This window comes from Acomys minous, assembly GCF_964271855.1.
Source record: "Acomys minous genome assembly, chromosome: 1".
NCBI lineage: Eukaryota > Metazoa > Chordata > Mammalia > Rodentia > Muridae > Acomys > Acomys minous.
Genome location: NC_140483.1, coordinates 20,375,229 through 20,446,794, shown reverse-complemented (window position 1 = coordinate 20,446,794; position 71,566 = coordinate 20,375,229). Strand labels below are relative to the sequence as shown.

Sequence of the window (71,566 nt, the reverse complement as noted above, 5' to 3'; positions counted from 1 at the left end):
TCCTTCATCACCATTTTGCACAGGTTGTGAAGCTTAGAAGCATGCTGATTCTGTTGTTCACAGTTTTAAATAAAATTTATGCTCTTTTAACTTTTTGTAGTTTTTTAAAGTGAGCTCAGACTTCTTTTTTAAATTATTTTGTACACATTGTTTTTATTGCATGTGAGTTTTGATTACATGTATATCTGTACACCATGTACAAACAGTGCCCATGGAGGCTAGAAGAGGTCATCAGATGCCCTGGCACTGAAATTACGGACAGCTCTGAGCTGCCATGAGGATGGTGGGAATCGAACCCAGGATTTCTGGAGGAGTGGCCAGCACTCTTGGGACTCAGTTATCTCTCTAGTTCTACCTCAAAGTTGTTATCTTTACTCCTCACAATCTTGAATTAATCCTCATTGCTCAAGAAGTTTTAAAAACATCTTATTTCAAAGTATAGAAAACTTGAATGTATTTTCATTAAAATGCAAATTAAAAGAAGTATAAAATATTTAGTTAATGACATTTCTTTCGTATACTTAAAAAGGGCTATTTTTACTTAAAAAAAAAAAACTTGACAATTTTATTCCAATGACAGGACAAATAAAGAACACGTTTAATAAATGTCAAACATTTAAGTTAAAATCATGTTAAGCTACAATTTTATTTTTGTTTTTTTAAAGTCCTACCAATATCACTTCAATTTTTTTACTATTTATTTATTTATTTATGTATTTATGTATTTATTTAATCACTTTACAGCCTGATCTCAGTCCCCTCCTTCCTCTTCTTCCAGTCTCACCCTCACACACCCCTCTGCCATCCCCCTTTCTCCTTCTCAGAGAAGGGGAGATCCCCCAAGGGGTAACAACCCACCATGGCACCTCAGGTCCCAGTAGGACTAAGTGCATCCTCTACCACTGAGACCACACAAGGCAGCACAGCTAGAGGTAAGGGATCCAAAGGCAGGCAACAAAGTCAAAGACAGCCTCCACTCCCATTGTTAGGGGACCCATATGTTGACCAATCAACACATCTGCTACATATGTGTAGGGGGTCTAGGCTCAGCCCATGCATGTTCTTTGTTGGCTCAGTCTTGGTGAGAACTCATGAACCCAGGTTAATTTACTCTGTAGGTCTTCTTGTGGTACCTTGATCTTTCTGGCTCCTTCTATCCTTTCTCCCACTCTTCTGCAAAACTCCTTGAGCTCAACCTATGGTTTGGTTGTGGGTCTCGGCATCTGTTTTCATCAACTGCAGGATCAAGTCTCTCAGAAGAAAGTTAGGCTAGGCTCCTGTCTGCAAGCATAGCAGAGTAACATTAATAGTGACAGGGGTTGGCTCTCTCTCCTGGGGTGAGTCTCAAGTTGGTACAGTCATTGGTTTGACATTCCCTCGATCTCTGCTCCATCTTAATCCCTACACTTCTTGTAGGCAAGACAAATTTTGGACTGGAGGCTTTGTGGGTGGGTTTGTGCCCCTCCCTCCACTGGAAGTCACACCTGGTTATAGGTGGTGGCAATTTCAGGCTTCTTAACCCCCACTGCCATCAGTCTCAGTTAGGGTTGCCCCTATAGACACCCAAGAGCCTCCTTTGTCCCGAGATGTCCTTTGCACGATCTGATTTCTAATCTCTCTTCTGGTCCTACCTCCATGCCTGCTCTCTCCACACCTGATCCCTCCTCATCCTCTCTCCCATCCAGTTCCCACCCTCTGTCTACTTCAGATGTCTATTTTATTTCTTCTTCTGAGTGAGATTCAAGCATCCACCCTCAGGCACTCTTTGTTACTTAGCTTCTTCAGGGCTATGGATTGCAGCATGGTTATCCTGTACTTTAGGCTGATTTCCACTTATAAGTGGGTATATATCATGTGTGTCTTTCTTGGTCTGGGTTATCTCATTCAGGATGATCTTTTCTAGTTCCATCCATTTGTCTGGAAATTGCATGATGTCTTTTTTTTTAATAGCTGTGTAGTATTCCATTCTGTAAATGTACCATAGTTTCTATGGCATCAGCCAAGGACAGTAAACTTTGAACCCCTACCCAGATCTAGCCAATGGACAGGACATTCTCCACAGTTGAGTGGAGAGTGGAGTCTGACTTTCACACAAACTCGGGTGCCCCATATTTGACCACATCCCCTGGATGAGGAGGCCTGGTGGCACTCAGAGGAAGGATAGCAGGCTACCAAGAAGAGACTTGATGCCCTATGAGCAAATACAGGGGGAGAAAGTCCCCCTCAGTCACAGTCATAGGGGAGAGGAGTAAGAGGAAAATGGGAGGGAGGGAGGAATGGGAGGATACAAGGGACGGGATAACCACTGAGATGTAATATGAATAAATTAATAAAAAATATTTTTAAAAATGTACCATAGTTTCTTTATCAATGATTTGGTTAAAGGACACCTAGGTTGTTTCCAGTTTTAGTTTTTAAATTTTAATTACTTGGACCAATGAGACAGCTCTGCAGCATAATGCACTTACCACCAAGCTCAATAACCTGAGTTCATAGCCAGAATCCACATGGCAATAAAGAACTCACTGCAGAAAGCTGCCCTCTGACCTCCACAAAATTGCTGTGTTACAAGCATATCTACACACACACAAAATACAAAATAAGTGAACGTTAAAAAATATCTTATTGGGAAACTAGAGTTTCCCAATGATTCAGCAGTAAGAGCACTGTTGCTTTTCTAGGGCACCCAGGTTCTATCCCCAGCACCTAGGTGGTAGCCACAACTCCAAGGGATCCAATGTCCTCTTCTAACCACCTCAGGTAACAGTCAGCAATGTAGTACACAGATGAGAATACATGTGATTCATAGAAGTACATTCAGGCAAAACACACACACACACACACACACACACACACACACATATATGCATATATATTTTTAAATAAACAGAAAAGTGTTAAATTACTCATAATAACTACAACATTCAATCTGTATATGTTATAAAGAAACAAGGCCAGCCTTTTAAAATGATACATATATTGAGTACCAATTCTTGTGCTTAATATTAGTATGAATTGTTTATGATTGCAAAACATTCTCATCTGCCATGTGCAACCTGTGCAAGTCAGTGAGTCTCTATGGAATCACTAATTGGAATGCAAGGAGAGGCAAGGAAATGGACAGTTGACACTACTGGGAAATGATAATCTTCCATACAAGAATTCAGTGCAGTCACATTATCTGTGAAGACAAATTTGACAAGTTAATTAATTTGTTTTTTTGCTCTTCAGAGCTTCTGCCATTCAAACTTCTCTTCATGCTGGGGAATATCCATCTCACAGCACCATAACCCACCGATTCGATTATATTTGTACACAATTGCCTTTTATTTTGAGAACAAAGACAGGAGATACAAGGAAGCATTTCTCTGGAGGAGTGAACGGTGTTATTAGAACAGATGTTAGGGTTTTGCTTCCTTAGGCTAGCACTACATACACTGGATCCCAAGGGCAGAAGCATGTTGTATGTGCTTTAACAAATTCAGGTTTATGATGGGCAGATTTGGGCCCAGGGGTCCTGCACAAACTATGGCACCAGCCAAGCATAGTATGTGCAGTAAACTTCGAACCCCTACACAGATCTAGCTAGTGGACAGGACATTATCCACAGTTGAGTGGAGAGTGGGGTCCGACTTTCACAGGAACTCTGTTGCCCCATATTTGGCCACGTCCCCTGGATGGGGAGGCCTGGAGGCACTCAGAGGAAGGATAGCAGGTTACCAAGAAGAGACTTGATACCCTATGAGCATGTACAGAGGGAGGAGGTCCCCTTCAGGCACAGTCATAGGTGAGGGGAGAAAGGGGAAAATGGGAGGGAGGGAGGAATGAGAGGATACAAAGGATGGGATAACCATTGAGATGTAATATGAATAAATTAATAAAATATATTAAAAAACAAATTCAGTTTTAGCTGTTTATGCTCTGTAGATCCATCTAAAGTGTGGGGGCCTATGGGAAGATTACTTTGCACCACTTAAAACATGTCCCTGACTCTAGCACTTATTTTCAATATTTGCATAATAATAATAAGAGAAGCTGAGCTTAGTATAGCATATACAGTGTCGATTAGGTACATTAGCTGCTTCTCTGGTCTCTGTGAACTAATATCTGACAAAAGGCCTAAATTAAGGAAAGATTTGTTTGTTCATGGTTTCTGAGGGTTGAGTTCATCATAGTAGGGAGGGTGTGGTGGACCTGAGGAATTCAAACCCCGGAGGACAAGAAACATAGTAAGACATACACTAAGGCTCTAAGGTGACACATAGACCCTAAGGACGCATGCCCAGTGACCTACTTATTTCACAGGCTCCATCTCTTACTTTATTTTTATTGATTCCTACCATTAGCATTATATTCTGGGTCTGACAATGGAACATTATGCCAAAGCCCTCTGGATCTAATTATCTCCGCAATGCTCACACAGGCACATACCTAGAGGAGTGCTTTACTAATCTGAAAACTGCTTCTTGATCTAGGCAGTTGGCAGTCAAGATTGACTATCATAGAACCTTGTTTGGTCTTACTTTAGCTTGGACCTCTGACATTTACTGAGATCTTCATTGTGTATCTTGAGTTTCATTCTTCTTTCTGGTGATGGGCATTGGTGGGCAATGTTTTTCTCTCCATTCACTTCCATGTTTAGTCGATTTTGATGTCTCTAAATAGACTATCATAGTAACTGCAAGGCCTTAATTCTGGCCTGTGTTCAGTGCAAAGGAATTTCCTGATTTGCTAACCTGAACTCTTTGCTCTTTTTAGTCCTGAGAGAAAAGAGGCCCTAGGACTGTGCTGAGCACATTGCATTGCACATGGTGGCTTTTCAGAGTTGTTTTTGTCTGGAAATAAAGGTTAGTTCAGAAATGGACATGTATCCCAACAAAAACAGCATTTTCCAGGGATTATATAGTTTCCAAGGTTTGTGTATTTCAAAATTGTCATTGCTGAAGACCGCGGAGGCCTAGTGACACCAAAGGCTACTTTGGTCATTGACTAAAAAATGCCCGAGGAGAGTGCTATCAGAAGTATAAGAGCCAAGAGATTAAAGAAAAGACACCTAATGATGTTGTTGGCACCACAGTCTCCAACCTCACCTACTGTCAGTCACTGAGTCCCACAAACAGTGACATTCTTTTAGTCTTGTCATTATTCTGCTATCTAGTCCAGGTCACATTTTTGCCATTTGTAGCCAAAATATTCCAAACAAACGACAGCCTTCCTATCTGTCTTTTGTTTTTTGTTCTTTTTTGTTTTCCACATAAACATTTCAGCACTACTTCCTTACAGTCCACTTGACAGCAGATAAAAGGCCAAATGAAGATGAACAATGTTTTGCTGTTCCATGCCAGACACAGAAAAATTTACTCGACCCTCTGTCACTTGTTCTTTGACTTGTGAATTGTTGGGTTCATGGTTAAAAGCGAGGAAATATTAGCTCATAAAGTTCAGGTGCTTTGCCCATTAATAGCTAGAGAGAAACTGGGGCAAAATATGCATCCTGGACTGAGTGGCACCCAAACCTAATTTCTGTGCAGTGATAAAACCCCCAATTATGAAAGAAAATTAGTGGTTGTTGGTTGGTTGGTTTTTTATTTGTTTGTTTGTTTGTTTTGTTTTGTTTAGGTATTCTTGGTCAAATTCTCTCCCCACCTGCTCTCCATGGCTGCAAATTCTATCTGCTTACTGTATCTCCCCCATTTATATCTCCCTATGAGACTATTGAGCTCCCCTAGAATCTGAAATTTGTTTTGATAGTGAGAAGTTTTCAGTCTGGCATTTCTGACATCATGTGCTCAGTTTTAGAACTCCTCTTAGTATCCCCAGCATGAAGCATGAACAGTGACAATAGGTGGGTGACACATGTGTACCTCACATGTTGAGGATTATTTTGAACCACCCATTACTTGCTCTTTTTATTACTATTACAAATGACTATTGTATCTGCCTTGAGGGTTTTTTTGCGCCCTTAAGGAAACTTCCTTAATCTTTTTGGTTCTTCTAGTTAAACATGTTCCAGTTAGAGTGTTCAGCTTACTGTCATCTTTACACATGCCAAAATCTTCCTCCCTAGGAAGATTAATGTTATATTCATTTGCAGAATGGTTAGGGGGGAAATAAGTAGATAGCAAACAGGCCAGTGCTGTTCTGCTAGAGAAAGAAGCCATGAGCTTATCAAGGCCCTTATCAATGTATGGCAATTATTCATTTGCTTATCTCTATTAGACTCTAATCCCCACAAGAACAGATACTCCATTTGTCTTGTTCATTAACTATTTTGAAAGCACAGCACAAGGTACACAAGTTCATATACTGATATTAAGTACATAGGCTTTCGGACTGCCTGTGCTCAAGATCTAGATTGGCCACGTGTAAGCATTGTGATCTAAGCAAGTCACACAGTTCCATGTTTAATTTCTTTTATTTTAAATGGGGACAACTTTCATTTCTAAGTCAGATAGTCACTGTGGAAGTTAAATTGGGTGGATTATTGAGTGTACTTAGAATGCTGACCTATGTGCATTAAGTGCACAAAACTAGCAATTGTTGCTGCAGACATGAGCTCCTCAGTTAATGCTGCTAAATGAATTGGTTATAGAGTCCAGACCTTTGTTCTTTCTGTCCTTGACAAGTCATACATATAAGTCTGATAATGTCCCCCACATTTCACCAACACTACAGCTAGGAAGTTCCCAATGACACATTACACCAATGCCATCGCTTTTTGTATGGATATCTTTCTCACTTAGGAGTCCGGTAATACTGTACTTTGTACCCTTTGCATGGACAACTTTCTCACTTAGAGGTATAGCAATACCATACCCATTGTGCATGCCAGAATGTGCAAGCTCTCTCAGAGACTTTACCAACTCATTAGGGAAGTCTTGGGGGTAGACAGGTTGGAATCAAGCATTTGCTAGCTTTGGCTTCAAAATGAAGTAAAGACCCAAGGGCAAACAGAAAGGACATTGCCTCCTCAATGACCCAGGACAGTAAAGAAAATAGCTCTGGAACTGGAGATGAATGGGCAGAGAATAAAAGTTAAGAGTAGGAGGCAGAATGGGGATAATCATACAGATTTACTTTTCATATCAGTAAATGCCAAGCTGAAATAAAACTGTACTTAAAATTATTCAGCCAGATAGCATTTGCATCCGGAGAGCCTTGTCCATTGCAGTAAAGTGACTTTGTCCTCCACAGCAGCTGTAGGGAGAAGGGTAGAACTGAAAAATTAAGAGGCAGAAAGATGGTCCCAGGGCATAGTCTTTAGAAGAGTTACTCCCCTCACCTTATATCTACAGTAGTAGAAATGTGTTCAGTGGCAGAAGTGGCCATAGAGCCTTCTGTCTAGAAGCTGCCCTGGGCAGCTGCAACATCATGTGTGTATGGACATCAGGTAGTTTTACCAGTCCAGATGGATACCACCTGTTTCTATGCCAATATCCTCTACCTGCGGGCACGGAACAGTAGCCAAAAGCTTATGTCCTGACTGAGCTGCCACTGTGGGTCTGAGTCCTGTCACTGAGCAGTGCACCTCTCTGCACACCCTTGATTCCTCTCTCTTGCTGTGAAGCAGCTCACCTCCAGGCACACCTCTCTCCCCCACTACACCCAAGGTAGCCTCCAGTCTAACCAAGGGTCTCCCTCTTCTTCCAGATAGGTCCTTCTCCGTGTCTTGTGATTATCAACGTTCATAATGAAGATTTGTTTAAAGAGCTGATTCATTGATTACTTAATTAATGAAAAGGTCACTTCTCAAATTGATTATGGTTTCTATATGAAAGATTATAGCCAATGCCTAATCTAGCAACAATAAAGTTTTTCCTTCTCTTAAAGTCAAAAGGCCTTGGGAAATGAGAATGAAGTTTACACAATGTGTGGAGCCTAGGTATCCATGATTCATTTCAAGATGCTCTAAAGGTAAGAGGAACTAATTGCAGTACACCCAGTCTTTATTCCTAAAGAACACGTAAGACACACTCATTCCAAACCCAAAGCATTTCAGGCTCTGATCCAGCCTTCAATAAATACCAGTGCTACTTTATGCTTGGTTACTATTTTGCATTTAGCATCAGCCTATTTTAGAACCTTTTCTCCAGGGTTTTACCTCTTTAGGGGCTCTGTGCCAGGACCCTGAATTCCTGTCAACGCACACATCTTATCTGAACAGCACAGAAAGCCACTATCATCCAGGAAAACCGTTTAAATAATTTTATCAGATTGGTTTCAGACACTTACAAAAAAACCAAAGTAACAGAATCTTAGAATGTCACCATGAGTTGAGGTTTCTCTGGACCCCCAAAATAAAGAACACTTGTAGAGGTATTTTTAACATACTCAAATGTGCTAAACTAAAAAATGGATAATTCCATTGAAGGAAATAAGTAAAACAAACCTGTGCACAGTGAATTTTATTCTCTACTTGGCAGAAGTGGCTACTGGGTGTTGGGATGGTGAAGGGTGTGTCCATGGATATTCTGTGCCACAGGGCAAGTGAGGTATTGCACACAGAGTAGTGAGATGCTCCTTGTTATCTCCCACAAGAAACCTTACACATCAGGAGGTGCACATGTCCCAGCCTGGCCTAGAGGAACAGTTTAATTATTAGGAAACAGACCCTGGCAGGAACTCAACTCATCAACAAAAAAATTACACAATGTTGGCACTTGCATCTAAGCTTAGTGTTAATACTTCTAAGTCTTGTGATCACTAAAGAGTTGTCAGTCCTCCCATAGCCTTACTCAGGTCACTTAAACTTCTCAGGCATCTCTTTACCAGCATGGTGAAAAGTTAAAACTCGAGAACCAAGGCTTTTCGTAAGCGCTAAGAGTTTGTGTGTCATTTGTAGTTTTATGTCCTGAGCAACTAGCCAAGAAAAAAACCTGGTACAAAATTTCAAGATTGATTTGATGTGTACCTTTCCTTTTCACTGTGGCTGCCTTTTGGTGACCTTTCCTCTGAATCAGTCAAGGTGCTTCATTAGAGCAGTGTTACTGTTTACATAAGGCACTGGGTTCCAGTTTGTAAAGTGTTGCTGTGGTAAAAGAGGGCATAATGATGTGTCAGCATGGGTTCAGAGGTTAAAGCACCTGTACTTAGTAGACGATCCACTGCTTCCCGGATCCGTAACCTTGGATAGTTATTGGTGCTCTGGTGTTGCTGATTAGGATAAGGGTATACAGGAGGAGCGACTGCATTGGGTCACTGTGGAAGAACGCATCCAAGCATTTAGACAGTTGCACACCCCATAGCGAGCACTCAGAGATGATTAGCTACAACATCAATGACAATCACCGTGTTCACTGATCGTCAAAAAGCTAAACAGCCATTTGAATTGACCCTTCAGCTGAGGCAGCTTAGTGGAAGAGGAGCTTAGTCACACTTATTATCAAAGGTCACTACTTTAAGAACCATGTGCTTAGATAGGACCCTAGGAATTCTCATTTCAAAGTCATAGACTTGTCTACACAGTTTCCCTTGTTAAGCCAAGGGCAATGGAATTTGACCACCGACTCGTCTGGCAGGCGTCACGCCATCAGAACTCTGACTTATAGGTTGGTACATACCTCAGCGCTAAGCCGGCCATCTCCAGACACTCTAGTTGAGAACTTGCAGGCAAGGCTAACAGCTACATCATTTTCTGTGTGGGCATAAACTGGTATATTATCTCCCAAAGACATCTGCCTTTACTACTGTCTTTTCACTGGAGTAATTACTCTCTTCTTTTGACAGCCACATCACTTTATCTATATCTCTTTCATAGCTTTATTCACTTCCCAGCATACATTATGGCAGCCTGCATACTTATCTGCTTTGGTACACTGTTCGCTCTATGTATAAACTGTTGCTGTCTTATTCATTTTGCATCTGACTATGAACTCTGTAAGCGTCTGTTAGGTGGATGGAAGGATGAATGAGAGACCAAATGAATGCACACGTGTAGTATTTGGAATCAAAATGAAGGCCCTGTAAAGAGACATAATACAGCCCAAGTAAACTTGTAATGGTGAAAATGTACCTAGTATTGGACCAACTATTACATGTAATCTGAAATATATACCACAGAATCTAAAGTTTTCTGGACATGTAAGACTCGTACTCATGCTAGGTATGGTGGCACATGACTTTAATCCTAGCACTCAGAGAGGCAGAGGCAGGTGGATTGCTGTGAGTTCAAGGCCAGCCTGGTCTACAAAGTGAGTCCAGGACAGCCAAGGCTACACCGAGAAACACTGTCACACAAAAAAAATTAAAAACAAAAACTTGTACTCATAAAAGAAATTACATCTGGGAGGGGGCAAGTAATGATAAAAGATCATAATGGTCCTCAAATTAGTTGTTCTTCCAAAAATGTATTTAAGATGCTCATTTGAAGTTTGAAATATATCTTCTTATGGAAGCATTGTCATACATTTTGTGTCCCGTTTCTAGCATTGCTCTAATAATATTTTTCCAAAAAAAGGTTAAATTCCCATTTTATAGAAGAAACGGTGTAGCTTTCTTGAGATCACATAACGAATGAGCTGCGACTAGAGTTCTCTTTTTAGTGGCACTTCATACTAATCAACCATCACAAGAGTGACCTACGGGTGCATAAATATTTATCAAATGCCTGCCACGTGCCAGAGACTGTATCACTGCTGACTTCTCTGTCTTATTCCTCTCCCCCTTCCAGTTTCATCCTGCTGCTTTTGTGACTCAGACATTTTTCCCACACTGTCTCCCCAGCCAACCCATGGCTTTCCTAGCTCAGGTCATTTTACCTCTTATCTGGCCAATTACAGACACTTCATAATTTGCTCCCTTAGGCCCTTTGCCTCAACAATCTCCAAAGTGATTTCCCTATGAGTTCTTTTTAATTAAATTAAATGGAACCTTGCTCGTCTTATTTCTCTGATTAAAAACAGTCTATGAGTCCACATTGCAGACCAGATAAAAATCTACGCTCTCTTACTTGGTTCACAAAGTTCCCAGTGGTCTAACTGCCCCATCTCTACTGTTACCCCTGCCTTCCACTCTAGGTATAAGCCTGCTTGCCATTCACTGTCCAGACCAGGATGCTATTCTTCACCATACAGGTTAAATTTCCTGCATTTTCCAGAGTCCTTAACTTCATTCTGCTTACAAGGAGAGGTCCTGATCTTTGGTAATAGATGTATGCACTTCCATCTGTCTCCAGATTGCTCACTCACTTCATCCTCTAAAAATAGGCTCTTGAATGTTTTGCCCTCCATATGATGACAGAAGAAAAATTCAATAGAATCTTTCTATTTATTACTTTATTGTGGAACCTGAAATTTCCTAGTCTTGGTGTGACCAGGAACATTGCTTAGATGCGTCAAAACAGACAGTCTAGAACACGAGCAGACAAACCCTAAAGATTAACAACACACACACACACACACACACACACACACACACACACACACACACACACACCACATGCACGTACGCACGCATGCTCATACTCAACAACATTAAAGAAGCCATAAATTTGAGAGGCGGGGAGAGGGAAGGAGGGAGGGATGGAGAATAATCACACAAAAACAAATGGAGAAAGGAAAGGGAAAGGGGAGAATGATGTAGTTGTGTTTTATTTTTAAATGTATACTAAATAAAGAAGAATAAAGAAGATTTCTTCATAAGCAATCTGGGGCATCTGGGTAAGTAATTCCATGTCTTGAGCCATATTCCATGAAATTGGCACCCTTAATCGCTAAGAATGCCTTTGCATATTATTGAGGCTCTGATTAAAATAAACAGACTACATAAAAATGAAAAAAAGAAGGCTGAGCGAATTTGAAGGTAGAAACAAGTTGCTTGCGGTAACTCCAAGTTCCAATGATCAACAATCCAACGATCAACAAGAATGATCATTGAATCATATTTGCATTGGCGAGATAATGAAGACACTGCTGGAAGAAGCTACATTGTTCCATAAGATTCTGCTGGAATGAATGGTCTCTCCAGCAGCCATCACTTTAGGCAGGCTACGCTCTTGTCAACCAACCCAGGTCTTCTCAGTGACAGCCCCCGACTTGACTTGTTATAGGGCTTCCTCAGGGATTCTGGCAGGACCATAAACATCATTGCTCATTGGTCTTCTTCAAGCCTCACCTTTTCTTTCAGACCTGTCCATGACACACTGTTCCCTTCTTCATATAGGCTCTTGTCCAGGGCATCCACAGTTTGCAACAGGCAACTTCGTCTGTTCTGCTTTGAACCAAAAGGTTAATCAAATGGTGGCAGGGAGCGAGGCTTCATTGTGTATGGCAAAGATATTTCTCTAGTAACTGGGAAACTGTCACATATTCTTCCTAAGCTTTAGGATGAAGTTCTTCAACGTGGCTGACTGGGAACCAACTTGGCAAGCAGTAATTCCGTACTTCCTCCTCCATGTGTGAGCTGGGGCTATTCCTCGGTATGCTTTGCAACTAGTGAGATTATACCCATTACGCTATCTTGCTATGATCTGTTTCTATACCTAAATCCACCATTTACAAGACATTTTTAAGAGCTTCCATTGTTCTCTTCCCTTTTTTATTCTATACACTAACAACAGAGCTGGACACACGGTAGATATTGGATACATTTGTGCCTTGCTGTTTTTGTTAACTTCCATTGATGCTCGGAGTAATTCAGAAAGCTGCCCTCTTCCCTCAGGGAAGTTAGGTTTAATCTGACTATAATTATTATACCTGCAAATAACCATATTTAACTGACATGGGGGCTAATTGGAGGACCAAAAAGTACTCTGTAGGTGGAAGCTGTGTCAAAATGCTTCTAACAAAGCATCAGGCAATAGCTCATAAAGGCTGAATGATCATCCAGGGATGTGAGGGTCCAGCAGGAGGCATGTGAAGTCCACCAGGAACTCAGGCACTTTATAGTTTCCTCAAACATTCTGGACAATGGGTATATTTTTTTTTGAGGTGAGGCAGATACACTGACTCACAGTGAGTGTAGTTAGGTGCCCAAGGGGCTGGAAGCATAGGCTTCTCTCATGCTTTATATCTTGAAAAGAACGACCCAAAGGCTAGATAGCAGTTGGCTTAGCGAATAGTAGGTTGGTAGGTCTTTATTAAGGCTATTTAGAACATGGAACCATCTAGTAACTTTCATTGTCATGGAGGCGATAAGACAGGCTCATGTGCAAATTGGCACATAGATATCTTTCTAATCTCTTGTCTCTGAATTGCAAAAATTGGCAGAAAGGCAAGATCTACTGGGGAATAGGGAACTTCAACTAGCCTGGCATCTGCTAGAAGGCTCATGTGGAACAGCTGATGATTTCTGCCTGGTCTTGCTGACACCTTCATCTCTCAGTAGGTGGAGAAATCAGTGAGAGGGAAACTGCTACTCACAACTTAGTTATGAAGATCCAGATAAGGACTTATATACGATAGTCACCCAGAGGGACAGAGACTATGTGTTTCTGAGAGTTAATACTAAGTGATAGGATGGCCGTTATTGAAGCGGAACATGACAGCCCATCTCAATTCCTTTGTGTTGATGGGTGTGGTGCAGATAAATGAGTGAAGGTATTCCTCTTTCTTTCTTTTTTTCTTTTTTCTTTTTCTTTCTTTCTTTCTTTCTTTCTTTCTTTCTTTTGTGTGTGTGTGTGTGTGTGTGTGTGTGTGTGTGTGTGTGTGTGTGTGTGTACCCCCAGACACTAGGAAAACAGCTTTCTGGAAGTTCTGAACAAAGAATTAAGAGCTTGTAACCTCCTGTGACTTGAAATAATGGAATAATTTAATGGGATGGGCACTTCTAAGAGCTGAGGTTCAAATTAAATAATCATGAGTTACCCTGATAAAGAAAGGAGAAGGCAGCGAACAAAACCCATGGGGATCTGTACAAATCTCTTTGATGAACCCAGATTGAATAAAAAAAAACCTGTACAAAAGATATAAGGATGGAGCATAACTCAGAAGAAATCCAGAAGTCCACAAGGTCCTGGGATGTCAATGATGTGTTAACACTCAGTGTGTATGGAGACTGTAGTGTGTGCTGAGTGCTTCTCTTAGCACCATCAGATATATTAACCCAGTGATTCCTCGAAAAACATGGAACAGATATGATATTTAATCTTTATTTTTTTAGATGGAGGCTCTAAGAAATAAAGTGGTGACTATCCCAAAGTCAACAAACCCAATATATAGCCAACTTGAAACTTGAAACTTGAAGTTGACATCATTAATTCCTATGTTCTGTTTCTTTTTATCTCCTTGAGGTACTGTGTTGCAGGGTAGGGTAGAATGCATAGATTTGTGGGGAGCAAGGCAATAGTTTCAGATAGCTTTTAAAAGGACATTCTACGTAAAATGAAGAAGAAATAATGAGAGGTTATAGAAGTGGAAAGAGATGTCAAAGAAAAGGAAGGCAGCCCTATTAAACTCTTATTTTGTTGCCATTTTCTCCAGAGAGAAGGCTTTTTAACTTGAGAAGGATAGATTTAAATCTGTTGAAATTTTGAAGCCAAAATATAAAGAATAAGTCTAGTTTTTTTTTCAAAATAAGAACTTCTCTGGGATCTTAGGAATATCAGCTGGTGAGAAAGAAAATAGGATCCATTTGTGCTGATTGCTATATCAAACTAGAGCAGCCAGTTTAAAAGGTACACAGGACAACCGTGTCCCCCAAACTCATCCAACCTAGTTCTTTGCTTCATATTATCCATACAATCAGTTAGATCATAAGATGCAACCTATGCTATGATCTGTGGAGTCAAAACTGGTGATGGACAATGGGTAGATACTATGCTGGGAGAAAAACCTCTCGATGTAGATACGATGTTGGATCTTAGTAAGAGACACAACATGCGTACAGCACTTCATCATTTATGAATGCTTTTACCTCACTTGTCTTCCTTGATCCTCACAACATCCTTCAGAGACTGACAGATGTTCCTAACACACTTGGTCAACGTTTAGAGTTGGAGACAAACACACTAGCAGAGGTGCATTTGCTTTGAATTGAAGGATCTACCCTGAATACCAAGCTCTCTTCTGGTTGCCACCTTCAAAGATATTGCAATATTACAGAGAAAGGGTAAGGTGCATATGTCTTGTCCATATGTCTCACCTCTAGAGTGTGCAGATATTTCTAGAACCATGGCTCAAATAGAGCTAAGATGATGTGCATGTCAGGTTACTCTGCCAATGGGAGGATCCATGCTTTAATTTCATGAACACAATAACGATCTTAGACAGGTTAGTGACCTGACTACCTGGTTTTCCATGCCAGAGAAAAAGTAGTTTGCAACTACATTGTCTTTCTGCATTTACATTTTGTTGTATCCAGGTTTTTAAAAAATTAAAAACTGGCAACAATCCACACACAATTATTTGAGAAACATTGGATTCAAGCATTCTCAAGGTAGGATATTTTAATTCTAATTTTGACAACTGTACAACTCTAAATCATGTATTTCAGTACTTAATTATGCCTTTCTTAAATTCTAGTTAACATCTAAGAATTACTTAGTGCCAAATAATGTGCTAGGTTCTTTTCCTGTTAGTTAATTTAAATCTCCATGTAACTATGGCATAGAAAGGACTGGGTCTACTATCAATGACAGCAGAGACTCAGAGAAGCTCTGTGACTCAGCCTAAGAGGACTGAACTTTAATCTCTATCACCAAGGTCTTTGTTCCCAATGACAGTACCTGCCTAGGTGTCTATACCCGGCCTGCTTCCTTCTACACCCACAAATACATAAAAAGTCCACCCCCTTTGCAAAGATTTAGCAAGTGAGGACTTTGGAAAGTAACTAGGATATAAAGGTTTGGTATTGGTGCCCCTATAGAAGAAACATCAGAGATTTCCTAGTTGTTGTCTATAAAGCATTATGGGTCTAGTATTTTATTATTGCAGTCAGACCAAACTAAGACAACCACTGTGTACAAACATTCTGCTATTAAATATTAAAAAACATTTCAAGTTTCTTTATAGACTCTGCATTTCTAGATGGTGGGTCTGTTCACATCTTGTTTTGTTTTGTTTTGTTTTGTTTCTGAAGCTCACAACAGCAGCATTACTGCACAAAGACAATTATCAGGTGTCCCGTAAATGCCCATGGTAACTCATATGGTACCATACATAGTGACCTAATAGGTTTGGGGCTGACTGAGACACACAGAAGCTATCGGTGCACTAGTAGTTTCATAAATCCCAACAGGAAAATCTTGAATCTGTGAAGTTGGTAAAAAAAAAAAAACCTGCTCTTATTTAAGCCATTCAGACACTTGGGGATCACTGTGAGGAAAAGCCTGATGAACTTCCCTCAGCCTCCTCTCAGAGCTAAGGAGAGATGCAAGGATCTGCCTGGTCCTTTATTCCCTGTGTTCTCTAAGCATCCAGCAAGCCTGTGGGCTATCTGAGAGCCTAAAAGCCTGAAAGAGCATCTCTCCCGGTCTTCTTCAGCCCCAGCACCATTAAAAAAACCTATTGGGAAGAATCCAACGTGAGCCGAATAGTAGGAAAAGCAATGAGAAAAGGTGAGTGGATTTCGTATAATGGTGATGAGGAAGTTATTCTAAAGGGCCCAGGAACCTGAGGTTTAAGTTCACAGTTTATATTCATGTAATGCTCATCATCTGCCCACCGTCTTTGAGTCAAGAAGGTATTCACTGTTGCACTGCCACCTTCACTGGAAAAAAAGCATGTTGCCTGCTGAGAACATCCAATCAATGCAGCTGTTACTCTAGCATAAATATCCTAGCACAGGACAGATGTGAGCCAATAGCCCCCACGGTGTCCTGGGGAGTTGGAGTGCAAGTGTGCTTGCCAGAGCTGCCCTGACTACAGGCTGTCCCTGTCACCTCTTTGTTTGTGCCCTGTGCTCCTGCATTTCCCTCCCCTCCCCCCCCCCAACAGTGCCCTTCCCGTGGCACTGGCACAAGCTCAGCATGTCCAGAGTCAGGGCTCAGGAACTGTGCCCAAGCAAGAAGGCAATGGAGAAGAGCAAAAACCTTATCCACGACTGCCTGATGGTGGCCATAATCACAGTTACTTGAAAACTGCCTGAGAGGGAACTACTTGTTCTTATGTGAGTTTGTAAGCATATGCAAATGTATGCAAATGCAGGACCCTTTTAACCATTTTCTCCATCTGGATGTGGCTCCTTGTGGTGAGGACAGAAGCAAGTGGGCTCTAAGTGAGGGCTTCTGTCCAGTTGGCGCTAGGGCTGAGGGGATAGCTTCTTTGTTCTTCTGTCAATCCTCTACTCAGAGCAGGGGGGTAGCCAGGACACCTTGGTGGGTTCATGGCCAGTACATACTGATTGGCTTGACTCCGTTTGCTCTGGTGTAGAGAAAGCACACTCTCTTGCCCTACCTCTTCTCCACTGGCTGCCATCCCACCCTGGCCAGAGTGCAGTGTGATAGAGACCGACTCTAATGCTGTGAGGAACACAACTGAGGCAAAAAATAAAATAAAATAAAATAAAATAAAATAAAAATAAAAACAACCTTTCATGTTTCTGGGCCTCAGCCATCTTCTGTACAAGAATGAACCTGATTCACACAATGCTCTCTCCCAGAAGGTCGTATCTGAATTTATAATGTGAACTAGAGCGTCAAGGCTGTGTGCTGTTATGACTCACTGCCATCTGAAAGCAAGAGGAAGAAAGAGCAAGAGACTGCAAGTCTTTTTGGAACACAGACGTGGGTTCAGATCTCAGATTGCTAACAGTTTATTCTTGAAAACGTTGTTTCACTTCTGATCAGAGCTGCCCATTTTCTTCATTATAAGAGTATACTGTACTAATGTGATCTTAATATTAATATACATACAACATTCAAAATGTGTGCTGTGTGTCTAGCAATACGCTAGGTTCTAGAAACCAAAGGACAGAGGAGCACAGAGTCTGCCTACACTACTTAGAGTTATGGGAGCGATCCACAGGGGCAAAGGTTCCTTGTGAATGCCAATGTTGCTCTAAGAGCACATGGCATGCACACGTAATTCACCAACCCAGCCAGTGAGGCACAGAGGACAGCCATAAGGAAAAGGGATAACCTGAATTAAGGATGGAGGAGCAAGTAGACCTTGTCCCAAAAAAGGGATAGGTTGAGAACTTTCTGGGACAGTGGTACCACCCTAGGTAAAGCCAAAGAAGGTGGCTTGCTGTCAAGAGATGGGTTTCATTCATCATACCTGAACATTAGCATGGATGGCGGAGTGAGAGGAGTGGGTTCAAGGGCTGGTGGGTGTGGTTGGACCTCAGGCTCTATGCTAAATGTGTTTAGTCTAGGAGGACCAGAAGCCAGTGATCCTCATGAATGGTATGGATTGGTTGACATGTTCTAAGAATCTCTTTGTCTGCATATGAATGTGTTTTGGAGGCATGGGAGGCCTTCAGGAGACTGGAAATGATCCCTTCTCTGCCCCAGAGAATGTGCCATAATCCAAGCAATGGTGGGAGTCTTTCTTAAACTCTACTGTGCAAAGAGGTCACAAAGGATTAAATGGAGACTCTTATTCAGCTGTAGGTCTGAGACGGAGTCAAAGAGTCTGCATTCCTGTAAGCTCCTGCGTAACAGCCCTGTCATGACGCCACAGCCCACACTTTAAGTAGCATTAGCAGATCACGAGGAATTTACCTTCTCTTTGCTGAGCTGGTTCGAGTTCAGGTACTGAGCAGGAAAATTCTTCTAGTGACCCCACTTTCCTATAGGAACTCTCCCACAAGCAATGAGAACCACAGGCCTGTGAGGCCAGGCAGAATAGGATCATGTTAAGATCTCTAAGTATGATTTGGTATGATGGAGGGCATTGCAGAGGGGCCATTGCTATTTGGCAGAATAAGAAAGATTTTATGGTCTGCTATAAATAATGCTATAATGTAGCCTAAGCCAGTCCAAAGGCATCAATATGCCCAGCTCCAACTGGCCACCACTACCACCTTCTCTGCACCTGTTGGTTCCCATTTGAAAGGAACGCCTCCTTATAAGTTTGCTGTTAAGCATTGGCTCAGCTAGACTTGTAGCCCTTGTGGTCATGAGTGGAGATCAAGGACAGCAGTGGAGGAGTAACTTTCAAAAGTTCATCTCCCATATGCTCATGCATTTAGAATGATGAGAATTAGATGGAATGATCCCCAAAGACAACAGGCACTTTCCCAATCACCTGCGGGGGAAACTCTTTTTTAAATACTAATTACAGTGCCTTTCCTCCCAGCTGTAACTGATTTTACATCTTCCACATCTGTCAGCCTATTTAATTGTGACATCAGACCTGTGAGGTGAGCTAAGTAGGGCAAGTGTCATTATTTTTTTCCCAGATAAGAAAATGAGAATTCAAAAAGTAGTTAACTGACATCGCACAGAAGGTAGGTCCCCACACCCCTCCATCTCTGCCCAGGGTTTCTATTTAGCCACCTAACACTGGGACATTACGTATTTTCTCATAGAACAAAACTGACCTTGGGAATTCCCATTTGGTGCCTAGAGAATTGATTGCTAAGGCCACAAAGCTTATATATCTCTCGGCCTCCTTACTCAAATTTAGAATAACCAACACAAGGCAAAACAAGGCAAAGTAAACTCTGAAAGCGACTCTTCCGATCTCCTACCTCTATTAGTGACAGAGAAAAACTTTCAAGAACATGTCTTTAGGCTCCCTACCCCCATTTTTTCGTGGCCCCTTTTTGGAGCTTTTATAAAAGCAAATGTTAGGACCCACCCTGGGTCTAGAAGTGGGAGTTGAAATGACAGCTTCTGAACACTAGAGGGCGCGCAGGCACCGACAACACTTTTTCTGCAGTAATTTGTGCCAGGAATGGTACCTACCTTTTAGAAAAATTCAGGTCAGGTCCACATCTGGCTAAGGATCCTTTCATTGTTCTATAAGCCAGACACCGAGACACAAAACTGCTCCAGCTTTGCATCAGATGTTTAATTCCAGAATCCAAACAGAAGTTAAAATCAATGTGAGACCTGGGAATCTGAATTTAAAAATGCATCTTCATCTAGCCATGTCATTTAGTTTATTATCAGAGAGATGCAGGGTTCTTTTATGCCAAAAACAAAAACAAAAAACAAAAAACACCTGAATCAAAATATCTTTGGTTCATCCAAGGATGCCATGACTGAAAATTTTCTCTTCAGGTGATCCAATCCTTGCTTCTGCGAGGTAACTGCTAGACCACTCTCTGCTGCAGCTCAGGGACAGGGCACCCTGTGCTGCCTTCTGAATTTCCTCTTGCCCAACCTCAGCTTGAGGTTTTTTTTTGTGGACATAAAAGTATAACGTTACTTATTTCTTCCCCTTCATTGTCTTCTTATTCACATTCTTACAAGCCCTTTTCATCTCGTAACATCTGTAATTTATGTGTGGGTGTGTGCATGCATTTAATCTCCACCTTTCACGTGGATCTCTAGGCTCCACAAGGTCATGGCTCTTATCTGTTAAATTATCCACTAGAAATTAAGAGCATAAAGCAATATTGAGCCCGTGGTCTGCTCATATGTGTGTGTGTGAGTTGGAGGAGGCTCCTTTCTTCCCATCTGATCTCTTCTCTTTCCTCCTCCTGTCCCCCTTCGGTAACCGCATGGCGGCCCTTCCCTGCGACACAGACTCCACCACAGACCGCCTTTCCTAGAATTCATGCCTCATCACTCCCCCTGTTACTTCATCTCATCCACTCTTTTGACTTCTGAAGCTGCACTCATATTTAATATTTATTTTCCCCCACAGCCCACTTCTTCATTTACCTCAACACCGATTTGTATTTTCTCCTTTTTTCCACTGTAGTTCGTGCACTCCCTATAAGACACTCCTGTGGTTTGCCCTTGCAGCCGAAACACGGTTTCTTATGTTGCCGTCGTTCGGCCAACACCTTTTAAGAGCTTTAGTTTGCAAGCGGTACTTTCAACACTTGGAAGCTGGGCATGAGCCCTCCATTCGGTACACATCCTCTCCCGGCAGTAGCGGCATCACGCTCTCCCTTGACCCGAATGATGTATCTCCTAATGCAGTTTAAGACTGCATTAGCGTTTTGGCTGCCACACACAGCATTGAGTCATCCTTAGCTTGTAGCCAAGTGAAATCTCTAAGGGTTTGGTTTTTATTTCTTCTCTCTCTCTCTCTCTCTCTCTCTCTCTCTCTCTCTCTCTCTCTCTCTCTCTCGTTGTTTTTTAATATAAAGTCTTCTGTTGAGCCAGGTCTCTCCTATTCTACTCTGTGCAAATGGTGTTTTAAATGCAACTTTTCCATTCATCTTTATTAAATTTTACTCAATTCTTGCAAGTTTTGTTAACACCATCTGCTCCTTTTACATTCCCCAGTGCTTTCTGTGAGTCTCTTCCTATCAGTCAACTAAGTCTGTGAAGAAAGGCATACCTCCTCTCTAAAGCTTGAAAAGGGGTTAACTGGGTGGTCAGAAGAAGGGAACCATCATTATTTTGGAAGCTTCTAGGTTGATAAAATTAATCAGTCTGCTCCACCTCTTTCCCAAGTTACAGAGTGAGCCAACTCATTTGCACCAAGCTTTTGCTCCAAGCTCCACACCCATTCCTTCTGCTCTGGGTAATTGGATTTCAGTGTGCTGGCTTCCAGCATCTACCACAACCACCTTAGAAAAGTGCATGACAGCAAATGTCCTCTCTGGGTTGCTGGGGTTGGGGGTGGGGCATGCCAGGGAGACAGATACCAACCAACCAACTGGAAGCTCTGAGACTGGCTGCAAAGAAGAAGCCTAGCCAAGAAGATTGGTGACTAAGGACTCTGGAGATGTGTGTCCCAGGATCCAAATCAGCCCAGTGTGTTTCAGGGGAAGACTAAGAAGCCCTGGTCAGGAAGTAAGAGAGAAAGGGACCGGATGGATCAGATAGAACAATGGTGTTTGTAATTAAAATTTTTTCTTTCTGTGTCCCAAACACCTGTCATGGAAGCTTGAAGGGTACATTCTGTACAAGAAATTCATTATGCACATTATGTGCCTAAAAAAAAAAAGTTTACCTCACCAAGTACCCAGAACATCAGAAAGATAAATGGCTTGGTCACAGAGGATGAAAAGTGAGGAAGAAGAGATAGAGTTTAGAGGCAGAGAAGGGGTAAGGCTGATGGAAATGTTAAACTAAAGTCACTTAGTAGAGAAAGCTAGGGAAAAGTTACTATGTAGATCAAAACGTCTTTTAGGTCCCAGGAAATGTGAGCTTTCCCCTGGACTGTGATGAAAACTGAGAACCTAGCTGGACTCTGAATATGACTGGGAGCCAGTGGAAGACTTCATGTCCAAGAACATTAGGGAGTGTCCCATGATTCAGTTTTCCTCAAGTACGGATGAAATATGATGGCCCATCCCTCGCTTTTCCAGGCTGTCCCAAGCCTAATGGTGGCCCCAAAGGAACCCAAGTATTATGCATTCATTGCATGACTCAAGAACTGTGGTGAAGTCCCCTAGCTCTGTCAGGCATGAGTTGGCAGAGAAAAGGGATTCATAGACCCTAGAATAACTAATAACATGAGAGAAACACCTTGCAGGACTCAGAGAAAGTAAGGATTTGTTGGTGGTGATGATGATTTTTATAGATTTTTCTGTCAGTCATTTGCTTGTTTGTTTCTGTTCCTCTTATCACCAGACTATGAACCCTCCAGTGTGGGAAATATGTTTCATCCATATGAAATTAACTAATTCACTTCTGTGCTATCAAATGTTTACTGAGCTCTGACTGTGTAACACCCACCAGGCCCTGGACCCTTGAAGCCCAGTATCTAGTAGTTGGTTGGACAGGAAATGAACTGGTCAGACAGTAAGTGAATAACCAAGACAGTTTTGATGTGGGTTTCTTGCTGCTATGGAAACAGCATCAGCTGGGTGTGGTGGCTCATGCCTGGAATCCCAACACGTCTTTCTCTTAATTTGCTCAGAAAAACATTTCTGGAAATGCAGTGAGAGAGGCTGTTATTGATCAGGGTTTCATGGTTGGTTGGCTGTGAAGAAGACACAGGGTGACTGAATGCTTGGGAGGCTGAGGCAATGGTACTTCCATCAGTACTTGTTGCTCTTGTAGAGTGCCCAAGTTTAGGTTGTAGCTCACAATCAATTGTAGCTCCAGATTCAGGGGATCTGCCACCCTTTTCTGTCCTCCTTCTGAGTGTACATCCACAAACTCACACGTGTGTGTACACACATCCACAAAACAGAAATAAAATCAATCTGATAGTGAGAGAAAAAGAGATGTAACCCAGGAGAACTGGTAGGGAAAACCTGAGTACATGAGGGAGCTGCAGCTATATCCCTTTGGATGTCAGGTCAATTGATGTTTCTACTGAGACCCCAAGGATGAGGGGTTGTCGCTCACACAAAGAGCATGGGGAAAACTGCCATTGGGAATAAAACTTAAAGAATAAGAGGAAAGCCAAATCCCATGCTGACAACCAAAGTTCTGAGACAGTGGGCAGACCACTAGCCATAAACTATCTGAGCAGTATGGGAAACTAAATCCCAGTGTTGAGGTGGAATAGAATAATTCTTAAAGGCAGACTCTGTGGCTTTCACAAGTCTGTCTCAGAGGTGTACTCCTTCTCTCCCACACAACGTTATTTGATTTCACCTAACACAAGAAGTGCAAGGTGCACGCACTGTTAGCAAGACCAGAGGGGAAAAGGGTGCACCTTGGAGCTATGTGGAAACTATTTAAGAAATTTATGCAAATATTTATCCTTGATGGGGCCGAGAAGAGGGTGGATTGAGACACTGTGACAGATGTCTTTGGGTGTAAGCAACTTCAGGTGCCCCACATGTGCTAACGATGCACAGAGGAAAGTCCCCTGTGATGGCATCAATGAGAAGTCAGTGCTCTTGTGCCAGAAATCAAACTAGCAAAAAAAAAAAAAAAAAAAGAAAGAAAGAAACAAACAAACAAACAAACGAACAAAAAACTGGACAACAAATTAGAGATACCCACGAATGGTAAGGACTTAACCCTGTCATGCATTAGAAATATGCAACACATATTCCAAATGTAAAGGTGACACAAAAGATGATTGATCTGCAACAGTGTGTTGTCCCAAAGTCCCCTAACCCAAATATCTAGGAGTTCTCTTCTGAGATTCCCTCTTCTCCTTTATCCAACAGTCATAGAAGAGATGAAAACCAAAATGAATGCTTTTCTGAACTGATTTTTTTTTAACCCCACCCCCCACCCCCTGTGCGCTTCCATGTCTCTCCTGCCCAAACCGCCTAGATGTCTGGAAGATGATTTGGAGATGCTTGGACTTGTTAATTAACCCAAACAGTCACATTCATCTGCAAGGTGCATTATTGTTAATTAAAACTGCGATTCTCCTCGTGCCCAGACGGCGGACTGCTGTTGTCAGAATAATTAGATAGCATAGGATGGTTTTCATGCAAATTCCTGGCAATTAGAGTTGGCGATGAATTGGGTTTGAAATCCCAGTGAAGTTCTCAGTGAGAATTCCTCGGAGGCAGCACAAGAAAGGTGTTGGGAGACCAAGACAGAGAGAGGGTAGAGGTATGGTGGTGGATGAAAGGATTTAGAAAATATGCATTTGTTTCCTAAATCCTCTAGGGTGTGGGGCTCATCCAGAAACAAATGAATTATAAACATCAGTGTGATGTTCAGACTTTCCTCAAGGAAAAAAATCTCTCCCCTTAATGTAAATTGACCCTCCCTAGGGCTTTATGTATTCCCAAGAGCTTGTTTCCCTGACTCTCATCTTTCTGAGAGGAGGGTTTTTTTTTTCTTTTCCTTTAGCCAGGAGGCCCAATAACTCATACACAGCTAAAAATCCTTGCCAACCCTTAGATTAAATTCTAAGGAAACAGGATTTGTATTCCTGAAGGGTTGCACAAAAGATGCCACGTTCCAACCCAATTCAGAGTGGTTAGTGGTACCCATTGGGTTAAGTGGGTCTGGATAGCAGGTCCCTGAAGAAAGCTTCTGGAGTCAGAGTCAGACATAAGGATGAACTATCCACCTGCAGGATACAAAGTGGCATGGGAAGGGCAGTCCTGAAGGTCCCTGAGCAAGACAGCAAGGTGAGGGGAGAGGAGGAAATAATTACAAGCATTCTTGTTTCCAACCCACTGGAACCTCTTATCAGCTGCTGGCTTCTGTTTCTGCCTTCCCTTTGCAAGAGATGCAATAGCTGTTAGCTATCACAGGGACTTTGTCAATCCAGACTGGGTGGGGAGGGGGATCCATCTGGGGGAGGGTATGGGATCAAGGCAGAACAGACAGCCCTAGTGGTGCTAGGCCAACTCTTCCCTTAATATTGGAAGAGCCAGGGAGTCAGAGCAACCTTACCATCCCTTCAGTTAGGTCAGCCTCTAAATTCTGCTTCTTGTAAGAAAGGAAAGGAATATCTGGAAAGACTGAGAGGGCAGTTGAAGACTCGAAGTGTGTGTGTGTGTGTGTGTGTGTGTGTGTGTGTGTGTGTGTGTGTGTGTGCGCGCACACACACACACACACACACACACACACACACACACACACACACACACACATGCAAGTTCATAAAAGGCAACTGGAAAGGAAATGAGGAGAGACATAAACATTAGGACACATTCACCATCGCTGTGGTTGGAGACCTGAACATAATTTAGACTTGTAAATTATTTCCTTTTTTCTTCTTCTTCTCATTTTTGTTCTCTTCCTTTATGGTTCAGAATGTCTCCTGCGTCTCAACCCGTCCCACAATCCCGCCTTTCAATTTATGATGCACCAATCAGGAACTAAACCTGGTGGTTGCTAAGAGACCAGAGGAGGGAGATTTAGAGGCTTTGTCAAGGCACCCACCCAGGAAAATTCCTTCTACACCCTCCAGCCTAGGATGTTTTAAGTCATTTCTACCTCTTTCCTACACTTTCTTCTCAATCCTTAAGTGAAGAAAGTCATGCATAGATATGATGCGGTATGGAAAACATCTTTCAAAGTATCGAAAAACCATTAAGTAGATTCAGACCAAGTGAAGTACCTGCTCAAGTTTTCCTGGGTGGGTTTGAGGTGGGTGGCAGGGAGAAGCTCCCTTTGGGGTTTTTCCAGGTAGAGGGTGAATTTGTCAGTGCTGAGAGTTCTCCATATGAAGGGAGGTTTGCTTGTTTTTCTCCTAATAACTATCCAAGCTTTCCTGAGGAGGGCATGAAGAAAACCCTCCAAAGTCACAAGCAGACAGAGAATCCAGGCATGCGGAGGGGACAGATTTCCTAAGATACTGGGGTGTATAAGAGATGGAGAAAAACAGACTGGTGTGGCATAAAGCCTTCTTTTGAGAGCTGGGTTTTGAAAGGGAAACCTGGACAATTCCAGTCAGAAGATGAATTGGATCAGGGCGTCTTCCTTTCAGAAGTTTTGACATTTGTAATGTCATGATCTCTTCCTTCTGTTTACCACACACAGAAAGGCTAGACATAAACACCAAGGTGAATGAACTTACTGAGTAAGGGTTTCTGTCCTCACATCCTGAATAGGTGTAGCACAGACTTAAGTTAGGAAGGGGCCTCTTGCAGGAGGTTTGTGCACACATGAATGTGTGTACTGCAGATACTGCCTGAGAGGTAAGCTCATGCATAGACACGTTTCACTGCATGCATGCATCTATTATAGCATGGATATTGGTCTTAACAGATTGAAAGACAGATGTACACACACACACAGAGAGAGAGAGAGAGAGAGAGAGAGAGAGAGAGAGAGAGAGAGAGAGGGAGGGAGGAAGGGAGGGAGAGAGTCATACAAGGGGTGGAGGATAAGGGTCATGATGAAGAATAAATCTGCCAGAACACACATGTGCACACACAAAGCAGATTAGGAAGGAGGTAGAGAGGGAAAGAGAGAGGGGGAGGAAGTAAGTAGGAAGATGGGGAGGGGGTTTCCAGGTCATGATGAGGAATTAATTTGCAAAACACAGCTTCTAGGAAGCAGCATTTTACAATACCTTGTTATATGCCCTTGATTAGGTCATGGGACACATCACTGGCCAAGGTGACTAGCAGCCCTAGTAGGGCAGCTGCTCCCCAGTGGGTATCCATGAGCATTCTTCTTCTTCTTTTCTTTTCTTTTCTTTTTTCCTACCTCTCTGACATCCAAACAAAGCCAGAGAGGAAAAAGAACATAAGGAGACCTGGAGGGGCTAGAGCAGGTAGCCGCACTATTGCTCAGGGCTTTACTGCCCACCATGGGTCTCTGTTTTCCCATTTTGGTTTCTATACCTATTCCACTTGTTTTCTGCAGTGGCTTCTCTTTCCATTGCTGGTTAAGCTTTGCCTTCTAGTTTATAGAGTTCATATTTTCCACTCATGCTATTGCTTTTTTCCTGTTCCCACAAGAAGACAGAAATCACTCACCTCAAGAGAACATCTGTATTCCCTGAGAATGTTTATCCGCCATTCTCTTTCTTCCAGGGCAGCTCTAGAAACAGGAAAATCAGGCACGTGTTGCCTTCCTTTCTCTCCATGGTCTTTCTCCTTCTCTTTAACTCCAGGTAAAATAAGAAAGCACCCACTTCACAAAAGCAATATAGACTTTAATTTAAGTTGACATGTGGGTAAAGAACTAAGATTTGCCTGCAATGGCATCCATTTGGGAAGACTGTCCTGCAGGGAGGGACTGAGAGAGAAAGGATCTACGGGCAGTCTGGTGGAAGAACAGGGCCAGGAGCAAGGGTGTACCCACACAGTGCAATACAGCCAGGGCTTCTGCCAGGTTCAACCCAACATCAAGAATCTTCTGGGATAGGCAAGACTGCAAATGCAGGGTTTTGGACCTCACCAAGGTATCAAATATGAGAACCATCCCATGAGGCCACCAGAAGATGAACCAGACCCAAAGGACACTAATCCAGGGGCCTGGCCCCTTGCTTAATGACATCTTCAGCCCCTTGGCTGCCAAAAGAGCCAGTGGCAATATAGTAAATATGGTAAAACAGACAGCAGAATGTGTGAACTTCAAAGCTTCCAGGTCCTTGGTGGATGCAAGGGTGCAGAGGCCATCGTAAGCACCACTGGCAAGCAGGACTGGCAGCCCTAAGACAGCAGCAGCTCCCCAAAGTCCCACAGTGAGTCTCAAGGTGAGGGCAGGGACTTGACCGATACTCAGACTGGGGTTCAGGCAGGCATAGCATCCTATCAGCAGAGCCTGGGCGAAAGCTGAAGTATACCAGACCCAGTAGCCCAGGCTGCACAGGGCTGTGTGATGGCCAGTGTTTAAGCCTGGTGCCAGGATGGGCACTGCCATACTGAAGAAGGCACTGCCCACTGCCAACTGTGCCAAAATGGGCCAGCTAGGGCAGATCTGCCAGTGGAAAAGAGGTCTGAGAATTGCAAAGAGGACAAGACCACTTTCCAGCATGCCCAAGACACTGGTGAGAATGAAGAAGGGCAGTGAAGATTTGTCAAGCAGGTTACACGAGTGGCAGGGAGCAGCTGCTATCATGCTGTAGTCATCCAGAGATCCATAGGAGATGTTGTCTTCGTACGAATAATTCCAGTTGTCCAAAGTAAACTGAGTTCTGTTCTTGTCTAGTGAATAGGCTTCCACCTACAGGGTACATCCAGAAGGGACAGTCAGAGCATGTAGCACCTCAGTAGAGGATGGGAGATGCTCAGGGCTGAACAGAAGGGGAACTTTGGCTTGGAAAGCAAGGAATCAGCCTGCAGGAGGTGAGTGAAGTGAGCCTGGTAAAAAGGGGAGCTGAGGGACCTGGATGGACAGAGCCACAGAGAAACCCCACCAGAGCTGTGTAGAGACTGAAAAGATCCAGTCTTCTGACTGGAGGGAAGAGGAGAAGAAATCTGCTGTGGCCAGCTGAAAGGTGAAGAGAGAAGGAAAAGGAAGCAGGAAAGAAAGGGAAAAGAAAACGGAGACAAAAAAAAAAAAAAGCCATAGGGATAATGGATGATGTGAAAGGGGGAAGAGTGTAAGATTTGGAGAAGCAGAAGGAACAAGGAGACAGAGGGAAGCGTTACGGAGCATGCCCCCCCCCCCCCACTCACCGGGTACAGACAGTTCCCCATGGCACTGCAGGCTCAGAGCAGGCAGAGTAACAGGGCTGGGACTCTCTGTCAGCAGCTGTGGCTCCAAGATAAGTGCTCAGGGCTAATGAATGCTCTCAGGTTCTGGGCAGTGCTAGGGTGTGGGGGTGGGTGGACGGGGGTGGGGGGGGTGGGGCTTCCACACTCAGGAAGCTCTACCCCACGCCTACTGCCTACTTGGGCTGTCATAGCACAAGCTTCCTGTTTTGCAGTTGGATCTGGCTGGTCAGAATGGCCTCAGGAAAAGAACATGGTGAGAGGTCCACAAAGGGAGAATTTTCCCCCAAGGTGGCAAGGAAGAAATCAAGGATCTTTCCAGCAAGGGAAGGATGAGGGGCCAGGGGTGACATGTGAAGCCGAGATCAGAGAGAGGTGCTGGGAAGTTGGAGTCAGGCATCTGGTGACTCCCTCTGTTCTCTATTCCTTTGAATGCGATCCAAGGAAAGAGTTCAAAAGTTCCCCTGTTTGGGGGAAGAGGAGCTAAAGGCTCCCCTTCTGTGGGCTGTGGGCTCTGTCCAGACTGAGAATATGCATTTAAACGGAGGCCTATTGTGTGTGGCTGCAGGAGCCGAGAAATGCACCTATTTATCTGGGTGCCCGTGTTGGGTATCAGTGTGCCCCATCTGAGTGCTAGGTGCTGGGTGGTGCCTGGGTGTGTGCATTGCTATCTAGAGGTGTGGGTGCTTCCGTATAAGAGGAACAGAAGACTGGAGGCCTGTCAAGGCTCGGTAATGACTCTCCTTCAGGGAGCAATTGGGCATTTGCCTTACCACCTATGGACTCAATGAATGCATCTCTCATACCAAGCAGAACACATGGTCCGACACATCAAAATAGGCTCTGGGGGACCATGGGATAGCATACTTTAATGTGAAACTGCAACCCACTGGGTAATCTCTATTCGTATTGTGTTGTGAGACACATGGACTGTGGGGAATGCTTCCATTGGCTTGGCGTCTTAGCAATACGTAAAGTTTCTGATGGGAGGTAGAACTGTTATTTCTCTGGCCAGGAGGAAATACAAGATACGAGTTCCATACGTGAATTCCCATGAAGCCCCGCAGCCTGAGCTGTAGACGGGTGAGTACCCAGGTCAAGTTTCAGGTTTAACAGGATGGAGCTAGAAAGGGAGTTTGACAAAAACTGGTGGAGCTCCCCTTTCTGGATGGTGTCTGGTGGGGTCTTCACCTCCTCCGTAGCAGTGTTGGTCAGCATTGCCGGACAGAGGGTGACAACTGGCCAGCAGTCGGATGACCTGCTTTAAACGCAAATGTTCTCTGGAGAGCAAAGGACTCAGACACTCTTTCCCTTGATTCCACACATAAGTGCTCCAGAGAGTGGCATGGCGAGGAGGCAGTACCCTGTGAGTGCCAGTGCCAGAGACGTTGAGGACACGTCCCTCATTTACATGCAGCCCAGCCAGCAGTGAGAGGAGCAGAAAGGAGGCAGCCTGACCACGTGGATAATCCAGATATATTGAGGGTGGGTCCCTCTGAGATTAGCACAGGAGAGTTAGAAAGATTATAAAGATACACGATCCCCTCCCTGCTCCCTTCCCCCTCCCCCACCCCCACCCACAGACAGACACACACAGCACAACGGCCCCCTCTCCGCCCCCCCCCTCCCCCGCCTCCCGCCCGCCTGATACAAATATGGCTTCTGTGTAATATGGACAGAGTGGTTCAGCTCAAAGAGGAAAAGTCGTTTTCCCAAAAGCGGGTGCTGGGAGACAAAGAGCCCAGCCCTGGGGCCCAGGGCTCCCTTGCTGCTATAAGAGGAGAAGCCCTGGCTTAAGGGAGGGGCTGCCTGGGGTGTCCAGGACCCTAACCAGGGGCTGGAAGATTGAGAAGGTATTACCTGAACTGAAGGAGTGGGCAGGCCTGCTGGATTGCATGCCTGCCCCATTTTGCACAACTGCTGTCAGAGCGGGAAGGACATGCTGGAGGACAGGGAGAGTGATGCCAAGAGCATCCTGGGTCTAAGGGACAGGCCGTCCAGGATGGGGAGGGTGAGCAGTCACTCTCACCTCCATAGCAGCCAGCGTGGCCATAAGAAGGAAGACTGTAAACCAAAAGCTGAGATGGGGACCCAGACCTCTAATCACTGGGTACAGAGGATGAGAATCCAGCGTCAGGGCCAGGGTGAGGCTTGAGGGGTGCATAGCAGAAGCTGTGGCCCTGGCTCCATGACTCTGAGATCGGGGAGGTCCAGGGAAGGGTTGGTGGACACTTGGTACTTCAGAGAGGGACAAAATGCACACGGCCCGGCAAACCACACCCTGGGACTCCTCTCTCACAGATAGGCATCAAGAGCGGTTTGGAAGTGACATGGATGGAGCAGCGTTCCCTAGAGGAGGTACAAACCCTGACTAGAGACCATCCAGTCCAATGCCCACCTCACTTGCCCCATGCCCTGTCCACCCACCCAAGACCCCTGGTCCTTTTCCTCAATCTCTTTGCTTCTTGGTCACATAAGCACACATGTACACACATCCATGCATACTTACACGCACTTATACACACAAACACACACACATACACATACACACACACGCACACATGCACAGAGTTCACATTATTCCCTCGGTTTGGGCAGGAAACAGCTCACTGCAGTGAAGCTCCTTTTAGTAATTTTGTTGTCATGTCTGCCTGGCTGCTGAGGGAGGGGGGACTGAGGGCTGGCACAGGGAACAGGAGAGGGCACAGGGTGACACAAGGTGGAGGAGTAAGTTGCTGAGCGGTTGCCGTGCAACAGTCCAGGGTCTTGGGTAAGAGTGAGGGGGCCCCTCCACGGTGGGGGCAGCAGACGCTTGTTCAGGCTCACAGCTGCCTCTTCCACAGCTGCTGGAACTGGGGGGGCGGGGGGGGAGGGGAAGCTGAGCTCCACTGTCCCCCAAGAAAAGATTTCTGTTAAAAGATCCTAGCTTCATTCATCATGTGGGGGCGACGGGTGAACAGAATCATTTCCACCATCCTCTCTCTCTCTCTCTCTTAATCTACTCTTTCTGGGAGGGACATGTGGGAGCCCTGGAGCCCTGGAGCCCTGTGTGGCTGCACGCTATCTTCGGGTCACATCTTCTTGAAGACTACTCTCCTACTCAATCCTTTCTTACTTAGTGGACAAGGAGGGATGTCAGCGTGACACCTGACTCCCTGTCTGGAGTAGTGGCTGGCAGAGGAAGAGCCACCCCTAGCCCCTACTTCCATTCCCAGGCTCCTTGGAGCCACCTGGGAGGCTGCTCTCTTGTGACAAAGGAAGAAGGAAGGAGTTGAGTGTTAAGTCCCCACCCGGAAACCAGCCCTACTCCTCCTTCACTTCTAATCCCTCCAATTTCTGCTGAACTTTGCCGATTTGTTGCTTTGTTGCTCTCCTCGGGCCCTGCGGCCCCTGCCTCTCCAGCCTTGGACACGGATTTGAGTTGGGATTGTTACAAAAATAATAATAACCCAAACGCAGAGAAGCCACGGAAAGGGCTGAGGGCAACCCACCCCTCCCACCCGCCCTCCTCCCCCCCCCCCCCATTCCAAACCGAGTACAAAACCGCACCCAAAGCAGACATTCTGTACAGGGGGCTGGGTGGGCTGGGGAGCAAGCGGGAGGGGCGGCCCAGGGGTCGCTCTGTACAAGTCCAGGTTGGTGACAGCCCAGCAGTCCCCATGGGGCCCCTGGGGGGCGCAGGAGGTGTGTGGGTGCCCCTAGATGAAATATTCCTTCTTGTCATCCCCGCCTGACTGCCCGCCTTCTGCGTTGATGATGGCCGTATCCGCATCTGGAGCGTCGTCGGAGCCCTTCGCTTCGTGCGTCAGGTAGGTTCCTGTGTGGAGATAGAAGCTCCTCTTTTCAGAAGCTTCTCAGCCTCTCCAAGTCCACCCTGCCCACTTTCGTACCCACCCACTCACACATTGCTCATCTCGTCTTTCTCTTGCCTGGAGCTTTCTTCCACCCCGTCTTCTCTAATTTGCATTTTGCTGCCAACAACCCTCACCTGACCACACCTCCATGAATAATGAATCCTACCCTTAGCTAAAATCTCATCTATAATGTAGGGAAGGCATGAAAGAGAGATGTGCGTGCGTGCGTGCGTGCGTGCGTGCGTGCGTGCGTGCGTGTGTATACACATGTAGTGAAGATATGGCTTAGCTATGACCAATCTAGGCAGCTAGGCTGCTGCCTGGAAGTAGTAATAGAATAGGAGCGGAAGGAAAACAAAAAGAAAAGACATGGGAGAAGATGAAGAGTAAAGAGATCAAAGAAGGGAAAAGCAGCTAAACAGATGGGAAGGAAGGCAGGGGCACCACGGAAGGGGCTAGAAACTGGTTTGAAGAGACCTGGAGGCAGAGCAGCAGCGAGGAGCAGCTGGCTGAGTGGGTAGGTTTGATTGAACTTGGATGATTACCAAGCGACCAGGCTTGACTGTGGGGTTGCTCGGTGATCACAGCACTGGCAGTGCAGGGGGATTGGCTTTACTTCTTTCTCAGACACCCAGAGGGGCCTGAGTGAACTTACAGGGCTGTTTCCGAAGCCCTCTTACTGTCTGAGCTTCCCTGACTGATCTCCACCCACCCACCCACCCATGCCCTCCTGACCCCTCTGACCTTTGTGCCGGATCAAATAATGTCCAAGGAAAATGAGCAGAATGAGCAGCAGGAAGACGATGAAAGCCACAATCCCTCCGATGATGGCGTGGTAGGTACTGGAGGATGAGGGCACCGGGCTGGGGTCTGTAGGGACAACAGGCATACAGTTAGAAACGGGGAGGAGCCTTAACTCTCCCATGCTGACTTGGCCCCGCATAATCTCACAGAAGAGAATAGACACCAACATCAGGAGAGCCCAGGAGCTATATGAAAGCACAGAGGACACGCCTTAGTGCTCAAGTGGGTAGCACCATGCTGGCAGCATAGTAATTGTTAAAGAAAACTGGTGTGTTCACCAGGCAATAAACAAATCAGCTCTCACGAGACCATCCAAGTTGTTTTCTTGTCGTCAGTGCTTGACCTTAATCAGAGATCGTTACTTGAATGCCTGTGACCAATATCAAAATTCTCCTCTTCTTCTCAACCCCAATCTCTGACCCCCTCCTTCCTCCTTGCCCCCCTTCTCTCTCTCTCTCACACACACACACACACACACACACACACACCACACACCCTGTGCTTTTCTCTTCCGTGAGTATCTCCCATGTCTTCTCACACTGTCTGGTATTCTCCACTAGCCCCTTTAGGGCATTCTTTGCCACTTGTCCATAGTCTTGAGAACAGATGGGGAAGAAACAGGGAAAGCTAAAAGATCCAGGAATTAAGCAGTTGGACAGCACCTTGCAAAGAAAATGCTAGACCATGCCATCCTGTATAAGACTTGTAAGTTTCCTCAGAGAGCAACATTATAATCTGATATTAATTAGGAAAGCATCTCCTTTTCTAGGATGAACCCAGGATTTTAGTCTCTACCCTAACTTCCTTACCCCAGCCTGGGCTGTGACCTAAACAACTGCCTTAAGATGAAGCACTTGACATCTCTGCTCCCAGGTGTTTGTTCTTCCTTTGACTCCCCTGCCTACATCCGCTGGTCTTTTTCTTCAGTAATTCCTTCTTGGCAAGGAAGATTAGTGATCCAGGAAAATCCTATCTTCTGACTCATCCAAGGAAGGGGACCTAAGAGTTTATGTCTACTTTGACATCACCCAAAGGTTTGTACACAAGGACTAACGCAACTTCTCTGATGATTACCAGTGTTCCTTCCATTAGATATACAAAAGCCACCGTCTATAAACAGTGTGAACTGATCGCATTGGACAACATGGACCAAGAGTGTCAATAAAAGCCCCGACTGTGGTCAGAAATCCAAACACATGAGCACAAATCGCACAAACCCAGGGCAGTTCTGATGTCTCTAGAGTTATGTTAGCTGCATCTAGAACTTGCCCATACAAAGGAGAGCTCCTGTTTTTCCTTGGACTCAGATTGAGTCTTTCAGCCTCATTGACTCCTATAGTGTTTTTTCCTTCCCTACCTTATGTTTCCTCAGGCTTGATTGGGCCAGCATTTTAGTGTCTTGCCTTCCTATGGCTTGTTTAAAAAGAAAAGATTTGTACTTTTATTATATTCTGCTTGGGAGGGAGGCGGAAGGTGGCCCATGATGGGGCAGGTGTGTGATGAAATGATTTAAGGCAAGATAAAGGAAGAGACATGAGACGTGGTCCGCTGTGAAAATCAAGCTAGGATATTTACTTTGGGAGATATAGAAGTAAAATTTCCTTGGAACAACACAGTCTTCCATTGTTGAACCGACTCCTGGGACTGTCAATAACCAACTGCTGTCTCCAGGTATATGTACTTTTCCTTTTATTCTTGGCAAGTTTTCACAGAGGAGATACCAGAAGGGGCTGCAGTAACTCTAGCTGCCACCAGGCGTCAGCACTGGCAGCAAACTGTCAACCAGTTTGGCTTTGTGGCCCATGGCAGAAGGATCAAGAAGGTACCAACTTCAGGGTGCATAAACTTTCTTTCCCTGCCAGTCACCATCAAAAATGGTCTGGGGGTATCTCAGGGGGATTGAGCCTACATCTCAAATCTTGCACTAGCCCTGTTGTAGAGAGGAGCTCTCATGGGCTGCCAAGTGGTCTCTGGAGCCGTTATCACCAATGTATACATTCTGGTTCCAGACACTAAGACCTCTTTCTCACCCCTGGGGTCCTGAGTGTTAGGCATATCACTTGCTGCCACATTGGGCATTTTCAATGAGGAAAGACCCTGAAGTTTCTTCAGCACTTCCTCTATTCTGTAGAGAGATTTGAAGACTTTCTTGAAGGACTTTAATGCCTTTAGGGTCTTCAAAGAAAAAAAAAACCCCTACCAAATTCCCCTAAAGCTACCTCTGTCCTAGCCTGTCACTTCCCTTGAAGCTGGGTTTAAATGTATTTTTGTGCTTGTATGGATATGCACACATGAGTCAATTGTGTGTGTGTGCTAATGGAAGCCAGAGGAATGCCAGCTACCTGACTTCTTGAACAGGGTCATCTCTCACCAGCTGAGAGCTTACCAAGCAGGTAAGGAGGTTGTCTCTGCCTCCCTCACACTGCAATTACAAATGTGAGTTACCATATCTATTTTTTTTGTTTTACTCCAACTGGCAGATGCTTTACCAACTAACCAAACTTTCTAGATGTCTAGTGGTTCCAATTTTTTAGAAGAATTTCAGAAAGAGGACACCTGTCCCTTCGGGGGGGGGGGTAGCATTAGGGAAGAGATTATGAATACCTCTCGGCATAGCGCATGCTTGCTTCTTTTTCTTCTTGGCCAAACTATAATGCACACACGGCCCTCAGGAAAGAAACTTGAGGCAACAGCACACATGCCATATGTGTGTCCTAGGAGGTGGAGCTCTCCTGCAAGCACGCATGATCTCAAGAGGGGCCTCTAAATGAAGTTGATATTCTCACCGTCAGGTGATAAAGACAGTTCCGGAGGAGCATTGGGTATAGACAGAGACAGAGAGAGCCCATCTTTCTATTGATTTAGCATTGTCACACATTCTTAGGGCCCAAGGGCGGTAGTAGTTTCCAGTAGTGGGCATTTTCTATCCACTTGACTACCACACAGGGTTTGCCATCAAGAGCAAGAGGTGGCCAGAGAGAGGAAGATGTGGGAAGAGAGAAGCCAAGGAGACTCACCATTGACATTGAGGGTGAAGTAGGCTGTGTAGCTGCCCATGTTGCTTGTGGCTGTACAGCCATAGGTGCCACTGTCGCTCTTATTCAGGAAGGGGAAGATGAGAGCACTTTCTTGGGTCATCTTCAGGGGTGGCTCGCTGCCTTCCTTTACCCATAGATACTGCTGGGGGCTGTCGAGACAGAAAGATGAGATGTGCTCAGGATGGCCTGGACCAGAGGGCTAGAGGAATTAACATGGACTGTTACCAGGGAAGTCAGGAGGTCTTGATGATGCTAAACAGCATTTAAGATGCTATATGAGCCAGAGGCCTTGGTGGGAGTGTAGGGTTATCAGTCTTGGGTACAATTAGGAGAAGATAAAGATGTTTTGATCTGAATCTTGCTGTAATTTTGCTCCTTAGGGTAACCAAAGAAGCTGCGCTATGGAGTGTTCCACCTCCACTTCTGCTGCTTTGCAGTATAAATAAGGGAGAGATGCTGCCTTTGGGGGAGTAGGAGGTATGCCTCGTCAGGTACCCGGGGTGGGTGGGGGGATGCGGTGTAGTGAGGATGAGGATGGTTATCTCAGGGTGTGGAGGGATATCAGACTGCAGACTGCTCTTCTTACACTGGATTGCCACGTCCCTCACAATGTAACAACAGCTTCTGGCCTTCACGAGGATGAGCAGGTTCTGGCCTAATCATGGCTGTTGGCGTGTCTGTGGAGAAGCACATGGTGTCAACACAAAACTCCCCATTCTGTATAGGAGACCCTTAAAACCGTGGATTCGCCTAGTTGCATGCTACAGACTCTACCCTCCCCAAATCTCAGAAGCCCCAGAGGCTGTGAACAAGATCTTCTTGCCCCTGGCTCTTGAGAACGGGGACTGTGACCGCCACTGGCTGTGAGAGCAACTCAACCTCTGAGTGATGGCATCCCTTGGTGGGGCTGCCCTTGGTGGGGCATATAGGAGGATGTCTTAGTGGAGCTGAGGAGGGCCCATGGCTTATTCATGCCTAGCAAAACTGCCTGACACATAGACAGGGCCTAGTACATGTTTTTAAATGAACAAGTAAAGTGAACTTGACGCTGACTGAATTCACGGCCTCTCAGTTCTGTCTGCTCTGTGAGGGAGCTTAGGAGTGAAAGCAATGCTTGAACACAAAACATCTCTTTGATCGGTCACTCCAAACACAGAATGAGAGCACAGAAACAGTAAGGGGTGGGGGTCATATTTTGTCTGGGGGAAAAAAAAGGCCTGAGACAATATAGACGGGTCTGTGAGGGAATAATGACATCTGCCATTGATGCCAAAGACTGCTTTGGAGGCTGGGTCCAGATGGTGGCTGAGAACAATGTGACCAGATGCTGGTTTGGAGCCACAGATAAAGAGGCTACACTTTCCCTAAGGACAGAGCCAGCCTTTAACAAGCAGTTAATGAACACGTTTCAGTTCAATCACACAGGACAAAGAGAGCCAGGCCAGGTGAGGTAATGGGTATTCCAGGGTTTCACAGCTAAAGAGACCTCTAGCATAGCACCTGGGATGCAGCATTTGTTGACTGACTACTGACTGTAGGGCAAAGGGGACCCTGGAGAGTAATAGACAGATGGCCTGGTATCTAAGAAAGGACTTTCTGGGACTCCAGTAGAACAAAGTATTCTTCAGTTATAGCCAAGGAACTAGGACTCAAGGGAATTGCCCAAGGCCCAATGCCTCACACTTGGAGCTCAGATGTTTGTGGAGTTATTTCGTGCATATTATTCCACCTACTCTCAGCATAAGTCAGGGCAGTAAGCCATATTCACGGACAGATTAAATGTTTTGGTCAAGGCAGCGAAGCTTGTACATGCCAGCATTTGCTAGAAGGCTAGTCCTCAGCCTGCCGACTGAGTGTCATGCAAGTGGACCATGCTACTATTTCAAATTAACTCATGTTAAAGTTTGAGCAAATGGTCTAGCTACCGATTCAATGGCACAAGAGTTAGGAAGTCAATCAGCTTGTGTCTTCCATAAGGAGATTAAAAGCTCTAGCTATTATTATTATTATTTTTTGAAGATTCCCCAATCTTTTGGCAAAGTTAGGAAAAGAAATGCATTGCTATTTCCGAGTCTATACACGACTTCTGTGCTTCAATTACTCCTTTCTACTTTCCACAGAGAAAAGCTGGCTTGAAAAAGTTTCCCAGATTTCCACAGATGAGAAATTTGCAAATATTCCAACTTCTTCAGACATTCCCTGCTCATATCAAAGGTGGAGTCCATGAAGAGGTGTGGAGAAAACACGGAGTAGTGATCCTGACCCCTGGTCATGTTCGACCAGAGTTGCAAGTTGAAACGTCAAACTAGGGCAAACAGAGAGATGAGTGGGAGCTAAAAAGTCCTTGGAATGTTTCAACACCACCAGAAAGGACTGTGCTCCTCTCTGGCCCACATCTCCTCACGTTGCAGAGTGTTAGAGTGAGAAGGGGCCATTGATGACCGTGCTCGCCTCTCCCAGTTCACAAATCAACAACCAAGATCCATGTGGAGAACTGTCTTCACATCCTCACAACCAGCATGGGGTAGAGGCCAGACTAGTAACTACATCCCAAAGCTCTGGGTTTGCTACACTTACCCCCACAGTTTGCACTGTACTGCCATTTCATCAGTGTAGCCAAAGGGCTGGTAAACTTTGCCCATGGGCCAAATCTTGCCAGCTGCAAGCTTTTGTAAATAAAGTTTTATTGGAATCTAGCCCAGCTCATTTGTTTACACTCTGTGACTGCTCTCCGGCTTCACAAGCAGACACTGAGACAGAGACCTCAGCTCTCCCAGCCTGCAGTGTTTACTACAGAGGCTCTTTGCTGAAGCCTTGCTTGCTACCTTATCTGTGCCTGCTGCTTCTTCGTGTGCATCTGGCAGCACTTTTCTCTTCCTCACTTCCTACCTCACACCTGGTCCTTTACACCCCAAAGCCCATGACATACATAAAACTTCAATGCGCTGAGAGGTGGATCTGTCAGCTCCCTTTAGAGATTCATGGTTCACAGAGCACACGATGTTGGCTCCATCATCCTCGCGGGTAACCTGGAATGACACTGAGCTGCTCACAGTGAAGGTTTTCCCATTGGAATCTTCCTGGACTCGTGTTTGGTCCCCTGGAATGCAGAAACAGACAGACAAACAGACAGAAAGACACACACACACATACACAGAGAGAGAGAGATACACACACGCAAACACACACAATTCACTGTAAGTATACACATATAGACTGTATCATAACATGTAGATACTGTCTAGACCGTATATATTCTGAGTCTTTCTAGGACAAACTTAAAAAAATGTTTGAAATTGATATGTATATGTAAAGAGAATATAGGGCCCGACACACACACATGTCTACAACATATATGCTGATCGCTTTCTTAATCTCCGCTATTTCTTCTATGACATATATAGCCATGTTTCAGCCACTCCCTCCCCCTGCACCACCTTTTTCCTCTCACCTCAAGGCAGGAGCTACTCACCATGGAGTTCTTGGTCACCTTTCCTCCAGGTGAGCTGGGCTGCAGGCTTGCTCCCAGAAGACTGACAGTTTAGAGTGGCTGTCTCCTTTTCCCGCAACGATGACTTATAACCAGTGATTATGGGCTTCTGGGGGATTCCTGCCATGCATAGGGGATGTCCAGGATAGCACGGAGAGGCACCATGAAGTCACACTTCAAGCTCTCCCTATAGATATGTGCTCTATAAGGGTCAGGGCATCCTGGGGTCTACTTTACAATGGGTAGAAACATAATGAGACAAATTTCTCTCTGATCTACTTCTGGAGGGTCAAGTCTTCCTGAGGAAGACTAGGGGGATGAAGTGTGATCGTGTAGGGGGAGGTGGGGGGGGCCATGCCTAAAGAGTGAGAGTGACTGAATGCCTCAGAGTGCAGCTAGGTGGCCATACAGACAGTGAGAGGCTCAAGAGAGTAGAGATAGAAATTAGCATACATGATCAAGATAAGTGTTTCCAAACAACTAAATTGTTCTTGCAAATTAAAATTAGACATTGCTTACACATCTCATGTTTCCCCATGTAATTTTTTGGAGTGAGGTAGAATGGCCATGCTTTGCTACAAATCATGAAGATTATGATTAAAGAACAAGACTTGTTCCAGATCAAATATCACAGTGGAACAGAACTCTGTTTTTCCTCTTATTTAAAGGGAAATGTGCAGAGCTTTTCTGATATTATTGGAGGTCTGCCTGGTTCTGGGAAGCTTTGGGGACCAACTGAGGGAGGTTTGTTTGCAAAGCAGCATGCTGTGGAGACACAGGGGTTTGGGAGCCTCACCGAGCACAGTGACAAGGGACTTGGCTGTTCGCACAGGCATAGTGAAGATGGAGCATGTGTACTCGCCCTCGTCTGCCAGCGCCACGTTGCTGATGCTGATACTGAGCTCATGGGGAGTGGAGCTAACCAGCTGAATCCGGTTATCTCGAAGGGCTGAGGAAGTGGGGAAAACTGAGAGTCAGGATTCAACCAGTACCTTGCATGTTTACCTTCCATCCCGGGCCTAATATCACTGAGGGGTAGAGATGGTACAGAGTAGTGTGGATGAAGGACAAAAAAACAAACAAACAAACAAACAAACAAAAAACCAGGAAAAAAAAACCCTTCTGAATTAAGACAGAATCATTTAGTGACTTTCATGAGCCACCAGGCATAGTAGCTTAATAGGCTAGTGTTATAGTCTGTGTCTTGTATAATTACTTGGGAAAGGCCTGGGGCTGCCTGATGTCAGCTCTCCTAAGCATTTCTTTGGGGGCAATAGTACTCCAGGACCCTATAAGACTAGGCACAGCTGAGGCCAGGGCTGTAGTACTGATTCTTCTCTGTAAACAACTAAGGAGCTCACGGGTTATTTGCTTTTTTAAAAAATAACATATTCCATGTTCCTCAGCCTCTGGACGGCACATGTGGTTCCCCTCAGGCTTTGTGCCCCTTTCCACTAGCCCACGGTTCCCACAGAGAAAGGTCACTAGTGAGACACTTACCTCTCTTCTCCCCAAAGTAGAGAGTCTGCTGGGCAGGGTTAGACCACTGCAGGGATGACTCTTCATGGTCTTTCACTTGGCACTTGAGCACCACCGTGCCCCCAGCCACCACTGTCTCATCGGATGTCCAGGGCTGGCTATCTGCAGAGGTAGAGTAGAGTTAGTTTCCTGAGGAGCCCTGAGGATGTCTGCCCATTCCTGGGCCACAGTCCACCACATGTAATTAAGGCTACCCAGGTCTCTGGTCTCTGTATATTCTTAAGGCTTCATTAGTGAAGGAACAGAGGTGGTGGTGGCAGAAGGCAGGCAGACCTGATCTTCTCTTGCTTCATATACGAAAGAAATCATCATCTCGTGTTGGAAGACTGGATGAGCAGACAGGGTCACAAACACTGAAGGGACAAAGGCACCCGCATCTGAGCATACTGCTCCACATGTGTCTTTTTAGATATGGTTCTACCATTCATCACTGAGAACACACATACATAACTGTCATCCTATGTTTTGCCTTTCTGTTACCACTTATTATAAGAGCAGAACCAGTAGAAGCAATTATGACTATTAATCAAAACTGTAATGGGGTAAAGCCTAAACCAGCCCTTGGTGTGTATATTCGTCTGTACAAAAAGAGCAAAGCAAACAAAATAGAAATTAAAAATTAAAATATTTTAACATACTTTAATTTTTTTCTAGCAATTACTTCAATCAAATCATCAAATCTCTCATGAGGCTTTACCATTCTTATTAGTTTGTGGTAGTTAGTGTTGAGACAAGGTCATAGTATGCAGTCTTGGCTGGCCTGGGGCTTATTATGTATTCAAGATGGCCTTGAATTTAGCAAAAATCCTTCTGCCTCCACTTTCTAAGGGCTTGGATTATAGACATGAAAAACCACGTCCAACTATTCATTCTCTTTCCTGGTAGGTCTGCCTGTATCCTCAAATACAAACCCAAGTCCCCACCCTCATGTCATCTAAAGAGTGAAAAGACTGAAGATTTTGCCCAATGTGCTGGAAACATATTTTTTAACTCTTCTCTCCTTAGAGAAATTAAACAAAAGGCAAGCTCAGCTGATAGAGTCCCTGCCTAGAATGCATAAAGCCCAGACTGGATCCCCAGCACCACAGTGACTACTTGTGATGAAGCACATGTGCTATCCCATTACTCAGGAAGTAGAGACAGGTGGAGCAGAAGTTCTGGTTGTCCTTGGCTATGTACTCGGGTTGAGGCCAAGTTGGACTGCATACTCCCTGTATCAAAAATGAGAGAGAGAGAGAGAGAGAGAGAGAGAGAGAGAGAGAGAGAGAGAGAGAAAAGGAAGGAAGGAAAAAGGAGGAGGAGGAAGAGGTGGAGGGGAGGGAAGAAAGAAGGGAAAGAGGAAAAATCTAGGGTTTTGTTTTTTAAAAAATATATATCAAATGAATGCCAAATGAACCTTCTCCTCACGCCTAGCTATGAACCTCTCCAATACTGACATTTGTTCCCCCCACCAGGCATTGCGACAAGTTCCCACAGCATGGATCCGAATTCCTAATGTTGATCTTCTCATCTCAGAATCACTTTTAGTGACCCAACAGCAACAGCCTCCTCAAAACTAGTCTAGAATAATCATCCGCATGCTCTGATTCAGGAGCATGCAAAGGCCTGCTCTATGTCACAGAATTCCCCAACCAGCAATATCCGGTGGCTCAACAGGAAACCGGGAAACATTCTTACCACATCCTTCACAGAGAGCTATAAAAACAATCCAATGCTCCCACTGCCACAGACTCAACCCCTGCCCTATGTGCTTATTTCTTACATTCCTGGTCAGCTGACTTACATTCCCAGGAAATACACTTCACATGATCTTAGCAGAGAAGGAAGAGGTACTGGAAATTCTGCCAAGCAAGACACACCATGAAGGGCTGCAGTTTCTGAACTGGACTACGATGTCTGATGCTTAGCACTGCCTAGAGTTGTGAAAGCTGGAGCTGGGGCAAGGAATCCAATGCCCCCATTTCCTAGGCACAGGCAAGCAGGGCAACAGAGATGAGCAGACTCCTAGGATCAGCCCACTAGTTCCCAACACTGGAGCTCTGTTCTGTCTTCCACACAGAGCTGTTTTCATTGGAGTTCTTCCTAGAGCGATCCTCTGAATGGAGAACTGCAATTGCATTTTGAGAGTTTTGTGTAGTCACTGAGCAAATTTGGAAAGGAAATTGCCTCAATGGAAGGCATCTGAGTCTGTTCATCCGCAGTAGACGTGTATCAGCCTCCAACCTCTAAACCCTCTGTCCTTGTCTCACTTGAAGAATTCTTCTTTGCCAATGCCTCTCTAGTACCTCTTTGTTTCGAGTAATCCACTCCTCTGGAGGCATTTTATTTTTTATTTTTTGGAAAGAGGTGTAGGGTTACAGAGGTCTCTGTACCAGAGTGAGGGAGGGAGTGGGTGCAGGGGAACGTTCAAGTGGTGGTGGTGGTGGTGGTGGTGGTGGTGGTGGTGCAGAGCTAAGAACTAAATGTCAAATGGGAAGGAGAAAGCTGTGTGGTGATGACTGGAGTGAGAACATGGGGCGGAGTATCATGAGTGGGAGATGGTGTGAAGATGAGTGAGACATCTGAAGAGCGTTGAGATGAACGGCCTGGTTTCTCACCTTGACTGGCCAGCAGGTCAGGGTTGCTCCAGACTGTGGAGCTGAGGGCCTCGTCCAGTGGAGCCAGAGTTCCCAGCTCCAAATCCTGCTCCTGCCAGTAGCCTGGGGAGAGAGTCTCCATCAAGGATGAACCCTGTGCATACTGCTATAGTTCGTGTCTACACTTTCACTGTGGGGTGTGGGAGGGGGTAGGCCCCTATGGAAAGTGGCTTCACCAGCATACCTAAGGGAAAGGGACACATTAGCAAGGGTTCTGAAAAAGGGATAGCTTTCTGCTTCTTCGGATGGGCCACTTAAAGCGGGGCGCTGAGTTGTATCTGTCAATCACAGAGTGCTAGAGCCAAAGAGACCCTGGAGACCTTCCAGTCCAGTTTCCCCACGTCACAAATAACGACAAAGACTCCCACAAAAGATGCTGAGGGGCTCACTACTGAAAAAAAATGGAAAACCAAAAGGAAAAAAAAAGAAAAAAGAAAACCCCCGAACCCCAAAAACACATCATAAACTCCTTATCCAGGATTCTTTGTGTTGTTGTTGTGCCACGTTATCTGTTAACACAACCCCAGGTTTAAACATTAGAATGTAATTTCACATTTGGTGGTGTCATCCTTCCTGTTTTGCCAGGTGAGAGCAGAATGAGATGACTTGCCCAAAGCCCTGTGCAAATTGTTTAAAGACTAGAAGTGAAATGCCTGGTCTTGAATCCAAGGCTCTTGTCTTCCAAGGTGAGAGCCTCCTCTCTTCACTGAAGAAAGATCAAAAATTGGCGCTGGAAGTTGTACTACAGCTTCCCAAAGTCCAACCTTCTATAAGATGCTTAGGTTGTCTTCAGTTTTCATGCTAGGTTTCCAGGCCTCTGGCTCACTGTGTCTGTGCCTTCCTCAGATGTCACCAAACCTCCTCACCCAGGCAATGGCCACCACCTCTCTCAGAAGTAGGTCGCTTTGCTTTTATACTCTATTGTGAAATACAATAGTGTCTGGGGTTCACAGCCCCAACTCAAACGTTAAGAGCAGAGGGACAAAGAAACCAGCTAAGCATCTTTTCAAGATCTCCCGCCACAAAGCCCTAGAGTAGCCAATCACATCGCGAAAATTCAGTGAGGTCATCAGCTGCTGAGCCAGGCTGGAGCTGCTTCTCTTCCTGGGACAGCAGTGAAGGGAGAAGTTTGTCAGTTGTCCCAGCAGGAGAGAGAGTAAAGGGGGTTCGGGGGAGGTGGAGGTGGGGCTAAGAGAGGGCAGGTGGGTGGGTCAAAACTGAAAAAAGGAGTGGGATTGGGACTTCTCCAGAGAAGAAAGGCGACTGGACCTGGGGGAAAAAGGGTTAATCGGAAGAAAGGGGAAAGCAAGCTGCTTGGGGGGGGGGGTAAGAGAGAGAAGAAAGGATAGCTTTGAAAGGGGGTGAAGGATTGGGAGGGTGGGTAGGAGAGGGGAGAGAGGGGAGAGGGGGAGAGAGTCCTAGCATCAGATAAATCTCTAAGAGAGAGCTTCGTGGGCGTGGGCGTACTGGCCACAGTGTAAACAGACCCTCTTCCCACTGCTCCTGATCTGGGTCTCCCAGAAGATTTGCCAATTTACTATATTCTAAGGGAAGGTGCGAGACCAAGTACATCTTTAAGAGATAAAGAGGAGTAGTGGAGGGGGGGCAAAAAGAATTGATGAAGACAGGGAAGAGAGACCAGTATGAGAGAAAGAAAGAGGGCAGGGCTTTCAATTCCAGCAGAGAGTCAGTCCGAAGGGGCAGAGCCCTCATTCTGTGGATGCTTTGTGTGGACACCAAGGATGAAGACAACAGGGCACTTGGTGAGCGTTTCATATTATTTTCTGGGTTATATGTTTTTGGAGTGTTCTATGTTGATATCAAGCAAGAAGCAGACTGGCTGTACTGCAACATGGGATGCTGGAGGGACAGCGAGAAGCCAGGTGCCCCTCATACAGCACAGGTACCCAGCAGGCAATCTAAGAGCTACTGCACAGGCTTTTTATTCAAATGGTCCCAGGAATAGCCTCATCATACTCCAGTGTGGGATTTTTCAGTTTGCAGAGTGGATTTTCACCCATGATCTCATTTAATGTCAAAACAATTGCTAGCAGTAGGCGGCCAGATACAATCACTTTTAAAGCTGACATCCAAAGAGACTCCCTGGCTCACCTAAAGGAAGCCAAATGGCACATTTCTCAAGCACCCTTCCTAAGCCCATGTGGGTTACGAGCAGAAAGCCTACCATTTTCAGCCACATTTCTTCATCCTTATGTGCTCTCGGTGCCTGTAACTAGTCTGGTAATTTGCCACCTCGGCACCAGGCTGTATATGCTGCTAATCAGGCAGAGACTATTTCTGGTCTCCACCCTCTCATCTGTGTTTTTGTCTACATCTTCCTCAGTGGCTTCTTTCCTTGCTCATACTTACCCATCACCTCCCCACTCCCCCTTCTGTGTGTTGCTTTTTTTTTCTGCATAGGATAAATAAGTAAAATAGCAATGCACATCATTTAAACCCAGCTGAACTGTTCAGAGGCAGAAAGCAGCAAATAACCTTCAATAAATGACATGTTTGGGATGGGCATGATTTATTGCCTCTGTACATCAGCAGAGACTTCACTTCGGTTTGTAGTGTCTTAGGAAACTATTTAAGACGTGCCTGAGACATCACTCCCCCTTCGATGGGGCGTGTCTGACGTGTCTCCTAGTTCTAGAATGTACTTCGGATCTTATATCTCTACTCTTGGGAACTCTGTTAATATGACTGAAAGTTGCTCAATTTTTACAAAATTGTAGGCTGCCAGTGATACGTTCTGAATGGCCATTCCTATGGGAGCAGGTGAGTGATTGTAATGCTATCATCAGGAGCACGGATAAGTAGCACAAATTATAAGCCGCTTTATGAAAAGCTGGAACTATCTTTGGATTAAAATTGTGCCAGTCATTTATGACATCACCATGATTTCCCTCAAAATGTTTGGACAGGAAAGGGAAGAAGCTGAGGCGTATTCTAAAAGGGACATATGGACTTGGAAGTAGAGTTAGCAAGGATTCTACTCAAGGACCTTGGGAGGAGCTGCTGGCTCCCTATATGGAGTGAGCCATGAAGGAAAGCTCCAGTCTTACTGGTAATATGGATTGGGGAGTGCCAGTCTTACTAGTCACATTATTACCTGTTCACACACCTCCTGTGACACCTCTCTGTCTCTGCGTGTCTGTCTGTGTGTCTGTGTGTCTGTCTGTCTGTCTGTCTGTCTCTCTCTCTCTCTCTCTCTCTCTCTCTCTCTCTCTCTCTCTCTCTCTCTCTCGTGTGTGTGTGTGTGTGTGTGTGTGTGTGTATGTGTGTGTGTGTGGTATGTGGGTTTGTGTGTTCATGAGTATATACCTACATGTGTATTCAGGTGTGCAGGTAGATGGCAGAAGCTAACATAGTGGTTCTTCCTCACTCATTCTTCAGCTTATATTTTAATTGTTTTTGAAAGCTAAATTTGTGTGTGTGCATGTGTATGTGTGCGTCTGTGTGCGTGCGTCTGTGTGTGTGTGTGTGTATGTGTGTGTGTGTGTGTGTGTTGGGGGAAGTACATGCCATAGTGTCTGGGTGAAAGCTAGAGGACAGCCTGCAGGGGCCAGCTACCCCCTTCCACCATCGGAGTCCTGTGTGTCGAGCTCAAATTGTCAGCCTGGGCAGTAAGCTCCTTTACCATCTTACTTGCTTTTTTTTCCTAATTCTTCTAGAAACGGACCTGTCTGCCTCCCGGCGACTGGTGTCCAGAGGCATGCCACTATGCCAGGCTTTTTACTTGAGTGCTGGAAATCTGAATTTAGGGCCACAGCAAGTGTTTTACTGAGCCATGTCCCCAACAGACATTTTCTGCAGATAATACCCAGATTAGTTAGCCTAGCCTTCAAGGCCCTGTACAGTTTGATGTCGACCCACCTGTCAAATTTGTCCATTTAGTTCATCCCATATTCTAGGTATAGGAACTATTTAGAATTCCATCTAAAATATTTGTCACCATGGGTCCATTTTCTTTTCTATAATAACTTGGTTCTAAGGCTGTTCACCTATCTTCACTTCTTAACTCAAGCTGTTAAGCCTATTTTTATAGCTATTCTTTCAAGAATGTTTCTTTGGTGGATCCCAGATGGGAATTCAGCTCCCCATATCTTTGAGTTGCATTTCTTTCCCTGCCTTCCTTACATGGTGCAGCACCGTCTTCCCTGCATTGCAAGTAGGGCTGTTTCCTAAATCATAAAGATCCTATGAGAACAGTTGATATCTGACTCATCTTAGTATCAATACTGGCCCTAATGCAGCACATTGCACATAGGAGGTGCTTACTAAATATTTATTTATTAAATGAATCAGATGCTGAGAGTCTTCTGTTGTGAGAACAGAGCTCAAAATCTGTTAGTGCAGAGAAAATAGCAAATCCAAAAACATCAGAAGTAGGCCAAGAAAAACATGGACTACCTGGATGTGGGCACTCTCAAAATCTGTAAGACAGGGTTTGATACTTACTTAAAACTAAAACCCTAGTTTTAACCTCAGTATTTAAGTTAAGGGGTCCATAGGCTCCAGACAGGCTCCTGGGGAATTGTGATGTATCTAGTTACGGTCAGAGTGGGACAAGCTTTAGTCATAGGTTTCTCTGGCCATGAAGCCCAAGCTTATTTCTTCTTCCCACTGTACCACCTGCCTCAGAAGCATGTATCTTGTGTGTGTGGTTGTGGCTTAGGAGTAGCAGAGGAAAGACCAGGGGGTGGCGCACCCACACAGTGTTCCCAACACTCACAGAACACATAAAAACCACAGAGTAGCAGGCTAGAGTGGGTGCCTGTGGTGATGGTGGTGCTGTGTTGGCATTCTTTGAATTATGTTTTTAACTGGATTTTGTAATGTGTCTTCTTTGCTCCATACTTTGGAGTCTATTTTGTCTGACCCTAATTATCTTATAATGTGGGGCTCTGGTTAACCAAACAACAGATGTGCTTATTTAAAACTTTTGACAGGATCTCCTTATGTTTTCACCACATTCTAGTACCTAGGCTAAAAATGAAAAGGTTATCTCTTTGGCTTTTGATCATTTTGGGTAATTCTTAATTCTTGTCTTATTTACCCATAGGTTCTCACAGCCTTAGACTTCTCAGCATTTTAAAGGACAAACTAATCCTTTCCCCTATCCCGGTTTTCTTCTGACTGACTGTTCATACTGGGAGTAGCAGGGGCAGGGACTGCAGACTTAATAATGTGCCTCTTCAAAGCATGCATTGGCACCAATGACTCAGTTTTTCACTGCAAGCATAGGACCTCACACATAGTAAGGGCTCAATAAATATTTATTGAATAAATAAGTGTGTTGCTCAGATGAATAAAAATGTATTATGTCTGCAATTTAAGTCACTGGTAGGGAAAGCTATGAGAGTATGGTGGCATCACCCTTGACTGCTTGGTTTATGTATCTGCCCTGCCTTGTTTGCTCTGAGGATCCAGAATGTAGTGATAGAGCTATTAACGGTGTCATAGGTGCACATTTGGGACTGTGGGACAAAGGGAAGAGCTCTGGGCCATATGACCGTAGCTGAGCTCACTAGTGTTCGTGTCCAGAGCCCCAATTCTCTGACTCTAAAGAAAAACAGCACCCTGAGTAGGAGTTGATGATGATGATGATGATGAAGATGATGGTGATGATGATGACTCAGCGTTTCTCTAACTCCAGAGTTAAAAATAATGTTCAGCCCAGCCTACTTGTTATTCCTCACGACTACCATGACAGGTGGGTGGAAAAGTGTTATCTCCAAGCGAAAAACATACTGGGGGCTGTGGCCCAGAATACTGAAATCTCTTTTAGAATGGAGTATCCACCATTCCGAGGCTCACTGCTAGGATCCCAGGCCTGACAATCTCACCAGACTAAAGCTCTTTAGTGAACTGCTATGCACATGTGGGTCACACACAGGCAACAGAGAGCAGCCATAGCAAAATTAGAAGCAGAACGAGAATTGGAATTTGGCCCCTGGAAATTTTCTTATCCTCAGAGCCTCATTTTCCTTTAAGAGTAAACGTTTGAATGTGCACTTGGAGGAAACTGGACCAGTTCCATCTGAATCCTGATTTAGACGATAACTCCAAGATTTGGAGGAGTCACTTTGACTTCAGAGCAAAACACTCCTCATGTCGAAAGGACTCTCTTTACGCTCAGCTTCCTACAGTTGGTCTTTGGCAGCCACGGCTGTGCCACATTAACCAAAAACCATCCCTGTTTCTAGACCAGAACTCCCACAGCTACAGACGTATTCTCTTCTTGCTCTGCATCCCTGTCTCACTTTGCCTATATTTCCTAGATCCCTGCTCACTAATACCTGTGGCCTTAAAGCATAGTCAGATGGAAAGCTGGGCCTTAGGAGGGGAGTAATTCTGATTCTGCCTGCCCCCCCCCCTCTCCTATCAGGTGTGTTTCCTTCCTTCTCCTTTGAGATGAGATTCTGGACCACAGAGAGATGAGGAATGAGGAGGATGGACATCCTCCTTTCTCTACCTCAGGAGCACTAGCTCATGGAGCTTCAGAGCTCAGTCATGCCTCAGATCTTAGCCCCCCTGCACCCCTGCCACACTCTACATCACTGGGCTGCTGAGAGGAGGTTTTACTCCTTCCTGTTCCTCCCTCTATTATTTCGGTGGCTGTCTGGTTGTTTTTTTTCCCCCTCCTGGAGCCTTGTTTGTCAAGCAGTCTCTTGGGCCCAAAGTCATTACTCTCTCCTGGCTTGAGTTTACTCTCCTATGAGACGCATATGTAAGTGGAAACAGATGGGGGGAGGAGGGTAGATTTCCACTCCTCCCCCAAGGAACTCCCTATCATGCTAATTAACCCCTTAGTTTGGTCTAAAGCCTGGACCAGACACACAAGAGTTCAGGAGTGTGCCATTTTCACACTCTTAGAAGATCTTGTGAGTCAGGTTAAGAGAGACTCGGTCTGGGTTCCAGTAAAGGTTTTATAAAGCATTGCACAGACATCTTTTGGTTCCATCCTCAACAGATTGAAAACAAAAGGTTCCCCAGGCTAACTGAGGGGAAGCCTCTTCAGGATATTTGGCTAGCTTGTCTAGAGTAGGTGTGAGGGTGGGGTTAAAATAAAAACCTTAGCTTGATGTTAATACTCTTTTCTCACTAAAATTAAAAGTAAACAAAAACCAGTCGTTCAAAAACATTCTTTCATATGAAAAGGTTAAGAAAAAACTATCAAAATTTAAGATGTCTTAAAGGTGTGCATGTGAGTGTGTGTGTGTGTGTGTGTGTGTGTGTGTGTGTGTGTGTGTGTGTGTGTGTGTGAATGTGTGTGTTAAGCCTTACAGTTAGATTCCATATTCTATGAGTGTTTTCTACTGACCCCTAGTGGCCAGAGTTGGTTGCTCCTAAGATCACTTGACTCTCAGAAATGAGAAGACTGCCTTTTCTGACTCTGGCACCAGAGTGCAATCATTTTTCTCCCCGTTCTGTTAAAATTAATTCACCCCAAATGGTTCCTCCTCCACAAAAGTCACAAGTACAGACGTTCAGAGCTGATATGATCATAAGTGGCCGTCAGTCCAAAACTGTTGCGTATGTATGCGTGTGAACATCCATGTGTGCACGCTGCTGAACCACATTCCCCACACCCAGCTGCTTAGTTTAACAATGAGGAACTGAAACACCCAGAAGTATTGGAAGTTGAAAAAGTCCCACAGGCAGCTAGAGGGAAGTATGATTATTAACTTTGTTCTTTCGTACTCACTCTCACATCACATAGTCCTTGTGGACTAGCTAATTCAGAGGCTCGGTTGCCACTGAGTGTCATCTTTCCGTCTGGTGATATTATGCTCCTTCTTATCCCACATGTGGGAAGGGCCCTAAACCTCAAGGGAAGAATGCCTTCTAACTATTAGGTGAGTTGGAGAAGTGGGGTGAGATGAAGAGGCCCCTCTGAAGGCTGACAGGCCTTACCAACAGTCTTCAGTTCCCACGAAAGAGGAATTTGAAGTGCAAAAGTCACTGCGGTGTCCCTGGGAGCTAAAAGCAGTGCCTATGAGAATAAGGCTGTGTGCAGTGGTTCCACTTACGGGTGTGTGTGTGTGTGCGTGTGTGTGTGTGTGTGTGTGTGTTCCTGAATCTACCTGCTGGAGCGTGGACTATGCACAGTCATGGGAACATGCAGCTAAGTATGAAGTGAAAGGGAGAGGGATTAGATTACATGGGAGGAAAAGAGCAGAGGAGCATGTCCTATTCTTGAGCTCGAAAGAAAGGAGTCTGGAGGCAGAAGTGGGCTTGTGGTAGGCTGGGGCGGGGGGGGGGGATGCTCACAGACTTAGTTAAGATTCTGAGGAGCAGAGACTGGGAAGTGGGTGGCAGAGAAGGAGGTGGGGACAGCTGTTGCTTTGATTTGCTACTGAGTCAGTGTTCTTGGTGCATTAGCACTGAGAGGGAGCCCTGGGCTGGCCCCCAACCAAAACAAGCCCCTCTGCAGCCAATATTGAGTTGTAACAAGGACAAACGCAGTTGGGAGACAAAAAGGAAAGGCATCTGATCCCAAACAGCTCCTTGTTCATCTTCGCCCCTTCATTTTGGAACGGGGGTTCTAAACAGACACCTGGCACCCTGCACCAGGAGCTTGTGATGGAGGGAGGGAGGAGGCAGAGCACGGGCACGCATCATTGACAACTTCTGGAGAACAGGTATAGGATGGTGCCTGGGGTGATGGTACCCTTTTGCAGGGTCTGTCTCCTCGTGTCTTCCCACAGTGATCACTTTCTTTAGAAATCAGGGCAGGTTTAATATGGGTTGTGTATTCTGGCACCATAATCAAGAGGCTGATTTTGTCTGAAGTTTTGGGTGCCCTCTTAAACTGGCCAGGAGAGTATTATCCCCTACCCATGAATTTATGCTGTTTCTTACACACACACACACACACACACACACACACACACACACACACACACTCATGCATGCACACACATATACAGGATAGGACTGGGGAAAATATGCATTCCCCCATACTTTAGAAAAGCATTTGGGAAAAGAAACATAACAAAATTGAACATGGAATTCATTTAGTGCATTGAAAGGGTCTGGGAAGATAGGAAGTTGAGACTGAGCCCAAAAGCTCAGAAAACCAAGGAGGAACATGCAAAAATCAGATTCCCTGAGTACAAGAGATCTCAAGTCCAGCTTCCAGCATGTTTCACCCATCCTGCCCTACCTACCCAGGGCCTGAGCATCTGACCTTTCGGCATGCAAATGTCAACTCCCTTCCTTAGAGGGTTCCCTCCCTTACATTGCTGTTTTGGTGAGGCTGTAGATCTTTGAGGGTGATGGCTTGGTGTGGTACAATAACAACGCTGTGGGGAAGTTCAATTTGTTACAAGGCAAGCAGGAAAGCATTTATCTCTGCTGGTTCTGATATTTCTGACTTGTTTTTACTGTTTCCCTTCACTGGATGATCAGAGGCAGGGTGTGAATGACAGGTTCAGGGCAATGGTTAGGAGTGTTACATGAAGAAAAATGTGTTTGGTTCTACACACTCACCCACCCACACTGCTCTGGTTTTCCTGATTCCCCATTCCCCTAATCCTAACTGAGATTTAGTCTCTGTCTGTCTCTGTCTGTCTCTGTCTCTGTCTGTCTCTGTCTCTCTGTCTCTGTCTCTTTCTCTCTCTGTCTCTGTCTCTGTCTCTCTCTCCCAATCTCTCCTTCCCTCCTTACTTCCTCTTTCTTTCATTCTTATCCCTTAAAAAAAAAAGAAAAATCTTTATTTTTCAGAGTGCTGCATTGTGCATGCAAGCCTTACTTTGTGCTTTTCTGGGAGTTTAACTCTTGTACAAGACAGATGAATTCTTCCAAGTCTACAAATCTGAGTCTTCAAAATAGCAAAGAATGATGTTTTGACAGAAAGGTCCATCTTCCCCTCTTTTAAAACCTCCATTGAGTGTCTCAGGTTTCCTATGGTTATGTCTCTTCTTTGCTCCCTAAGATGCTTGCATTTCCAATGTGGTCATCCTTTTTCTCTCCTTCAGCACGTGTCCTTCAACACACTAGGATTCTCATTATTCATATGCCTTTAAAAAAATTTTTCTGATGCAGATACACAGCTTTTATTATGACCCAGATTCAGAGCCCCTTTTGCATGTTCATATTAATCAGAACCCCTTACTTCCAGAAAACCATATGGCTTAACCTCAGAGCTTCCCCCCCAAAGCAGAATTTAGTCTTTTTCTTCTGCTCAAACTCCCCAGGAAAGGGCCAGAATCCTCTCCTCCCCGGGGCTGAGGCTCAGTCCATCTGTCACTGACATTGGACTCCAGGGCTTGGAAACCAGAAAAGGCTTGGCATTAGCAGCAGTTGAGGATAAATGAAAACACAGGAGGCTCGGGGGCTTAGCAGTGGTGTGTTTTATATTTGTGTGAGATTATAGGGTGCAAGTTGGAGGGGGAACATATACTGTGGCCTTGGATAGATGTCAATATTGAGAAGTGTAAGAACTAGTGAGCACCACGGTCTCGCTGTACTTTTGCATTTGCAGAGTAACAAATGGTTAGGAGCAGATGGTAAAATTGGCCCTTCATTTCATAATGGAAGAACTTGGCCTCAGGCTCTTTAAAGGGTTGTGATGATACATTCCATGTTACCTGTCACTGGTGCACTTAGAGCTTTTCTGGGTTTATAAAGGGTATCAGATATTGAAATCAGAGCTCCATAAACAAACTCACATTTGTGAGCTTTTTTAACCTGGGTGAAGCTTTGGCTGGAACGCAAAGAGCCGAGCCATAGAAGGTAAAGTAAATGAATGGACACGTGAGATAGGACCCTGCCTAGTCTCAATATCACCTGATATTTAAAGTACTAGCTGTCCGTCCTACTTTGCTATTATCTGAGACAATAATGAAAACAAGGGAGAGGGGGTAGAGGTCAACTTATAGATGAGTAGCTGGGACACAGACTTCCATCACATTTTCTTTTCCCCAGGGCAAGGTGATTCTCCTCACCTTCTTGACCCTGAACTAGAAGCAAATGAGCTAAAGGTGCTTATAATTAGCAATCAATATACAATTAGTATAAGTCTAGCTGGGGAAGAGAAGAATAAGTCTTTTGCGAACGCCATCTTTTGGTTCTTAAAAAAATATAGCTTTGTTATTCTCCTGGACACCTTCCCAGATGCAAGATTTCACACAGAGGGCTGAAGGACATATTGAACACAGTTAGAATCTCTGCATTTGAATCCTTCTTGAAACGGCTCTGCTCTTCAGTGGAGGGGGGCTCAAGGAAATGAGTGGGTGCCAGGTACTCCAGATGTTGCTTTAATCCCAATCCTATCTTCTAGAAGGCTCTCTCATAAAGATACATAATTTACATTACCTGCCCTTGACAAATGAAGCTTCTTCTTGCTTCAAGTGAGCAAATGAAGGTGGCACCCTCAAAATTCATCCTGGCATTCTGCTTTCTTACCTACACACATTCTCTAGGTGCTCCTGTGTAGAAATTGACATGAGGAAGTTTAGATTCAGGGGAAGGGGAGCTTGTCCTGATCTGATGTAATATGATGCACACACTGGCTAGGTGTCACTTGATGACATCAGACTATTGGCAGATGTGTAGCAGAGTCCACTTTAAAGGCACATCTACTGAAATTTGGCTAAGGGCATTAACCAGGATGAGAATTTTATGTTTAAGGCAAATTTCCTCCATTAACGATTGCTATAAAAGTGGAAGAAATGAATCGGGGCTCTGATATTTAGTTTCTATGCCTCTTATATGTTGGGGTCCTCTATTATCTAGTTTTTAAAACATTTTATTTCATATCAAGTGTGCATTGCTGAGGTAGAGGGCAGAAGGAAAGCAAGCATTGCAGCAGGGTAAGTGGAGCGAGCATCACATTCAGGGTGCTGTTGGGAGCTGCGTGCTTATTACTGAGAGCTCATTCCACCCTCCATATCATAAAGGAGCAATACAGTCCCAATCTGAAACACAACATGTGCATTTCTTGCTTAAGCTATGATTCCAGCTACCATAAGCCATGCAGTTACTTTAAGGCCATCTGAGGACACTGGAGACCCCAGTTTCCTGAACATCTATAACCTGATAGCTGCTTTTCTGCTTCCTTTCCTACAGTTGGGGGGGGGACTCACCGTATTCCTGTATCAGGGTTTGGTCTCCCCCTTTTAAAACATAAGTGCCACACGTGGCATGTCTCTTACAGGGCTGGCGGTGGGGAGTGGGGAGTTCAGCCAGTTCTGTGGACTGCTTTGCCAGAGAGCGGATATTACAGAGCAAGAGGCAGAGCAGGACCATGGAGAGCAACAAGAAGTGCCTGGCGTGTCACCGTGAGGGTCCAGCACCATGGAGAGCTCAGAACACAGGTAGTGGTTTTTTTTTTTTTGAAAGAGGACTTGGAACTTGGCAGCACAAATTAAGGTAGCCAGCTCTGGTGCCCACAGAACTTAAAACTGAGCTTCCGTAAGCCTTGTGCTGAATGATTTTTTTTTTTTGAGGAACTTCCTTTGAGTCTGTTGGATACACCCAAAAGATTGTGAGGAGCACTACCAGACTTTATATGTGATCGCCAGCCAAACTGCCTAAGTGTTAGTGGTGATGGAAGAGGTTTCAGCTCGCTACAAATTCTTAAAAATATAATTAAATTATTGTCTAATGAAGGAAATAACAAATAGTTCCAGTGATATCCTACTCCAAGAAACATCAGGATCCAAGGAAGCCAAGATGTGTATAAGCATCAGATCAGTTATATGGCATACCCAAAAGTCTTGATAACACCCAACTTTCTGTAAGTAGTCAATACTTGATGATACAAGGAGAAGAGGTATGGGACTGAACTTTTTATGAAGAGTGGTGTCGGGCTGGAGAGATGGCTCAGGGGTTAAGAGCACTGGCTGTTCTTCCAGAGGTCCTGAGTTCAATTCCCAGCAACCACATGGTGGCTCATAACCATCTATAATAAAATCTGGTGCCCTGTTCTGGCCTGCAGTTGCACACGCAGACACAACATTGTATACATAATAAATAAATCTTTAAAAAAAAAAAAGAGTGGTGTCACGAGGGCTCAAGCCCTCTGTTTTACTGGAGAAATCTAGTCACTGACTTTTATACTTAAGGTAATTTTGGAAAATTGATATATGTGTCTTTAATATTTGCTGGTTCAATGGTAAATATGTAACTTTAATGAGCCACTATGTGTAAAAAAAAATCTCAACAGATGTATATGTTCCATTCCTGAGAGGTTGGTTTTCAGGACTAGAATGGATGGACCTCCTTGCCACATTCAACAGTGCTGGATTGGAGTTTTACTTGAACAGTTGTAAAAGCCTGGACTTCAGCTGCTTCTGACCTTATAAAGAACCATCACTATTTCTCATCCTGGAAGCAGTGATGGGTCTTTGCCCTGGAGACATAGTCTTTTAAATTTTATAATGAAATAGACTGTTTGTCCTTAATATGGCTGTGTTCTTAGATGCTTGACTCTTTTCCTAGTGGCTGGCCAGTCTGCCCCCCTCCTCTCTCTCTCTTCCTTCCTCCTTCCTTCTTCCTTCCCTCCCTCCCATCTCCTTTTCTTCCTCCCTCCCTCACTCCATCTTGGAAGTGTTTCTTTGGGGATTTCTACTCTCACAGCCTATGTGTGGACCTCTAGGACATGACCCCATACAGGAAATGAAATGTTTCAGTATACTGGCCTGTAGCCAGTGGTTAAACAGGAAGCACTAGACTCTAACATTGAGAAGAAAATATCTTGGGCTTGGGTAGAGAGTGGTGGTAGAGAGCTCATCTAGCATTCATGAGTCTACAGGTTAAATCCCCAGAACTATAGAGGGGAAAAAAAAGATATAATTACTCCACTATTCTAATACTCTGGATTTTCCATTCAGCAAGAAGCTAGCTGCTTGAAGGAGAATCAGGAGCCTAGACTGCCATCCTTAGATGACGTTCTTTTACTGAGGCTCAGATGACAAAAAAGGAATTGTGGAGCCAGTAGGCAGCTCCACTGGAGTAGGAAACAGTGAGGAATGTGACTAGGCACAGCCCCAAGGGTTTTCTTTCTCTGACAACTGTGAAGTTTTTTTCCCCCAAGCACATGACTTAAGAAAAAGCAGCTTTAAACACAATTCTACATACTAGATGCAAAAAAGCACAGTGAGCAAAAGCAAGAAATGCATAAATCCAATCTAAGGATTCACAGAGCAATGGCATCATGTCCCGTTTGCTATCTCAAAATGACCAGAACACCAAAGAGATGCCATCTGTGGAGTTTTATGGCTGCAGAACCATGATTCACCCTCTTCAAATGGATGCTGAATATCTCGAACATGTCACTTGAAATCAGACTAGGTCTTTCTTCTTTCCTTAGTTCAAGAGGACAGAGAGAAAGCCTATGTGCGGTCTCCTGGCTCAGCTGAATTTCAGTGGAGGGCAAAGAACTTCAGACTGTAGCAAAACCCAGGTGTAGCCTCAAGAATACAAAGAAGCCAACAATGGCTACAGGTTTTAATTTCAGTGATTTTCCTGTGCTTTATTTAATTGTTGAGATACAAGGGTCCTAGGGAAAAATTATCAAAACCAACAGTGCCACCTAGGTCATGACAGAACGTCAGACAGGAAACTTAGCCATAATTTCTGGGTAGCCACTTGATAACCTATTGTAGACAGAGTGGATGCTCACTGAATTAACTAAATGCTGTCATTCCAGTGGCTCTCTGGTGGCCTCAACTTCCTTGTGTCAGATGATGTGCAAATCTTAAGGGAGTGTATGTCCTTCCCAAGAGTTACAGCTGGAACTAAGATGACAACAGAAATAAAAACAGAACCCTCCAAGCTATAAGAAGGAACAGAAACTCAATGGAGTAAGATCTGCCAAGCAGATCCGTGGGCAGCACCACAGAGAATGCTGGGTTTCTCTGGCACATCGGGCATGATCTCCACACTGGGCACCTAGCCAGGGGGCTGCAGAATGCATGGCAGTGGACAGAAGGTCATTGGGAAGGAAAAGATATGCGTGTGTGGGCCAGTTAAAAAATACAAGGTTAAGTTGCTATAACCTGGGTTATAGGCAAAGCAAGGGTTGTCTTCCATCCACTGGGTTCAGTCATTGTGCTGAAAATAACCCAGGAGCGAGGAACACTACGAAGGCTGGTCACAATGCCAAATGCCAAGCTGCTCACCAGAGACATGACCACAGGGTACATTAAGTTCACAGGCCTTGTGTTTCTCAAGCCAGAGCCAACTTCTGCCAGTACTAGTGGAGAAAGACCAGAAGGGAGGGCAGGTGGCAAATCCCTAAGCTTGTGGCCACAGAACTAATGACCAGGTTCAGATAGCATTTGCTGGCCCTGCTTTCTTCCAGCTTCTCAATCCGTGCTTATCTTTATGAGCCTGAAATATTTATGCTTGTCCCCAAGGGAGCTTTACACCTCAAAAAGTAGATTGAGCTTGTTTTCCCTTCTTTCCAAATGGAACTTGCCTCTCAATGATAGCATCCTTGATCTAAGCATCAGCATGCTGGGTTATTTGGTCCTTAAATCTCTGGTGGCCTCAACCTCTCTCTTGGTTTGAGCGAAACGTTACAGGCTGAGTGATGTTATCACCTAGCACCCTGCTCAGGAGCCCCATGGGAACTCAGGAATATTAGGCACACCTGCACGATGCTTGTCAGAATGGCCTTCAGCAATGCCATCCATGAGTACAAAACCTATGCACTTATTTCCCGCCATTGGAGCTCACCCTCTTAGACTCACAAACCAAGGGTCAGAGTTAACTTAACAGACCTATCTGGTGGTTATATCTCAAACATCTGTGCATGCTGACATTTTGCACTCTACACAGATTATTCTTTGAAAAGGATTTTTCTTTGGAAGGGGTGTCCGGAATCCCATCCTCTCTTTCTGACTCATTCTCTTCAATCCCTCATACAAAAGTTACTTCTTTCCCCGTCTTTCCTCTAAGCATCTGCTCTAACTGTAGTTCTAAGATGAGAGTGGAGCAACTCCCGTTCTCCCAACTTTAAGCTCAGATAGGGGCTGGGCTCTCAAGTTGAAGGCATGCATTGGTGAAGGAAGACTTGGTCACTGAACAGGTTTGCCCTAGCCTCTGCCATTTGCATTCTGGAAGTGAGAAGTCTGAAGCTTGCTGTCATGATCGTCTTTTTCTCTTCAGGTCTGAGGTTGGCACCTTAGTCCCCATTGCCAATGGACTATACTTTGGGCACTTGCTTCCTTTGATTGAGCTCTCAGTATGGGGAAGCCAGCGACTGCACTGAAAGTCAAGGCCTTGTAGGAGAGTCATTACTGAGGCACAAACAGCTTCCATCCTGTCTTTGCCTTGCACTAAGCCCACTGTCCCCCAGGGCTGCTCATCTCCTCTGTGAGTAGGGTCATCAGGGCAGCCCTCTGGGGAAGGGGATTCCTTGCACAAGAGAAGGGACTGCCATCTCTGTGGTGACAGTAGGAACTCCCTTTTGGGAGTTTGGGGAGAAGAGAGTGGAAGGAGCCATCCAACCAACTGTAGAGAGTGGATCCCCAGGGTCCCCACAGTAGGAAAAGCTTCTCTTTACTGGGATAGAGACAGGGTAAGGGGAGGAGGTCAGGCAAGGTGGAGCTATTATTTCTCCAGCACCCTGGCTCACAGCCGGCTTTCCTCAGATGTAATTCTCTACATCATCCTCCCCAGTTCCAACCCCTCCCCTCTCCACCCCGCCCCGCCCTGTGCCCATCCCTGCTGGCCAGTGGGTCCATCGCCCGGGAACCGCCTCCCCTTTCTCCTCCCCTGCGGTTCTTTCTGGGATTTTTTTTTTCTTTTCCGTTGGCATCTGGCCGGGCATAGCCACCACCCTCCCTCTACTCTCCCCACTTCCCCTGGCTCCGCAGAGGTCCCGTTCCCTTTCCCCTCCCCCACCCAGCCCACCTCTGACAGGCCAAGAGGGAGAGAGCTGAGGAGGAGGATGCATTCCTTTAGTCCCTCCGCTGCCAGCTCTCCCTCCTCCGGGAACCTGAGGCTCTGAGCTGGGAAACCCTTCTTCCTATCTCTCTACACAGTTCTTCAAGGCACCCCATTAACCACCAGCAGCCTTTAAGAAGGCTGAGGTGGCCCCACAGCGCTGACCTACATAGCCTGGCCTAGGGCGGGAGGGGCTCTTCCCCAAGTCCCCTCTCCCCTGGCCCCGCCTCCTTTCTTCACCCCTAGTCTCTTCCTTCACCTCTTTACCTTTACAAACCCAAGAAGGGTTGAGGTGCAGGCTGGGGCAAAGGAGGCTTATCCGATACCCCACCCTAAATTTGGAGAAATTGATGTTCAGCCCAGGAAAGCTTTGGTTTTCCCATACATCCTTCTCCTCAAATATCTTGCTCTCTCCTTTTGCTGCCCCGCACCCAAGTATGTTTCTTTTCCTATATTTTACCACCACCAGGACTAGAGCCAAACCGCCCCCCCCACCTCCGCCCTGTGTTGTTGTTTTGCTTCAAGGAGAAGCCCCCTCTCCTTTGCCCACGCCCCCCTCGACAGCCTCACCCAGGCCCTCTTCCCTGCCCACTCAGAGCTCCGCGGCGGGTGGGGGACGCGCGGGGGAGCAGAAATGTTTGCATACAGCAGTTTGGGGGATCGTTCTGGCCACCCAACCCCTACAGACATACATACACAAACACCCAACACACGCCCTGACTGAAACAGCGACAAATCTCACTCCGCCCCCAACACACACTGACACAGACATACACACAGACTCTGACACAGAAACGCAGCACCAGACACCAACATAGACGCGCACACCCAGACACACACGGACATCAACACACCCAGACCCCGGCTGCTCAAAATAGACAGACACCCCCCCCGCACCCCCTCCCCGAGATCCAGACCCCTGCTGCACAAGCAGACACACACAGTCGGCCGTGTACACGGGAGGGTGCACACGCCGGCACACCCCACGGTCCTCAGAGACAGCGATGCTCAGAGACAGACACAAGGGTATTCCAAGAGGCTGGTGTCTTGAACCCTCGCTTCCAAACAAAGCCAACAGGCTCCCAGCGTCCGACTCCCAATTCGAACCCCCATCTCAGGGCACTGGCCACCTCCCCTGGCGCCGCCCCCTCCCTCACTCACCGTCCTGGGAAAGATTGGCCCCGCCGGGCGCCCAGGAGCAGGCGAGGAGCAGGAGCAGGGGCAGGGCGGAAGGGGCCCCCATCACGCTTCCTGGCCGCCTCCCTGGCTGGGCGCTGGCGAGCCTGGATCTCCTGGGACTGGGGACAGGAGCACTGGGTAGACCGCGTCGCTGTCCAAAAGGGCGCCCCCGGAGCGGCTTCCGAGCCCGGGGCCGAGGCGGTTACCGGGAGGGAGCCGGCGCTGCTGCAGTCGCCGGGATTAAATAGGGCGCTCGGAGCAAACCATTCGGTTGGAGGTGGAGGGGGGGTGACGGGGGGCTGGGCTGGTGGCGGGGGGGGGGGCCTGGATGCCGCATTCCCTACTCCCCCCGCCTCTCACACCCCCTCCACGCTTTTGTGGTGCCTTCCATCTTCTCCCCCGGGAGCTCCTCCAGCATCACTCGGGTGTGGAGCAAGGGGAGGGAGCTGGCTCAGCACTGGGACCCCATGCTCACCCCTCTTAGTCTTGGGGTGGAGAGAGGGGAGGTGGGTAGGGCGGTGGGCCAGCTGGCGAGAGAGTCCACTGCAGGCCTGGGCAAGGGCGTGCCCATTAGCTTGAGATCCTCCAGCCCCGCCTTCTCCTTAGGCAGTCGGGATCCCCAAAGCTAGGGCACCCCTGTCAGCAGTGTGACCAAGGATGCCTCCCCAGGATACCTAATTACTCAAGCCATTCTCCTAAGCATTAGCATCCTTAGTTCCTTTTACTCTAGAGCTCTACTTATCTGTCCAGCAACAATTTGTGGCTCCGGCAACCTCCTGTGCAAAGCAGATCCTAGGAGGCTGCGGGACCCAGTCTCCCTTAAGCCTTCTTCAAACACTTTATCCCAGACACTAAACCAAGAAAAGTATCCAGCGAAGTCACTTGGTATTTTCCTCCTTGATGCTCTGCCTTGGACCCCTTTACCCACAGCTAGCCCCTTTATACCTTTCTCCTCAATCTTACAGAGGTTCTTATCTTCTCAGTTTTTAGCTAGGAAGCATCCAGGGTGAAAGCCAGACCCACAGACCCTCTTACACACCAAGAAACTGTGTGTGGACATGCAGCTCTGGTCCCGAGGCTAGAGAGAAGATGGATGAGAAAGACTGTTTGCACTTGCTCTCACTTGAGAGTCCCACACCCAGTCCCTAGTGTTTGCTGTTCTTTGAGGTAATCTCTGGATGAGTTTAGGTACGTTTCAGGAGAAGATCTTTCTGGGTTAGTTCTGTTGAAGTTTAGCTTTGGAGAATAAATTTCTAAGTTTTAGAATCCCAAAACTCAGGGAACTTCGGGTATGTTAAGAGTTCTTAGAAAATACCCGATCAGACTCAAAGGAAGTTAGCAGATGTAAGCCAGGTTTTATATCCACTTAGAAGACACAGCACTGGCTGTGGCATAGAAGAGTGCTTTATTCTACAAGTGGGATGTTGGTAGCTCTAATAATGCCTCCAGTCCATTTCCTATGCTGGTCTTTAAGGTTTGGGTAATCTTTCCTTGCCTATGTCAAGGTTTCTTAACTCTTGATGGTGATGTAGTTAATGCCTCTGTCATCTAAGAACCTGAGGACAGCCTGCAGAACATACTCCATAACCCATAAAGCCTCATCTAAGTGACAGACAGTGATGCCAGGGCTGAGAGAATACTGTCAGGGAACCCCTGCAGGCTGGTCTGGGTCTGCTCAGATATTTTTCACTCACTGTTTCTGGAGTTTAACATTTCTCGAGAAGAAATTGGCTTGCCTCTTGGACATTTCTTCACTGTCTGGATGGCTATTGTTTCTTCCTAGACGATATTGAACAAGGTCTGGTTTGACCTGTCTTGGTGACACCAAATCATTTTGCCTCCCTGAGACCTCTCTATCTTGAAACCTGAGCAGTGAAGATGGAGCGAAGTACATTGCAGAAATATGGAGATGTAGATGTAAGGGAGGGAGGAGCCTGGACAGGGTTAGTGGAGATTGTAGGAAAGTTAGACTTTTTAATGGAGGTGGGACCGGGTTGGTATGAAGTTAATTAGGATAAGAAAAATAAGTGTGGTAAAACAATACAAAACCCAACAACAAAACAAAACCAAGGAAAACAAACTATCAGCCTTGGTGGGAAGGACCGGGTTTGTCTAGTAAAAGGCTCTTGATGGATACAGAGTATTATATTAGAGCTAGAAGAAACATTAGCTTTAGCCATAATCTAAGCAGGATTTAGATAGGACAGGGTGAGGGGCGTGTGGAGGTGAATTAGGTGGGGGTAGGCAGGATGTAGGATTAAGTCCCAAGGTCCTCTAATTAACCATCTTTTCCATCTGCTGCATCACAGGATCCCCCTTCTGCCTGTCCTTAATTCTCTGTTGACTGCAGCTCAGGCCCCGCCCTCTCCTGTAACTGAAGGGACGGTTACCAGGGATGGGAGGGAAGAAGTAGAGCTGTTTTGGAAAGACAGTATTAAGGCTAGCAAATGAGACCCTGGGATGCTCTTTTCCTACTGGCTCCTCTTCCCTTTAGGGCATTGTTAGCATGAGTTCGGCAGCCCTTTAGGTCTTGGTAGTATGAAGGTGCCGCCGTTGGTTTTTAAAATTATGGGATAAAAACGTGTTAGAGCTGTGAAGGACCTTCAGGATCATCCCTTTAAATAGGGTCTTTGTTGAACAGATGAGGAAAATGGATCTCAGAAGCCAAGTAGCTTTCTGCATTTCAACAGCTAACTAGTAAAGGCTAACAGGACCGGATGAGGGACAGATAGTAAGTACCCTTTGGAGGCAGGAAGAATGAGGAGACTCCGACCCAGTAATTGAGAGCAATGTGTCTAATTTGAAGAGTTCTCATGCCTCAGAGACCTTACAGAGTGTTTCTCCTACACGGTGTACATTCAATTTGGAAGAACTCATTCCCCCAACTCTTCTACTACCCTGTCTGCTTTTGCTCCCTGTATCTTACAAACATGGTCTTTTCTTTTTCTTTTTCTTTTTTCTTTTTAAGGAAAAGGGCTTTTAAAAAAAGTCTGACCTACACTGATTATCCCTCATAAAAATAGGTAGGATGTAAGTATCTATGCTGCATTGTGATCTCTATGGTTACTCGACACTTGAAAACGCTGTGACATAGAATTTGCGTTTCCCAGAGACTTGCACAAGGCCTGAGGTGGGTTGCCTGTGGGATTGCAGAGCTGGCAGCTACAGCAAGACTTGGGAGGAGCCAAGAAGGGGGAGTGGAGAGAGGGAGAGGGCAAGCACGGCCTCCTGCATGCCCCTGTCCACTCAGCAACAGCTTGGGTATCTGGGGGTGTGGAATGTGATACTGGCACTGAGGCTGGGCTAGACACAGCTGTGTGGGCCCTGGGCATTCTTTCCCCACGCAGCAGCTTCTGCTCTAAGGGGAAAGAAAAGGAACTCAGCTTGTAGAGGGCGAGTTTTACATATTCCTCTGGGAGGGATCAGCAGCACCTAGAAGGAAAAGATGTGATTCAGTGGCCATTCAGTCCCCTCCTCACTCGCTAACCTTTCTCCGCTCTGTGACTTAGTTGACTCCATGTAGATTCCCACCCTGCTTTCCATCTTTAAGTTTCCACGCAACTAAACCAGTACTTGGCAATACCACCCTTTGCTTCTATTATCCAGTTTTAATTAACACCACCCTTAATAACAACCTCAGTAAGAATTTTAATTCTAACTTTAATTGAATTCTAATTTTAATCCTAACCCTTATCTATTAGTGATTCTAGCCACCAGCCCTAATAGCAGCCTCAACTTAATGATCAGTTTTAACCAGCATCTTCTTTCTAACCAGGTTTGAGCTGGCAACTAGGAAAGCAACTTGCACATGATAAAAAAAAAAAAAGTCACAGGTCCCATGAACTGAGAAGCTATCATTTACCAGCCTTCATGCTGAGTGCTTTATATGCACACTATCTCATATGCATACCACGAAGCTACCTAGTGTGGTTGATTTTATTATTTCCTTTACCAGTGCAAAACAGGGTGTAACACAATTATATTTGGAATTAGTGGATCCACAACCAGGTCGGCTTGGTCTGTGATCTTGTGCTCACCTCCTCTCTGCCAACAAATAATTCTGACCAACCTCCTAAGATTCTAACTAGTACCCACTGGCATGATCTACATACCATTGCTCCTTTTGTGTCCATTTTAAATAAGTAACAGTACAAATCAGAGATCGAGCAACTTACAAGATCCCCACATACGTCCTTGCCCACGACAGTATCGGTACATTGAAAGATTAAAGCAATTTATTGATAAAGTTAAAATATTCGGACTATAGAAAGAAACTAACTGCAGAGAAAAACCTCCTCGCCTTCGCCTTCTCAGAGTAGCCATATTGCACAACCCCAGGGGGCATCGTTCTAATTGGAGTTGTGTAACGCGGCAGCACTGCCTCCCACAGCTTTCCAGGCAAGCCGATAAAGTCAAGGTAAATATCTACCAAATTAAATTGCCTCGTGTATGCGTATGGCTTACGCATGACAATCACTGGACACTTTGAATTTATAATTAGCAATAACTGTTAAGGGCCAGACTCTCAGCTAAATTCCTTACATTTATTGCACATTCTAATATTCACCAGTCCTCTGTGCAGCATCCATCACCTCTCCATTACAGATGAGGACAATGGGGCCTGAAGAAGCCCCGCTTGCACAGTGATGGGGGATGACACATTCAGGCCTCAAAGTCTACATTCTTAACTTTGTGCTTAGCCAGAAAAGCTGCTCAGCGCTTGGCTCTGAAGGTCATGTGAGCTCAGTTCTTAATGTCAGAGAAGTGGGGTTGCCTGACAGTAGACAAGAACATGACCTATGAGGCTGTCGATGGACTCAGATTGATACAATGTGAGGAAGAAGGGATCTGGATAACTAAATTACAGGGGGAAATGAGTAGAAGGAGAGAGAGCAGAGGGGAAATAGAACAAATACGAGCAGAGACTGGGGAAATTGTTTTGTGATAAATCCAAGCAAAAATAAAATCATATAATAAATATGTGTGTCACCATTGCTCCAGCTACAGGCTGATTGATGTATCTTAGAAAGACAGTAGACATGTATAATCATCTGTGAATAAAAATGCACATTTTCCGTTACATGGGGATTGGTAGCCTCTCCAGTGAAACATTTCCACGTTGCTCACCTTGATTCTGTGTTCCAGCAATATCGAGATGCTTGTAATTTCCCAAACACCCTTTGTTGTTTCATGCCTCAGTATCTTTGCACATACTGCTTTCTATACCTGGATTGCTCATCTCATCAAGCCTGATGAAATTGTGTTTATCCACCCAAACTTTGATTAGGTGCTACCACCTGTGTAAAGCCTTCCACCTGAGGGTAATCTGGTCTGTCTGGGTGCTACCATTGTATAAAATATATATCTCAACTACTACAATTCTCTCACTGTGTTGCAATGATTTTGTAGGAATTTTTTTTCTTTAACTGTGAACTCATTGAGGGCAGGAATGATATTTCATGAATCTCATTATTCCCAGTGTAAAAACTAAAAGAATAGCAATTTTACTTAACTCGAGACTAAGCCTAATGGCAAAGTTATAAACATAAGCTCAAAACATTTTCTACATTAAGCATATAATACATATAACCATAATTCACTGGCATATTCCATGCAGGCATGTACGCATTAAGTTATATGGATATTCCACTTATTAACTAACATGGCTGATCCTAATATACATGCACAAAAGATTCTATATTTAAGATACATTTTATAAGCAATATAACTGACTTTAAAGCATGCTACCTACATGACTATGTATGTATGTATGTATGTATCTATGTATGTATGTTTGAGAGCATGTATGTACCTATCTGCCTATGTATTATCTGTCTGTCTATTATCTGTCTTTGCTGGTGTTCTAATCCAGAGACTTGAGCCTGCTAATCTTGCCTTCTATTACTGAGCTGCATATCTTTTTGCATGTTACTTTTGTTCCTGTTGCTGTAGTTGTGGAAAACGCTCATACTTCAAATATCATTTGTAATTTGGACAAGTATTTTTAAGGATTTACACTTTGTATATAAGTTGGTGGTCGTTGACTGATGTATCTCTTGCTTCCTTAGGGAACTTCCCAAAGAGACATTCTCGAGCATTTTTGAACAGTTACATTCTTTTGCGTTTGTAAATATAGACCAAATCAAACAAGAGTGTTTATAAGCATACTTGGTGAACAAACATGTCCAGGCAGTGTAAGAACATACTATGTCTGTCCAGATATGAACCCCACTTCCTAATCATTCCTTGTTTTGTTCATAGCTTCTTGGGGGATTTCTACATGGTGAACAGTACTGTTGAAGGTGGTTGGTTATTTTGTTATTGCCCATTAAGAAATTATATAAACAATAACTTTAACTAATTAATTATTTATTTTTGAAACTGTGTCTCAAGCAGCCCAGTCTGGCCTCTAACATTCTTCTGTATCTGAAAATGACCTTGAACTCCCGATTCTCCTGGCTTTAAGTCTCAAGTGCCAAGATTGCAGGAGTTTAATGGTATAGCTAGATATTTTTTTTAATTACGGATTGATTTTTTTTTTTATCCCGTTTCCAAGCCCCATTCCAGTTTTGAATGATATTTGTCTGTGAGGAATAATGCAAGAGTCAAGGGTAGGTTACTATTTGGGGGCACCAAGAATTGGTAGCCAAGGCTATTCTAACAGAAACGGATTGCTTTTTAAAATCCTTAAATGAGGGTGAATTTTAAAATGCTGTCACCAAATGTCAATGTTTGGTAAGCAAAATGCAAAGATGAGTAAGTCATGAAAACCAAATTAGAGGAATTCATAGTCCAATACAAAACACAAGCTTGCAAACACACATTCACAAGATGGTATGGCAAAATGTATACATGAGGTACATAGGGAGCATAGAGAAGACGGAAATTAAACTCAAGAAAAACACTGAGGCAAGAAATTGGCCAGGTGTCAAAGGAATGAAAGACAGACTACCATACGCAGAAATGGTGAGGCAGGGAACTCCAAAACTGTGGCTAGACTGTGAAGGAATTTATTCTAGATTGTTCTTTATTTTGCAGACAAGCACTCATTGAAGGGCTTAAGTAGAGAAATGTCAGAGCCAGATTTGCATTTTACAGCGATAATACTGGCAGTGCTAGATGGATGGATATGAGCTGCAAAAGCCTGAACTCCCCTGGGTACCACAAACCCAGTGCCATGACACTAAATAAGACCCACTGAGTGTGGTCTTGTCTTAGACCATATGAGTAAAATAGAGGAAATGCCCAGTACCCCATTGTAGGACTTGGGCCTAATGCATGGTGTAGACAAGGCTTCTGCACATGGATATTGGTTCACAGCAACCCATGTTTTGTGGTGTAGGACTAGCAGTGTGACTGATGACTCCAGTTTGCCATGGACAGAGCCATCTGTTCTAAAACAGAGGTGTTTGGCCACTACAGTTCCTGGAAGGAGTAATCCGCACGCTCAATGGCTCCGGTAACCCAGACCATGGGTCAGGTCAAGGGCAGACTGGAGAGGGAAGAAGAAACTGAGCGAATTATTTTAGGAACAGTGGCAGTGAAAAGGGCTAGTGTGATAGCTAGCCCAGTTGAATGGAAGGAGAGTTGAAAACCCAAGTAGGGAGGCAGGAGAGAGAGGCTAGCCCTGTAAGTCCTGGACGTCATCTTTATTCTCTGAGACCTTGGGCTTTCTGTGATGGGGAAAGAATTACAGGGCTCCGACAACAAGCATTGTGAAAAGTTAATGTGTACATTTGTCATTCATTTGCAACTTTAATATATTCATACATATATCTATTTATTCAGCGTTCATGGGATGCCTACTGTGTGCCTGGCATTTTACATATTCTACATTATGTAGTCTTTATGCATAGCCTTATGGCATGTAGGCAGTATGATTCCCTTTTCTATAGACGAGAAATTTGTGACTTGAACATTTTGCAGTTTCCTATAAATCCTATGTTAAGTAGTGGAGGCGATAGCTCTGCCTGTATGTGTGTATATGTGCTCATATTTACACGTATGGTGAGGCCAGAAGTTGATGCAGGGTTTCTTATATTGAGACAGGGTCTCTTATTAGAACATAGGGCTCAACAATTTGGCTGGTCTAGTTAGCCAACTCGTTTCAGGAAACCTATCTTTTCCTCTCCCACACTGGAAGTTAGCATATACCTGGGTGTAGAGACCTAAACTGCAGTCCCTATGATATTGTGGCAAACACTTACCTGCTAAGCCATCTTCTTGGCCCAGGCATCTTAAACATCTTGAAAGCCTCTGGTCATTCCAGCATATCTTTTTTTTTTCTGATTAAAAAAAAAAAAAGACTAACTTGGAAGTATTTACTCAGATAATACAGATGCCCAGGAAACTCTGGTTCCATGAATTAATAATGAAAATTCCTGTTTCTAGTGTCAATGGCTCATGGGTGATTCCTGGGCCTTGACAACCCTAAGAAACTATTTGGTGTATCTCCTGACAAAGTTCATTGATTCCCAAGGAAACCATGTAAATACCTCATTAGAACAGTTGTGTGAACTTTTCACAGGAAGAAATGCCACTGCTTTTCACCAGTTGAGTTTCCCAATGCTCTCCACTGCCTGAAATCTTGTAAAATCTTGTAAAAGATTGCACAGTGTGGTCCATGCCCTTCTCTCTGGCTTCATGTGTCATGGCTGTGCCCTCCTGTTTGTTTTGTTGTTTGTTGTTTTGTTTTGTTTTTATTCCTAGTAGACACCAAGCTCACGTCCACCCCAGCTCTTCTGAACTGGAGCTCTTCTCCTGTGGTCTCTGCTAAGTTATTACGCTTGCATTTGCATCTCAGCATCAATGGAGATGCCTTATTTTCTTGCAATAGCTTAGTATTCTTTTGATGAAGTTGTCTTTTATTTATTTATCATCTATCTTTTTCCCCCTCAGAGTAAGTATAAGCTCCAAAAGGAAAGAAACCTTGTCAATTTTGACTAGAGTCGTATTGCCAAAAACTTAGAGGATGCTGCATGTAACATCATGGCTGGTACATGCTGGTACATGCTAGTATATGCTGGGAATAGATCGATCACATTAGAAGAAGCATTTGAATTTATTCTCAAGAACCTTTATCTTGGGTCCGAAGCAAACCTCTGCCTGCCATTTGAAGTTCTTCCCTGC

General features: G+C 45.0%; 2 protein-coding genes across 3 annotated transcripts; both read right to left on the bottom strand.

The window, feature by feature from the left end:
- Positions 1-27,464: 27,464 nt before the first annotated feature.
- On the bottom strand, positions 27,465-30,565 carry ACKR1 (atypical chemokine receptor 1 (Duffy blood group)). Its single transcript, XM_084770459.1, has 2 exons — positions 28,954-30,565; positions 27,465-28,498 (listed from the first exon to the last, which is right to left on the bottom strand). The coding sequence occupies exons 1-2, from the start codon at positions 28,972-28,974 to the stop codon at positions 27,515-27,517; spliced, it is 1,005 nt and encodes a 334-aa protein (XP_084626585.1). The 5' UTR covers positions 28,975-30,565; the 3' UTR covers positions 27,465-27,514.
- A 1,013-nt stretch (positions 30,566-31,578) lies between these two features.
- On the bottom strand, positions 31,579-62,681 carry CADM3 (cell adhesion molecule 3). 2 transcript variants are annotated; one of them, XM_084770270.1, is made up of 10 exons: positions 62,420-62,681; positions 44,312-44,413; positions 41,676-41,816; positions 40,972-41,124; positions 40,158-40,295; positions 39,615-39,785; positions 37,272-37,362; positions 36,665-36,834; positions 33,588-33,713; positions 31,579-32,806 (listed from the first exon to the last, which is right to left on the bottom strand). In XM_084770270.1, the coding sequence occupies exons 1-10, from the start codon at positions 62,499-62,501 to the stop codon at positions 32,688-32,690; spliced, it is 1,293 nt and encodes a 430-aa protein (XP_084626396.1). In that variant the 5' UTR covers positions 62,502-62,681; the 3' UTR covers positions 31,579-32,687. The 2 variants fall into 2 exon arrangements, with proteins under 2 accessions (XP_084626396.1, XP_084626395.1); XM_084770269.1 differs by lacking the exon at positions 44,312-44,413 and having other exon boundaries at positions 62,420-62,651.
- Positions 62,682-71,566: the final 8,885 nt, after the last annotated feature.

What these genes read in the sequence shown, in the direction of transcription:
- CADM3 (XM_084770270.1), bottom strand. Translation starts at nt 62,501, where the DNA reads ATGGGGGCCCCTTCCGCCCTGCCCCTGCTCCTGCTCCTCGCCTGCTCC. An exon ending in GGCCAATCTTTCCCAGGACG is followed by an intron (nt 44,414 to 62,419) that starts GTGAGTGAGGGA and finishes CTCTCTCCCCAG; the next exon opens with GCTACTGGCAGGAGCAGGAT. An exon ending in CTACTTTGGGGAGAAGAGAG is followed by an intron (nt 41,125 to 41,675) that starts GTAAGTGTCTCA and finishes CCACTTCCTCAG; the next exon opens with CCCTTCGAGATAACCGGATT.
- ACKR1 (XM_084770459.1), bottom strand. Translation starts at nt 28,974, where the DNA reads ATGGGGAACTGTCTGTACCCG. An exon ending in TGGGGAACTGTCTGTACCCG is followed by an intron (nt 28,499 to 28,953) that starts GTGAGTGGGGGG and finishes TGTACCCTGTAG; the next exon opens with GTGGAAGCCTATTCACTAGA.